Source organism: Chrysemys picta, unplaced genomic scaffold (assembly GCF_011386835.1).
Source record: "Chrysemys picta bellii isolate R12L10 unplaced genomic scaffold, ASM1138683v2 scaf9, whole genome shotgun sequence".
NCBI lineage: Eukaryota > Metazoa > Chordata > Testudines > Emydidae > Chrysemys > Chrysemys picta.
In genome coordinates this window covers 299833-359460 of record NW_027052716.1, presented here as the reverse complement: position 1 = coordinate 359460, position 59628 = coordinate 299833, and the positions used below count along the sequence as shown (strand labels likewise).

Genomic DNA, 59628 nt, shown 5'->3' with positions numbered 1-59628 from the left:
AGAGAGAGGTCACCATGTAGCCTGCAATTATCAGTGGCTTCTGGATTCCTCTGGGAAAGGGTTAACCAGGGGCTTAGTTTAGTCCACACTTGGCTTTCTCGGCAGTGCTGGACTCCGGTGGCAGGGAGGGGTCCAGGTCACACCCTTTTACCTGGCAGGGAAAGTGACCTAAAGGTTAGGATGTTCTCACAGGCTATCGTAGTTACTGGGACCTTGGCAGGGAGGATTGGTGGCTTGTGGGGCATCGGATACCTCCCCTCCTCCTAGAGCTGTGCAGTAACCAGAACATTACCCCTGCAAGGAGAGGATTTCGGGGACCCTGGGATCTTGGGAGCCAGGGCCTTCTCTCTGCAGCCTGGAAGCCCAGGCCCCCCATCAGCCTGTCAAGCAGGTGGGCAGGCGGGCGAGCTGGCAGGGAGCCAAGCAGCTTTCCGTGCAAAACCTGCCTGCTTTCTGTCGGAAGGTTTGTCCAAATCGACGTGTTCCCATGAAACGTTTGGATTTTGACAAGCTGGCAATTTCTGATGGAAAAACAGTTCCACTGGCAAATTCTGACCAGCGCCTCTCCTGACCGCATAGCTCCCTGCATCTTTGCTGAGCATGGAAACAGAATGGACTTGACACAGGTGGTTGTGCCCTGGGATGCCATCTCAGGCCAGCTCCCCCAGTGCTCCGGCACTCACATTCTCCTAGTGGTGACGTCTGACCCTGGGGAGATGAAAGGCCTCTGCAGGTTGTTTCCTGCAGTGTGAGCTTTGGCTGCAGGCTTCTGTCCCCAGCCATGGCATTAAGGAATCTGTCTATCCAGGCTGGGCGTCCTCCCTCATCTGTGGTCAGAGCTCACACGGGCCCTTCCAGTGACAAGGTGGCAGCATCTGGCCCTGGGAAAACAGACATCTGCTGTGTGCTCACCCCAGAGATTTCTTTCTTTCTGCAAACTGAAGAGGCCTCTGTCCTGTAGCCTCAGCAGAGCCCCGGGGCTCTCACACAGAGCTCTGCCCGCAGGCCCAGCCCTGAACATCACGGCGTCAGAGGAGCTTCTCCCACTATCACGGCAGCCCCTCCTGTTGGTGCCCAAAGCCCGGGACTCGCACTCAGCCCCTGAAAGCAGGGCCGGCTCCAGGCACCAGCCGACCAAGCACGTGCTTGGGGCGGCACCTGGTAAGGGGCGGCCAATCTTGGGGTGGTGGGGATTTTTTTTGGGGGGGAGGGAGTTTGGTCGCTGGGGGTGGGGTGGGTTGTTTTTGTTTCGTCGGCTGGGCGTGTAGGTGTCACTGGGGGGTGGGATTCGGCAGCAGTGCTCCGTGGGGGGGGTGGCGGCACGGCAGGGCGCTCCGCGGGGGCGGGGGCGCTGTTTGGCAGCACGGCTCGACGGTGGGGTGTTTGGTGGCGCGGCGCTCAGTGGGAGATATGTGTGGCGGTGGGAGGGTTCAGCAGCACGGCGCGGCGCTCCGCGGGGGGGTGTTCGGTGGCGCTCGGTGGGGGGGTTCGACGGCACGGCATTTGGCGGTGCTCCGTGAGGGGGGGTGTTCGGCTCCGCGGCGCTCCGCGGAGGTGGGGTGGCGTCGCGGTGCTGAGGGCGTGTGTTATGGTGGCGCTATGGAGGGCGGCACTCTTTTTTTTTTGCTTGGGGCGGCAAAAAAATTAGAGCCAGCCCTGCCTGAGAGTTGGGAACTTTGCAGCACAGCCCAGCCCCGGCTGCTGGGAGAGGAAGGCCACCCCACCTCCCTGGCTGGGAGAGCTGCCATGATCCCCCCATCTGCCAGCCCCAGTTGTTCCCTATGAATTTAAAGATGCGTTAGGCTCCTTGATTTCCTCGGCAGGAACAATGTTCTCATGAGTGTGTGCGCACGTTCCCCTCCCTGACAAGCATGCAAAGCTGATCCGTCCACGGCCGAGTTCTCAGAACAGTAATGTTCTTCTCTCTCTATTGAGCCCTGATGTATTAGAAGGTAAAACTCCTGTGAAAGGTGCGCTAGTAATGTTCAAAGCCGGCCGGCAATGCAGGTACTGCCACCAGGCTGCACGGTGATTCATCTCAGAGACATCTCATTAATTTAGCAAATACTGCCTGAAAGGAAGAGAGCGCCGGCCACCCAAACTGTTCACACAAATAAAATCCATATCAGACGCCGCTCACCTTTCCGAGGCGGCTTTGCCTTCCCCTCCCCTCTCCTCTGAAATGTGCGTGGATATAGGTGAGTAAGCAAAGGTGCACTCACACACAAACACACAGTGACACATCTATAATCATACAGTGCATCACTCTGTTCCTAGGATCTCAACAAAGTTCACCTCCGCTCATTAAAGGTGACATGCTAGACAATTGGGTTTGAGCTCTTATTTTTTTCTACTTTATGGTGGATAAAGAAAGCATGAAAAGGCTTTTTTTTTTTAAATTGTTTCTTTCTTGTTTTTCACTTTAGACATACCCAGTCTTAGCTTCCCTGTTTCTGCTGGTGGGCTCCAGAGGGAGTTTTCTAATGCCTCAAACCAAAGGAGCATGACCACTGAATATTTAGCAAAGAGAGCTTTTCTCCCTACTGTGTGTTCGGCATTTGAGTGAAATGGGTGCCAACCAGAACAACCGACCTCCTCCCCATGCACCTGTTTCAAGCAGCCTGATCAAAACCCCCTTCCTTCCTCCCTTGATCACTCAGGTTTCATATCCTTGGTACTTGTGAGAAAGCTGTGCAAATCTGTGATCACACTGAGTGTACTGTGCACGTCTTAGTATACTTCTCTGTCACCCTGTTTGGACTGTAAGTTCTCTGGGGCACAGACTGTGGGTGATAGTTTTGCTTCTCTGGCACAGTAGGACGCTATAGCAAGAGACAGGTTTCAGTGTGGTAGCCATGTTAGTCTGTATCAGCAAAAACAACGAGGCGTCCTTGTGGCACCTTAGAGATTAACAAATATATTTGGGCATAAGCTTTCGTGGGTGTGACGTTATTGATATAATCTGGGACCATATAGATCATTGTTGCAACCAAGGTCCTGTAGTGGCACGCAAATCTTGTATAAAGGGGGTCAAATGGGGTGTCTAAGACAAGGTTATGGTTTACTGGTTATGATTATGCTGTCTATATGTGTGTATCACTTTTGTAGTTGAAGTTATGAATATTGGCTCTATACTGTCTGTATTTCAAACTTATGCTATGCTGCTGGGTGACATCCCAGACAAACTGGTGTTAGCTCTGCCTAGCCTGCTTGATGGCCCATTAAGGACCATCAGCTATACAATGGACCCATTGAGAGAAGGCAGACACGCCTTGTAACTCAGCAAAGTATGCAGGGACTGGCCCATGTGACTCCAGACTCCATTTTGCTGTAATTTTCCACAGTAAGAACAAAGAGGTGTTCTTACACCTGGAAAAGACTATATAAGGCTGATGCCTCATCTCCATCTTGTCTTCAATCCTGCTTCATACCTCTTGAGGAACTTTGCTACAAGCTGAAGCTTTGAACAAAGGACTGAGGACCCATCCCAGCGGGGGATGTATTCCAGAGACTTGATTTGAACCTGCAGTTTATTCCATCGCTGCTGCAAGCCTGAACCAAGAACTTTGCCATTACTGTATGTAATTGATTCCATTTAACCAATTCTAACTCTCATCTCTATCTTTTTCCTTTTATGAATAAACCTTTAGATTTTAGATTCTAAAGGATTGGCAACAGCGTGATTTGTGGGTAAGATCTGATTTGTATATTGACCTGGGTCTGGGGCTTGGTCCTTTGGGATCAGGAGAACCTTTTTCTTTTACTGGGGTATTGGTTTTCATAACCATTTGTCCCCATAACGAGTGGTACTGGTGGTAATACTGGGAAACTGGAGTGTCTAAGGAGATTGCTTGTGAGACTTGCAGTTAGCCAGTGGGGTGAGACTGGAGTCCTCTTAGTCTGGCTGGTTTGGTTTGCCTTAGAGGTGGAGAAAACCCCAGCCTTGGGCTGTAACTGCCCTATTTGAGCAATTTGTCCTGAGTTGGCACTCTCAGTTGGGTTCCGCCAGAACCGCATTGTCACAGTGGGCTAGAACCCACTTCATCAGATGACTTCATTAGACTGACCTCCCACTTGGTAAGACAACTCCCATCTTTTCATGTGCTATGTATATACCTGTTAGTCTCTAAGGTGCCACTAAGGACCATCCCAAACCGCCCCACCATCCGCTCCAATGCAAGGCATTTCTTTACAGCGCCTTCTCTGATATACACACACAGCAACGTGTGTGTGTGTATTATTAAAAAGCCCTCTTGATCGGGCACACTTCTCACCCTTGGGAGAGGACAAGGGAACAAATACGTGATGGGTGTTAGTCATGTAGCGTAATGCACCACTGGAAGGTGCTGTGATACTGTGGTGGTGAACGTGGTATAATGACCTGCACACAACAGAATAGCACGGGAGTGACACTTGAGGTATGTCTGTACAGCCCCAGCAAAAGTAGGGCCCAGCTGATAATGGTCTTTCAGCACTACCACGAGAGAAATGTTAAATAATAATAAACCGACCTCGTCAACCCAGTAGTTCTGTCGTCACCCATAGAGCCAGCCACGAAAAAAGAAGGGTGGACAAGATCTGCATTTCTAATGTAAAAGCAAATCAAACCCCACAGGGCTTTAAAAACAACTACCCTTTATTCATCAGAAAGAAGCCAAAAGGAACGTGCCCTGTATTTGGTTCCGAGCACAGGTCCCCGTTTGAAGGATGTGCTGACCTCAGGATAGCCGTATAGGTTTGGTTGAGGGCACAGGCCTGGGCGTCAGGACACCTGGGTTCTATTCCTGACCTGCTCTTTAGCTTTGGTCACTTCATTTCTCCGTGCCTCTGTTTCCCCACCCACTTTTTGTCTGTGTAGACTGTAGGCTCTCTGGGGTGGGGCCAATCTCTCATCATGTGTTTGGACAGCGCCTAGCACCAGGGGGCCCTGGTCTCGTTTGTGGCCCCTAAGCCCTACCGAAATGCATTACCTAGGGAGGTGGTGGAGTCTCCTTCCTTGGAGGTTTTTAAGTCCCGGCTTGACAAAGCCCTGGCTGGGATGATTTAGTTGGGAATTGGTCCTGCTTTGAGCAGGGGGTTGGACTAGATGACCTCCTGAGGTCTCTTCCAACCCTGATATTCTATGATTCTATGATTCTACGACTGTCCTCTGCGCACAAACCCTAGCCTCTCCCCTGCCCCCCACATCTCCCTGAGCCTCCCTCCTGCCTCCCTTAGCCTCCTTCCTGTCCCCATCCCCCTGTACCCCCCTCAGCCTCCCTCGGCTCCCCACACCCCGGCCCCCTTAACCTTCCCGCACATTCTTCTGCCCCCTGCCCCCACATGCCCTGCACCTCCCTCAGCCGCTCTTATATCCCACATGATCACCTCCAACCCCCACAGCCTCCCCTCTGCCCCATCCCCATGCCCCCCTCAGCCTTCCCCCTGCCCCCCACACTCCCTGGCCCCCTCAGCCTTCTTCCTGCCCTCCACACCTACTACCCCTGTCAGCGTTCCCCCTGCACACTCTGTCTCCCTTATGCCCATATCCCTCTGTCCCCCTCAGCCTGCCCCCTATCCCTGCCCCCACACCCCCCTGCAACCCGCTCAGCCTTCCCCCCACATCCCCTCACAGTCCCCATGCGCTGTCCAGGCCCTGAACCATGGCCTCAGCCAGTCTGCCTGTGGGCTCGGCTTCAGCCTCCTGGAGCCCAGCGGGAGGTGGCAGCCAGCGTCAGGAGGGCAGCCTGCCTGCCACATGCAGACAGAGCGTGGGGACGGGGCGGCCCTCGCGCAGGCCTCAGCCCCGCTGGCAGCAGTGGGAGATGGCGCCATTTTGATGAAGGGACAATTGGCGCCTTTGGCCACGTTTCCATGGGACAGGTGAGAAGCCCCCGCAATCCCGAGTCACAATCAGAGCGCGAGGGCGGCCGCGCTGCTGCCCCTGTTGTGCATGGGGTCGGCCCAGCACGCCCAGCTGATGGGGGTGATCCTGTCACGGAGTGTGGGGGGACTCAGGGTCCTGCACCCCCGGCTTCCTGCGATTCACCATGACTCTCAGCCAGCCAGTAAAGCAGAAGGTTTATTTAGACGACAGGAACACAGTTCAAGACAGGTCCCGCAGGCACAGAAAACAGGACCCCCTCAGTTAGGTCCATCTTGGGGTCCTCGGGCACCCCAGCCCCTTGGGAGTACAGAGCCCTGTCTGCCTCCCAGCCATTCCACCAGCCAGCTCCTGAAACTCTCCCTTTAGCGACCCCTCCCACAGCCTTTGTTCAGTTTCCCGGGCAAAGGTGTCACCTGGCCTCTAACCCCTTCCTGGGTTCTCATGTTACATGCTCAGGTATTCTCCGGTCAGTCTCCCATCCCCCAATGCAGACTATCCTAGCCACACTCCCCTGCCAGCATTCAAAGACCACAGTAAGAACAGTCCCAGTTCGTCACAGATGCATAGCCAGAATCAGCCAGAATCCACTGGAAGCTGCTTTACCAGGGCAGCCAGACTTATGGGGCCGGCTGCAGCTGGCATTCGGGGTGTGCGGGCGGGAGGGAGGAGGCAGCATGAATTGCATGTGGGAGATTCATTCGTTGTTTGTGTGACAGCACAAACTCCCCCTCATCCCAAAACCTGGTCCCCAAATGAGCAGACTGGAGCACATCACACTAAGCAAACTGGTGCCACGTTCAACAAAATAAACAGGTCCCATCTCGTGTCCTTTGTTGCACATTTCGATGGCCTGGGTGCTCTTTTCCAGAACTATACGGACGTGGAGCTGTTCCCTCTAATGCACCAGTTCCTGCCCCCTGTATCCCAGCCGGAGAGCTGGGACACAGAGAGCAGCTGCCTTGACAGTCGCTGAATGAATCCAGTTTGATCCTCTTCCCTGTGGGACAGATGCAGCAGCAGCGCAGTCTCGCTCCAGCCCATCCCACTCAGGTATCTCCTCACCCGGCCGTGACCTGTCGGGACAATGTCCATAAAGGCATGGAGCCCCGGCTCTGGTTTCTGATGTGGAAGTGGGGGACGCTTCAGGTTGCTAACTCGCCCGCTCAGCTGCAGCGTCGGGATGGGTGAGTTTTATTGAAATGCCCAGTATTTCACACAGCCTGGAGATGTAGGGCCAGAGCCTGGTGGTGGGCACCAGAGCCCCAGGCGGTGTGGGCACGTGGGGGAGGTGCAGTGGCAGGGCATGCTATGTGGCCCCTGTGGGACACCATGTGCCCTGAGTGCCCGGGCACAGGAAGGAACGTGCCCAGACAGATGCAGTAACTACCGCATAGAGAGGGGCAGCCTGCACTCCTCTCAGTGCCGCCCCTCAGCCCGGGCAGGTGCACAAGGGGGAGGGGAGCCCTGGTGCATCCTCTGCTTTCCCGACCCTGCCTGGCCGAGGCACAAGGGATGGGGGCGCAGTGAGGTACATGCTGCTTTTCCTTTGAAACGGAGCAGCATTTCCCCCAGCAAGTGCATGCTGCAGCATGAGCCTGGCTAGCTAGGAGTCTGGCAGTGCCTCCTGGTGGGTAAAGAGTGCCCCCGGGGCCATGGGGTACCAGGAGCCTGGCGGGGATCCCCTGCCCAGCGCTCTGCTGGACCCTAGGCAGGAATCCTCCCGCCCTGCCCCAGGTTCCTTTAGGCATTGGGGCCAAAGCACTTTAGAACACAAAGGAACTAGCATAAACCATGTTTTAAAAATGGGGAAACTGAGGTATGGTGCAGTGTAATGAGTTTTCCAAGGTCACAGGTCGAACTCAGGCCCTCTGTGTCTTAGACCACATGTGTCAAACTCAAGGCCCGCGGGCCACATCCGGCCCGCCATACAACTATATCCGGCCCGCGAAATCGTTTTATATATCTGTTTTTAATGGCCCTGTGATATGACGCCCCAATAACACACACTACAAATCCCATGATGCAGTGCAATTGCCGCCAACGGCAAGCCGCGGTTCAAGTTCGCGGTCTGTTGATGTATACAACGCTAATATCAAATCAAAGCTAGACCCCAACAATGGCCAAGAGAAAACTTGATTCTGAAAACCGAGGCTTTCAAAGCCGGTGGGAGAATGAGTATATGTTTACTGAAATTGCAGGTAAACCAGTGTGTCTCCTTTGCGGGAGTAATATCGCTGTAATGAAGGAGTATAACCTAAGACGGCACTACGAGACGAAACATGAGAACAAATTCAAAAACCTGAGCGCAGGACAGAAGCTACAAAAAGTAGAGGAGTTGAAGAAGAATTTGACATCCCAGCAGACGTTTTTCACCAAAGCAAAATCACAAAGTGAAGCTGCTGTGAAAGCAAGTTTCATTGTGGCCGAAGAGATCGCCAAATCAGGACGGCCGTTTACCGAGGGGGAATTCGTAAAGAATTGTATGATGAAAGTGTGCGACGTCCTTTGTCCAGATAAAACGCGAGCGTTTGCAAATGTAAGCCTCAGCAGAAACACTGTTGCTAATCGGGTTTGTGAGATGGCGACTGATTTGAAAACACAGTTGACTGAAAGAGCAAAAGATTTTGTTGCATACTCCCTTGCCGTGGATGAAACTACTGACGCGACTGACACTGCACAGCTGGCGATATTTATCCGTGGTGTGGATTCCAATTTGTGCGTAACAGAGGAAATACTGGACATTAAATCGATGCACGGGACAACGAAAGGAGAAGACATCTTTGGAAATGTATTTCAAAGTGTAACCGACATGAAACTGCCGTGGGAAAAACTCGTTGGACTTACAACAGATGGCGCACCTGCTATGTGTGGTGAAAAAAATGGACTGGTGGGAAGGATGCGCTCAAAGATGCGGGAGGAGAACTGTGCCGGTGAGTTGACAGTGTATCACTGCATCATACACCAGGAATTGCTGAGTGCTAAAGTCCTAAAAATGGATCATGTGATGAACACTGTAACACAAACCGTCAACTTTATCAGAGCCCACGGTTTAAATCACCGCCAATTCCAGTCTTTTCTGCGGGAAATAGATAGCGAGTTTGGCGATATGCCATATCATACGGAGGTCCGGTGGCTAAGTCGGGGAAAAGTTCTCAAAAGACACTTTGAGCTGCGAGAGGAAATCTGCCAGTTCATGGACAGTAAGGGGAAAGACTGCACAGTTCTGCGGGATGAAAAGTGGAAATGTGAGTTGGCGTTCCTGGCTGACATAACGTCGCATCTTAGCGCTTTAAACCTTCAACTCCAGGGACGGGAGCACATAATAACCGATATGCATGATGCAGTGAAGGCATTTCAAGTGAAGCTGCGCTTATGGGAGACACAAATGCACCAATGCAACTTGTCTCACTTTCCCTGTTGCCAAGTAATACGGAACCAAGAAAGTGCCACAGTTTTCCCAAATGCCACCTTTGCTGAAAAACTCAGCGCGCTGCGCACTGAGTTCGCACGGCGCTTCAGTGACTTTGAGGCACAGAAAAGTAACTTCGAGCTGCTTCGCAACCCATTTGCAGTCGATGTGGAAACCGCACCTGTAGAAATGCAGATGGAGCTGATAGAACTGCAATGTAACGGGACACTGAAGGCAAAGTACGACACTGCGGGGCCAGCACAGTTCACTCGCTTCATTCCTGAAGCGATGCCGCAGCTCCGCCAACATGCGGCTCGAATCCTGTCCATGTTTGGCAGCACATATCTGTGCGAGCAGCTGTTCTCTGTGATGAAAATTAACAAAACGTCACACAGGAGTCGCCTCACTGATGAACACCTGCAATCGATCCTGAGAATCTTCACAACACAGAACCTAACCCCAAACATAAACGAACTTGTTGCAAAGAAAAGACTCCAAGTATCAGGCTCTGACTAAATAGGACAAGAAAATGGAATGTTATGATTTGTTATGATTATACTTTTGCTTTAAATTCAATTTTTTATTTATATTTTCAGATTTTTTAATATTCCAGCATGTACAGATTTTGAATGTATTGTATTGACAGGATATTTTTTTATGAAGAGCAAAATATTTTAAGTTGAAATGTATTTATTTTGGAATGATATCCTGTATTTTGGTTCATATTAATGGTTAAAAAACATAAATATTTAGTCTGTTAAATAAATGATTATACTGTTCGGCCCGCGAGTTTTGAGTTTTGGCCCCCTGTGCAATTGAGTTTGACACCCCTGTCTTAGACTATTAGAGTGTGTGAACGGCTGCTAGCTGGCAGCGTCCCCGCTCCTCTGGGGCGTCAGGAGAAGGGGAGGCGTGTTTTCAAGGATGAGTGACTCCAGATTGGTATTTCACTTCAGTTCCAAACATTGTAGTTCTGGCTTGTCAGACTCACTGAAATCCTTCTCCTTTAAAGCTTTAACCCTTTGCCTGCCATGGGGTTACGCCTCTCTCCTCTCTCTCACAAGGATACCTGAGATTGCTGGCAGCGTGTCACAGTTACTTGGGCTGTGACATTGTCTGAAGAATTTGGGGTCCAGGCAGCTCCAAAAAGAAGGTGTTTCCAATGAAATCTGTCTGGGGATGATGTCTGGGCAAAGTGTTTCCATTGCAACAGTGTGTTTCGGTGTGTCGTTTACACGGTGTTCTCTCTCGCTCTCTCTAATTCATTTGCACGTTTGTATCACGGTCACTTTTGGGGTTAGTTGTGGACTTTCTAACTTTGCAACACCATATGAATACAATGATGGCTGACAGAAAGCACGGTGCCGGACTCCAGTGCGGCTTTAGCCTGTTCTGGTTTGACACACACACACACACACCCTGCCTGCCCCACCCCGCCTCACCCCACAAAAAGCTGCCATTTTGCACCTGTCACGGGCCGGCAGCAGCTATAATCAAACTTGGGACCTCTGGAGCTTCACACGTGAGCCTCTGCTGTAGGGTTCTCAACCTATTTACCATTGGGGGCTGCATATGCCGTGCTCTGCGTTATGTGGGCTGTAGCTACACAAGATGTAATACCAGGGCCAGGATAGATATACCTGGGGGCGGGGCCGGGGGTGAATGAGCCGGTTTCTGTCCAAGAGTCTGGATTGCTCTGGGCTGCTGATCCCGGCAAGGTCATTGTGAATCCCTGCGCTGAGTGCTGAAGGTGGCCTGGGAAAAGCATGTGTGGGGCGGGGGAGGGGTGTCTATGTTAATCCCGGCTGAAATAAATGGCCATGCCCTTGCTAGGGCAGCGCTTACAGTGCACCCCTCAGGGACCCGGCTCCATTTTGAACTCTTTTTTGGCCAGGACTGTGGCCCCTGGCGACTCTGCCCACTTTAAGCCTGGCCTGAGCTGGGCCCACAGAACAGCTGCAGTGTCAGCAGCGTGTCCCCCTCTGGGCTGCTGGGCTGCAGTGCAGGGGGCAGCATGCCTGGCGTGGGGCACACAGCAGCTCTGTGCCCTGGGCCCCTCTCACCTGGCACTCATCTGAGGGGGGCAGAGCCCTGCCGGAGGCTGCCCAGCTGCTGTCTCTGTGTGGGTGAGCGGGCACTGCCCTCCGGCTGGTGGTAGTGACTGTGGACGGGGGGAGCTGGGACAGAGGGAGTTGCTCCGAGCAGCACTCCCCTTGCAGCGGTGCAGCGCGGGGAGAGAGGCGGCAGCTCCTTCCTCACCACAGGGAGCGCTCCAGCCGGCCCTGACCCGCCCGGGACCCGGGAGCCAGGCCATCGGAGCCGCAATCTTTGAATGGTTTTTACCATGCAGCTGGGTCCCAGCTGTGTGCTAATCGGGCCGGCTGCAGAGATGGAGACAGTGGCCGGGCCGGGGGAGAGGTGAATGGTGGGCTTCACCCCGTCTCCAGAGACTTGGGCCCACCCCGCCCATGCTGAGCCCCTTTGAACATGCAGCCATGTCCTGCGGTGCCTACCTGGGAGCTGAGCTCTTCTGAAAATCTGGCCCAGTAGTTGAGCCCTCTGAAAACTCTGGCCTTAGCGTCTAAGGGTAACATTTTCAAGAGTGGCTAAGTCACTTAAGTGCCTAAATCCCAGTGACGTCTAGTGGGATTTAGGCACTTGTGAAACTCTCTCCTGGTCTCATGTCCAGCGGTTTCTGTCCCCTGCAGGGTTCCAGTCCAGCTCTCTCCTGCTTCTGTCTGCGCTGTCCATGATGGTGCTCCTTTGCGTAGCCCCCGTGCAGGGCAACGGGACCCTGGCCCACAAGAAGGTCGAGAGGGGTGAGTAGAGAACCCGTCGGAGAGCTTCTATCATCTGCCATATCCGAGATCGTGGGCCTGATTCTGCTCCTCTCCCCCATGCCGGGGTCACCCCTAGATCCACTTATCCACTGAATGCACCTTCCAGCCCCCCCGCCAGCGCTGGGCCCAAAGAAACGCTGAGTTCTCCGAAGGGATCGCAAGGCCGGTCTGCGCTAGTGAGCCCACTACTCCCATTCGCAGGCCTCCAGCGCCTGGGAATGGGCCCGCCGGGGTGGGGGAGGTGCTGCTCGATTGCCTGTTTGCTTTACACAGCTTCGTTATCCCTTTCTCCGGTAACGGCTGCCAAGCCCCCGGCAGTGACTGAAGAGCGCTGGTGCCAACCGCAGGGCAGCGTGTGAGAACCAGGCACCCCCCCCAAATTGGCTGGGAGTTCTACCCTTCCATCTCACCAACTCCTATACTAGGGCTAGCCCCGGCTAACAGCTGGGGATCTCTCGCTCATGCCTAGAAGCCTTGCCCCCAGAGTCCAGGCAGCAGGGAGAGCCAGTTGCTCCTTGTCAGGGGTTTTCATTCCCTTCTCCCCACACCTCCAGCGGCTCTGGGAGCTGCTCAGGGGCTTGCCCAGGCAGGCCAGGGGCCGAGCCAGCTCCAGAGGTGGCCCTGAGCCCCTGCCCCCGCAGTGCTCAGCAGCTCCTCCCCCTCGGCTCAGCTATGGGGGAGGGGCACACAGGGGGATTGTCTGGGGGGTAGGGGAGCTGGGGGGCTCAGGCTCGAGGGAGGACCCTGGGGAGGGGAGGGGCAGTATAACCACAGTGCTCTCATTCTACCAGGATAGTTCGGGACAATTTCCGCTCCAAAGACAAGCCCCTCGATAGGATGTCTGCAATTTTCAAAGGCACCACAGGGAGTTGGGTGCCTAAATCCCACTGAATTCCAATCACAGTCGGGTGTCAAACTCCCTTAGGCTCTTTGAAAACTCCCATTTAAATTGTCACCGATGGGTTTCATAATTAACATTCGCTGAGATGGATCTGGCAGCGTCTCCCCCACCCTCGCCAAACGATTTCTTCAGCAGTACGGACTCAGGAAGGATACAGAGCCTTGGTTTACAGTTGATTCATCTCTTCAAGGTTTCTTCAAAACCAGCAGAGCAAGAAACTATTCTTATTTTATTTTATTGGTAAAATGAAAGTGTAAGATCTGGAGCGGGATTCTGTGGCCAGGAATGGCCGGGGCGGATTCTGTGGCTGTAGTATTGTGAAATACACAGGACCTGCCTCTAAAAACCCAGCCTCCAGTTACCCCAGGCTGATTTGATCGAGCTAGCTAGCGCTCTCTCCCCCCCTCCCCACCTGCCCCCTTAACCTGATGTTCGTGGCATTTCAGGGTTCCCCAAAGACTGCAGCAACATTCCCAGGGACAGCCCCAGCGGGGTCCAGGTCATCCAGCCAGCAGGCTCTCCCCCTCGAGTGGTGTGGTGTGACATGGACACCGAAGGCAAGGGCTGGACCGTTGTCCAGAGAAATTCTTACAACACAGAGATCACCTGGAAGGAGTCCTGGAGCACCTACAAGTACGGCTTTGGGAACGTGCAGCAGGATTACTGGCTGGGCAATGAGTACCTGTCCCTGCTCACGCGGCAGAACATCTACAAGGTCCGCTTTGTCGTGGAGGACAAATCCAACAACACCCGCTACGCAGAGTACGACATCTTCAGTGTCGAGGATGAGCCCAGCGGGTACCCTCTGAGGCTGGGCAGGTACTCTGGGGACGGCGAGGACTATCTCACCACCTACCACTCCGGCCTGGGGGGCATACACGACAACATGAAGTTCAGCACAAGTGACAAGGATCAGGACCAGACCAGTGGGAACTGCGCAAGTAGCTATGGAGGCTGGTGGTACGACAAGTGTCAGAACGTCCTGCTCAATAGGAAAGGCTACATCTACTGGGCAGGGTTCTGTAAGAGTGGGGAGTGCAAGTCTTCCCTCATCCTGGTTAAGCCAACAGACGTGTGCTGGGTCCGGCAGGAGGAGCCCATCCTCCTTGGGAGCAGCGCCGCTGAGAAGGGGAGACAATATTAGATCAGACACGGCGCGCCATCCCCCACCTAATCAGTGCAGTCCCTGCAATGCCTCCACTCTGCTCACCCCCTTCCCTGTTGGCTTCTGCACGGTAAATCCCCTGGAATAAATGCTGAGAGCTGACCCCGCCGGTGCGTTCGAATGACACAAAGAGTGTGATTGGTGTGTATAACTGGACCCCCACTTCCACTCTGCCTCGCTGGAAGCCATGTCACTCACTACGACTTTAGACCCACATTAACCTCTGCTTCTCCCAGCCCTGCCACTGCCCCTTGGCATTAGTGATCAATGAATCATGACACTGGATTTCTAGCAACTGTCATTGAGCATTTAAATGGGGGATGACTCAAAGCCAGGACTTTACATCTGAATCCTGCATGTATTAGCTGTGGTGAGTTTGGGTTCAAAAACCTGGCCTCTGTGTTTTTAATAAATATGGTTATTACATGAGAAAACATTGCAACAGTAATTAGTTGCTGATAAACCACTGAGATTAGATAGACGTGCAACGAAACCACACAATAAAGATATTGGTGTCCCTCTTCAACCCAAGGGGCTAGTCAAAGTTTGGGGCCCTGGGGATGTTCCAGTGGGGAGCAGAAATTGGCAGTGGAGTCTGGTAATTTTTTGATGTCTTGTTTATTTACAAGGAACATACAGAGTCCTGCTTCTCCAAACACAGCAGGAGCCAACAGCAGGGATTAGCCTCCCTGCTCTCAGCTCCAAGCCTCTTTAGCCAGCACCTGGCCCAAAAGCTCTCTATGCTCCTCCCAAGATGTAGTCCTGGCTGGTCCACTGGCAGGGGTGAAGATGGGGGGGAATGTGAAGGGGCGTTGCCCCCCCCCAAACTGCATCTTTCCATTCCCCTCCTGACCATGGCCCTTCAGTGCATCCCCAGGACACAAGGCCCTGTCCAATTGGCCTTCCTGACAGAGCCTGCATGGAGAGCGTGCGTAGGGGGGAATTTGGGGGGCAGGTTTGGAAAGAGGGATTTTTTCAGGGGGAGGGAAGCTGGGAACCCTACTGGTGCTGAATTTCCATAGTGCAGAGGTTCAGCTGGGACAGGCGTCCAAACTGTTGGTACTTGTCTCAAGATAAGTAGGATGTGGGTGGTCTGGAAATCTTATCATAGAATATCAGGATTGGAAGGGACCTCAGGAGGTCATCTAGTCCCACCCCCTGCTCAAAGCAGGGCCAATCCCCAGACAGATTTTTGCCCCAGATCCCTAAATGGCTCCCTCAAGGATTCAACTCACAACCCTGGGTTTAGCAGGCCAATGTTCAAACCACTGAGCTATCCCTCTCCCCTTGTAAAGTCAGCCCTTCTCACCAATTACGGACGTATCTGGGGTTTGGCCTTAATGGAAATCCTGGGAGAAAGCCTCATGCTACTGCTGCTTCTGGGTCCGACGCAAACCAGGAAGTACAGGACCATGGTTAATAAGAGCAGCTCAAAAGATCATTTTCGCTGAGCCCAGCCCTGCACAGATTTCCAGCTTAGGTTTGCATTTTCAGCAAAAGTTCTTCTTGATTATTTTCTCCCAACCCCTTTGTGCCTCTGTAGGGGGCCAGGGTGGCTGCCCTCCGAACCTGAGGGTAAAGGGCCTTTCCCTCAGCCTGAGTGGGCGGGGCCAGCCCAAGCTCGCTCCACCCCCCGGAAGGGGAGGGGTGGAACAGGAAGTATAAAGGGCGGGGCCCTTAGCTCAGTTGGAGCAGCACCAGGGAGGGAGGCAGACGCAGACTGTGGGCTGCTCCCTTCAGACCCTGCTGCCACGCCAGGGGAGGCCCTGGACCAGTGGAGACCTCACCTGGAGGACGGACTGGGGCTGCCAGGACTGCCCGCTGCCGAGTACCCAGAGGAACTGGAGGAGCCGGAGGGGGAGCTGGAGCTGCCAGCAGCCGAGTACCCAGAGGAGCTGGAGGAGCCTGAGCCTGAGCGGGAGCTGGAGCTGCCAGCAGCGGACTGCACCGGCGGGACCAGAGGGATTCGGACGAGCAATTGGGTAGGAAGTAGCCCAGGGACAGAGCTGCGCAGTGGTGAGTCTGTATTGCGGAAGGACGCCGCTGATCCTGTGGCGGGACCCTCGTCCTGCCACTGCCAGGGTCCTGGGCTGGAACGCAGTGGTGTAGGGTGGGCCTGCGTTCCCCTACCCGGCCGAGCCACACCGGGACCTTTGCCGGCGCTCCCCTGCCTGAGGGGCGCGCTACTGACGTTTGCCGGCGCTCCCCTGCCTGAGGGGCGCGCTACTGACCTTTGCCGGCGCTCCCCTGCCTGAGGGGCGCGCTACAGACTCTGGCTGGCGGCCGCCCCGCCGCTAATTCCCCGCTGACGGAGGCGTGACCCAGGCCGGCCAGTGACCTCATAGCTCCCCACCGCCCCCTAACGGGTAGGTGGGTCAACGCAGATCACAGACTCCATAATAGCCAGCCACCCCGTCAGTTGCATCCTGGGGCGCTCCAGGGACAGGGGTGAGGGATAGAGGAGCAGATACACGACACACCTGTCTTCAGTTCCTTTGGGTGGAAGTTCCTGATTGCATGGATGAATCCCGTTCAGATGGGCGGGTTTTGTTTGTCTGTGGTGAGAAGTGGGGCTGTCAGGTCCAGCAGGCAGGTGAGGACAGTGCTGGCGCAACCCATTAGGCAACCTAGTCGGTCGCCTAGGGCGCTAACATTTGGGGGGCGGCGACTGCGGCAGCTGGATCTTCGGCCGTGTGATGTTTTTTATATAATCTGGGACCATATAGAACATGGTTGCAACCAAGGTCCGGTAGTGACACCAAATCTTCTATAAAGGGGGTCAAATGAGGTGTCTAAGACAAGGTTATGGTTTACTAGTTATGATTATGTTGTCTATATGTGTGTATCAATTTTGTAGTTGAAGTTATGAATATTGGCTCTGTACTGTCTGTATTTCAAACTTATGCTATGCTTCTGGGAAACATCCCAGACAAGTTGGTGTTAGCTCTGCCTGGCCTGCTTGATGGCCCATTAAGGACCATCAGCTATACAACTGACCCATGGAGAGAAGGCAGATACGACTTGTAACTCAGTAAAGTATGCAGGAACGTGCCCATGTGACTCCAGACTCCATTTTGCTGTAATTTTCCACAGTAAGAACAAAGAGGTGTTCTTACACCTGGAAAAGACTATAAAAGGGCCGATGCCTCATCTCCATTTTGTCTTCAATCCTGCTTCTTACCTCTGGAGGGACTTTGCTACAAACTGAAGCTCTGAACAAAGGACTGATGACCCATCCCAGCTGGGGATGTTCCAGAGACTTGATTTGAACCTGCAGTTTATTCTATCGCTGCTGCAAGCCTGAACCAAGAACTTTGCCATTACTGTATGTAATTGATTCCATTTAACCAATTCTAACTCTCATCTATATCTTTTCCTTTTATGAATAAACCTTTAGATTCTAAAGGATTGGCAACAGCTTGATTTGTGGGTAAGGTCTAATTTGTATATTGACCTGGGTCTGGGGCTTGGTCCTTCGGGATCGAGAGAACCTTTTTTTCCCTTTTACTGGGGTATTGGTTTTCATAACCATTTGTCCCCATATCGAGTGGCACTGGTGGTGATACTGGGAAACTGGAGTGTCTAAGGGAATTGCTTGTGTGACTTGTGGTTAGCCAGTGGGGTGAGACCCAAGACTTCACTGTTTGGCTGGTTTGGTTTGCCTTAGAGGTGGAAAACCCCCAGCCTTGGGCTGTAACTGCCCTGTTTGAGCAATTTGTCCTGAATTGGCACTCTCAGTTGGGTCCCACCAGAACCAGCATCGTTACAGGCCGCCCCGGTCGTCGGCAGTATTTCGGGGGCGAGACTTTCCGCCGCCTCTGTCGGGGGTGGCATTTAGGGGGCGGGACCTTCCGCCGCCTAGGGCGGCAAAAAAGCTGGCGGCTCTCCTGGGTGAGGAGCAGGAGATGAGCGCATGGGGCAGCTGAAAAGGGATGAGCCGGAGTGAAGCTTGAAACACAAATGCAGGGGCCAAGAATCCCAATTCATCCATCCCGGACAGAGGGAGTCAAATACTCGCTGATGGACAATTGGTTCAGATTCTGGGACTGGTTCCTTGTGCAGCAAGTGAAGTTAACTGCACCTCAGAGCCGTGACAGAGCACTGTATAACCAGGGTCTAGTGACTCTCTCACCCTGGGCTCTCCCCAGTATAGACTCTTGTTCACACTAGTCAAATGATGTTCAAATGCTGAGAAGGAGCAGGGAAGAGGCACAGAAACGACTTGTGGCCTGGCCAGCACACCTTCGAGCAGGCAACCCGAGGGGCTGCAGCTAGTCAGCTTGACTAAGCAGTTCCGAGCTCTGTCATTAAGGTCTATAGTCACCCAGCAGGAGGAGGTAGCTGCATTTCAGGTTTTTGCTCTAGCAGACAAAGGTGTAAGGAGAGCTGGCAAAGCTGATGTTAGAAACATTGACATTGGAAATCCATATAAGTGTAGAAGAGTGACGGAACCAATCGTGCGGGGACGTGGGAATTCACTCTCACCTGGCCTCTGGGGATGGAGGCAGCACGTGGCTGGCACTTCTCGCTCCTGCCGTACGAGGGGCAGGTGCTGCTACCGACTGCTCCCCCTAACCCCCGCCCTGCTGCGCTCTGGGGATGCTGCCCTGCTGTGGAGCTCTCAGGTGTCTTGAACTGGAATTTGTTTGGAGAGAAACTGCTAAGGAGCCTTATCAGCCCCGAGCAGAGAGTACCTGGGAGCCTGCCTGGGTCGGGCGGGTCTGGTACAGCCTCCCCCCAGATAAGGCTCTTCCCTGGACCTGCCACCCATTGGAATCTGGAATGATTCCCTCCGAGGTAACACCCGGGGCAGCCAGGGCAGGGCAGGGCACGGCCTGCTCCCCGGGAGCGTTAGGGCTTTCAGGAGTCAGAGGTGCCAGCAGAGCAGGTTGTACGTTAAAGCAGCGAAGGCAGTTGGGGGGCAGAGGAATTGGGTGCTTTGCCATTGCACTTGATCAGCTCAATTTGAAAATTCTTTCAAAGGAAATCCAGATGTATACATCTGACTGGGGTACATGTACACACGCACACTCACGTGCACACACTCGTGCACATACACGTACACACACATGTACACGTACACATATATATAGACGTACACATACACGCACACACGCTGTCCCTGGAGCGCCCCAGGATTCGACTGACGGGGTGGCTGGCTATTATGGAGGCACAAAGGGGTTGGGAGAAAATAATCAAGAAGAACTTTTGCTGAAAATGCAAACCTAAGCTGGAAATCTGTGCAGGGCTGGGCTCAGCGAAAATGATCTTTTGAGCTGCTCTTATTAACCGTGGTCCTGTACTTCCTGGTTTGCGTCGGACCCAGGCAGGAGACTGGGCTGCTCTCAGCTGTAGAAGCCATTGGAATGACCCAGGTCGGAATGAGCCAGGCCCTCAGAGCCTTCTGCCACCAATCGCCCCAGCAGTCACTGATCCACACCAAACCACGTCCTTCCAGTCAGGCAGTTTCATATGCACACGTCAAACCCTTGGTTTGCCACTCAGACACCACGGTGATGGGCACAGTAAGGACCGAGAGATGCTAAACAGGCAGGCAGACAGACAAGGAAATAGTGGCCCTGCCTACAGGTGTGTGTGTGGTGCAAACGGATGAACACCAGTTGCTGGCTGAAGGCACAACCTTAATTCCCGCATTTCCTGTCTGTCAGCTATCGTTCGCTTGGCAGCCTGAGCTCCGATTTCTAACGCAGCGTTTTGCTCTGGCCTATTGTGGTTCTCATGTCCGGGGGCGCCTTGGCCCCTGGTATCAGGAGCGGTGCTAAGGAGGCTGCTTTTCAAAGGTCCTTAAGTAGGGTTGTCAACTTTCTACTTGCACAAAACCAAACGCCCTTGACCCAACCCCTTTCATGCCCTTCCCCAAGGCCCCACCCCCACTCACTCCAGCCCAGCCCACCTCCCTCAGTCGCTTGCTCTCACACCCTCACTCACTTTCACTGGGCTGGGGCTGGGGGTTGGAGTGCAGGGAGGGGTGAGGGCTCCGGTGGGGATGCGGGCTCTGGGATTGGGCTGGAGATTAGGGGTTTGGGGTGCCAGAGGGGGATCCGGGCTGGGGCAGAGGGTTGGGGTGCGGACTCTGGGGGGAGCTTGGGTGCGGGAGGGGGCTCAGGGCTGGGGTAGGGGATTGGGGTGCGGGTGGGGGTGTGGGGTCTGGGAGGGATTAAGGTACAGGAGGGGGTTCTGACCTGGGGTAGGGGGTTGGGGTGCCAGGTGTGAGGTTTGGGAGGGAATTTGGGTGTGGGAGGGGGTTCCGACCTGGGGCAGGGTTTCTGGGTGCGAGCTCCGGCCAGGCGGCGCTTACCTCAGCCAGCTCCTGGTCAATGGCACACCGGTGCTAATGCAGGCTCCTGACCCCTGCTCTCCCTCCGCTGGCAGGCTCTGAGCAAGGCCTGCCCAGAGAACATGGATGACGAGCTCTCGATCCTGCTGACAGCACCCCCCAGCACAGACAAACTCCAGCACATCTTGGAGGTGAGCAGAATGGGGAGGGGCCGCAGGGGTTTTACCTTAGCCCTGGGGACTCCTAGAAAGAAGAGACTGGAAAATCCATGTTTCTATTGGATCCTTCCGAGTATGCATTCGTGATATAAACTCACTGGGTGACCTTGGGGTAACTCATTTCCCCCTTACGGCATCAGTCTTCTCCACTATCAAATCTACACTGGGGAAGAAGGACAGAAGCCCCGACAATCACCTTCACCTCTGGGTGTCTGGTCCTGGGAGCTGAAACCAACTGGACTATCTGCCCCATCTCCTAAAATGCCCTGTCTTTCCCTCCTAGGGCCTGGTCCTTAGTGCTCAGCCTGGCCCCTTCCCAGCTTGTCCCTGACCTTTAAAGGACTCTCCAAGCCCCTCCCATGCCTGCTTCCTTTGGGGTCTCTCTCCTGGCGGAGCACAGGCTGCCCTTCTATCTCTCAGCAGGCCGGGGTCCTAGTCACAGGCTGCGTCTTGTCACGTGACCCCCACACTTATTCCCTTCACCCTAGGGAGCTGCATCACCTGGGCCAGGTGCAGTTGAGCTCCAACCCCTTTCCTGGCCATCTCACCCAGGGACAGGTTGAAACTGGTAACCTGTGGGTAACAGTAACTGGTTGCTCGCAAAGGTGCTGAAGACACAATGGAAGAGGAAATCCTTTGGCCTGGATTGAAATTATTCCGACTGAAAGTGAATGAGAGAAAATAGGTCCAGAGTTCTCTTCCTAGCAGCAGAAAATGTAGCGATTGATAGAGGTTCAGGTCAGAAAGGACCATTATGTGCATCTAGTCACCCCTCCTGTATAACTCAGGGCCTAGAATGTGACCAAGTGGTTCCTTCAGCCAACCATAGCATGGGACTGAGCCAGAGCATGTCTTTTGGAACGACATCCACATGCAGGAGAGCCAGCTGGCTACCAGAAAATCTCTCTTCTGCAGTGACGTGGGGTTAAGGGACACGGGGGAAAAGACATGGAGGCTGTGACTAAATTTAGAGCAGCAAGGCCAGGAAAACCAGGGTTAGGTCCCAGGCCTGGCTATCAGATCTGCTGTTTTCTATTCCTGGCTTTGGGACCATGAGCGAGTCTCTGCACCGCTGGGTGCCTCGGTTTCCCCAGCTATCAAATGGAGCTAATCAAGGTTTTGTTTCTTCTCCCCATTTTACAGGGTGGGAAAGCGAGACACAGTTGGGACCTGTCTACACTACAGGTCTGTCGTGCGTTTGTAATCTGATGACCCCCACATGTTGTTCAGAGCCTATGGACAGCACAGCTCCTAAAGGTACGTTTGTTCTGTGTTTATCCCCTATGTACCAGCAGGGCTGGACAGCATTTCTCACTGTGATGTGGGGAGCAGGTCCTGGGTACTAAGGGTCTGAAGAAGCTCTCAAGGACTAATTTTTTAAAATAATTGTTATCAATGACTTGGGAGAAAACCATAAAATCACTGCGGATAAGATTGGGGGGTGACAAAATACAGGCAGAGTGGTAATTCCTGATGGGGAGAGGGCAGTGATACAGAGCGATCTGGCTCATTCGGCCAGCTGGACCCATTCAAAGAAAACAAGTTTGAGCAGAGCCCAATGCAAGGTCCTATACGTAGCCACAAGGCACGCCGGCCACACCTCCAGAATGGGGACGTGGATCCAGGAAAGCCGTGAGTCTGAAAAGGATTTAGGGGCCAGAGTGGAGAAGCCACTCAACATGAGCTCCCAGTGTGATGCTGTGGTGAACAGGGCTAAAGCCATCATTAGACGTAGGAGCAGAGCCGTGAGTAGGATAGGGAGGTGACACAGCAGCAGTGAGACTGCTATTGGAATACTGCCTCCAGTCTTGGTGTCCTCCTTTGAAAAAGATGGTCCTAGAAATTGGAGCTGGGGCAGCAAAGAGCCACCAAATGTTCTGAGGGCTGGAGAAAAATGCCTTCTAGTGAGCTATTGAAAGAGCTCAACCTGTTTAGCTTATCAAAAGAAGATTGAAAGGGGACTTCACTGAAGTGTTGAAATGCCTTAATGGAGAGAAAATATTGGGTATTAAAGGGCTCTTTAATCGAGCAGAGAAAGGCAGAACAAGACCCAATGGCTGGAAGGTGAAAAGAGACAAATTCCTATGACAAATAAGTCACAAATATTCAACACCAAGGATGATTGAACACAGGAAGAAGCTACCAAGGAAAGTGGTGGATTCTCCATCTCTTGATGTCATTAATAAAGACTAGATGCCTTTCCGGAATGTGTTTGCCCCAAAAGTAGCTATTGTGGTAGACAGGAGGCCTGTGATATGCAGGGGGTTAGATTAGATGCTCTAACTGTCTCTTCTGGCCATAAAGTCTACTCATTTCTGAGAAACCGAGTGTAGCATTGGGAGCAACTCGTGATGTTTTACTGTCTAGCCGGCTTAGTTCCTAGAATGAACACTGAGTGTGGTACAGACTAACACGGCTGTTACTCTGAAAAAAGATCCACAGGGAGTAGCTCAAACCTCCAAAGTGTCTGCCCTGTGGCAGGACATTAGCACTGCAGGGGAGGGGTGGGTGTGGCAGTGACATCACAAAGGCCTTTTGCAGGACCTCCGCCTATTGGCCAAAGGTGCAGGGGAGGTGGTGACCTCACAGAGGGATGCTGACATCAGCCAGGCAGGACAGGGGCGCAGGGCCAGGGAAACCTCAGAGACCCCTGTAGCTTTGCTTCAGCAAGTCTCCTTCTCGAGATCTCTCTTTGAGGTCTGAGAGAGTATTTGGGTTCATGTATGTGAGCACCAGGAGGAACCTCTTTTGAGTTTTCTCCTTTCTTTTTCCTGATTTCACTAGAAAACTGACGTCCCTGTTGAGAAGGTAAGAGCCTCCGAGAGGTTTGGAACCTGTTCAGTCTGCTGCATCTGGCGCCAGCTGAATTTTAGGCATGGAAAACACTAGCTTAAGGTGGCCAAATTTTATTCCCCACCTGGGATTTTGTCCCTTAGACTCTCTGGGGACATTAAGGTTTGTCCTTTTTCTTTTACCTTTTCCTCCATCCCTCCCTCCTTTCTCTTCATCTCTTACTTCTTTTGTCCTTTCCCTCTTCCCCTCCCACCACCAGGAGGGGGGTGTGTGTGTCGTGGGGGGTGCTCTACAACTCCCATTGTGGGAGGTCCACCGAAAAATGTGGGGCTGAAATAGTGCTCAGACAGTGATCCCCAGCGGTGACCTGGGCCATCCTTTGACTCTCTGGTGAGAACCCTCATCCTCCCGCCCCTCGGTCTCTACCCTGATTGGCTGAGCAGGGGGTTATTGACAGGGAGGAGACTCAGGTCCCTGTTGTTTTCTTTTAAGACCAAGTAAATAGTCATAACCAGTCATATGTTCGACAAATTTTGCTGCTTCTCTGCAGTTCATTATTTTCTCTACCATTCCAGTTCTCCTAAAATACTTGCTGAATAATTACTATGAACTCTTGCTGGTCTGGAACTCACTTGAGAGCGCTTTATTCAGGTCATTCAATGTCTGAAATTCAAGATCCGATGGTTAGTTTGAAAATCAGGGCTCTTGGGTCCTATTCCTAACTCTGCCACGGACTGGCTGTGTGACCTAAGACAAGTCAATTCTCCTTTCTCAGCCTTAGCTTCTCCCTCTTTCAAGTAGGGATAACAATCCGCCTCTACCTACCTCCTGGCGGGTGGAGGATGGGGATCTATTGGAGAGTGTCACTAGGAGCAGTGCATAAGGTCCTATCATGTTTACTCAGATCAGATTATGACATAATAGAATGGCTGAAATAGTCTATTTTATTTGTATTTTATTATGTTGCAATTGTTAAGAGCAGCAACTACTTAGCTCAGACTGAAACATCTCATCTAATTTTTGAGATCTAAGTGTCTCTTCTTTGTGTAGCTCAAACCTCCAAAGTGTCTGCCCTGTGGCAGGACATTAGCACTGCAGGGGAGGAGTGGGTGTGGCAGTGACATCACAAAGGCCTTTTGCAGGACCTCCGCCTATTGGTCAAAGGTGCTGGGGAGGTGGTGACCTCACAGAGAGATGCTGACATCAGCCAGGCAGGACAGGGGCGCAGGGCCAGGGAAACCTCAGAGACCCCTGTAGCTTTGCTTCAGCAAGTCTCCTTCTCGAGGTCTCTCTTTGAGGACTGAGAGAGTATTTAGGTTCACGTACATGAGCGCCAGGAGGAACCTCTTTTGAGTTTTCTCTTTTCTTTTTCCTGATTTTACTAGAAAACAGACGTCCCTGTTTAGAAGGTAAGAGCCTCCGAGAGGTTTGGAACCTGTTCAGTCTGATGCATCTGGCGCCAGCTGAATTCTAGGCCTGGAAAACACTAGCTTAAGGTGGTCGAATTTTATTCCCCACCTGGGATTTTGTCCCTTAGAATCACTGGGGACATTAGGGTTTGTCCTTTTTGTTTTACCTTTTCCTCCATCCCTCCCTCCTTTCTCTTCATCTCTTACGTCTTCTGTCCTTTCCTCTGTTCCCCTCCCACCACCAGGAGGACTCTGTGTGTGTGTCGTGGGGGGTGCTCTGCAGTGGGAACAGGGACAATTCTCCAACTTTGGGCAGTCGAGAGCCTGGGTGAGATAAGGGGCGTTAAAACCCTTTGTGAAGGAGAAAGGGGAGTTTCACGGTGTTGAGCACCAAGGAATTCTAAACTTTGCTAAAACATCTAGTCTGCAGAAACCAGAAATGGTCGGGGCGAAGAGACGGGAGAAATTCGGAGAGTGGTCACTATTGGGCAGGAATCGGAGGAGCGGGAGGCAGGTGGGGGGGATCCTGCTGGCTGTGTGGGGCCCTGGCTGTGTAATCTCCTCACTGGGAAGTGTCAGTGAGGCCCGAATCTCACACGCTCCTTTGTCTCCTTTGGGTCTCACAGGAGCTCATTGAGGAGCTGCCTGATAACTCTCCACCCGGCGCCGTCCTCGCTAACTCCCTGATTGCTGTGGGCAACCTCAGGTACCGAGACCCTCCGACCCGGTTCCCCTAACCCCAGTGCTGCTCAGGCCCAGGGCTGGGAGTCACTGCCCCTCCCACTCCCAGGTCACCGCCCAAGGGTGGCTCCTCTGGCAGAGGTGCGGGGAAAGGTCACTCTCTCCTGGCTGGGCTGTTCTTTTCACTCCAGTAACATTGCAACGGCTTTGGGGAGAGGCTCACTCCCAGGATCAGATACAGGAGGGGCAGCAGGGTCCAGGGAACAGGTGCTATTCCTGCCCTGCCACTGTCTTTCTGAGAAACCTTGGCCTTGTCATTCCCTGGCTCGGTGCCTCTGTTTCCATTCTTGCCAGCCTGTGCCTATTTTGCTGCAGTTTCACCTGCGTGTTGGTGCCAGTCCCATCCCCGCACTGCACAGTCTAATATCGGCTCCTCTCTCTTGCCAGCACCATGACGCCTGCCCTGGAGCCAGAGCTGGAGACCCACCTCCTCCGAGCTGCCCTGCACGCCGTCTTCACCCTGGGCATGGAGAAGGACACCACCCAAGTGCAGGTAGATCATGCTAAAGTCATGGATTGAAGAGCCAGCTGTCATCCTGCCATGAATCCTTGCTAATTGCCTGCAGTGGGATGTGAATGAGAGAGGCCAGGATATGTGTTTGGGGTCTCACCAGTGCTTCCCAGAGACCCCACTTCCCATCCTGTGGCAGATGTAGCCCCAGTTTCCCTAACTCTGACCCATGGCTCTCCCTTGCTTTCAGGATCTGCCTAGGGTCTTGCCAGACCTCCTGGACGCCATGCTGGGGAACCTGCTGGCAGAGTCCCCAGACACCGACAGGCTCCAGTACATCTTGGAGGTGAGCCCGATGAGAGGGGTGGGGGCAATTTTACCTTCACTCTTAGATCCATTTTCCAGTCAGTCCTCCTAGCCGGGCCCCCAGTGGGCGTCCTTGGTCAGGGCAGTCAGTGCAATGCCTCCTTTCCCCACAGCACATTAACTACTGGATCGTGTCCAGGGTGCCGCGAGAGAGAGCCAGGGCCGTTAAGAGCAGCACGGCCCTGCTCAGATCCACCATCACCCTCCCTGAGTTTGACGTAAGTGACCTCTGACCCCAGCTTCCTGACTCCAGGGGTAGGTGGGCTGGCTCCGACGGGCTGTAGGATCTGCTGCTGCAGGGGCTGTGGGTTAGGAGTGTTCCTCTTGGGGAGGCAGAGTCAGAGCAGAGAGTGAGCCTGGCTTGAGTCAAGTTCTTCTTGTCCTAGTTAAGTGGTGACTCTGGGCTTTTAAGGGGACTGTGCTCCAGGTTCATGGCTCCCTGTCATCCTGGAGCAGCTGGGGAAGCAAGTTCTCATGGAGGGCCCTGCCCACAGCCCTGTGCTCCAGGCTTCCTTGGGGGCAGAGGAAATTAAGGGTCTGGCTCTAGCATCTCCTGCAGAGGGGCTGAGGGGAAGGAGAGTCCTGGCCCGGGGGGGGACTGGGAGCTGACATGAAAATGCTGATGGAGTCCCCTCTCCCTCTCCCGTCCATTAGAACTCAGCGGAATTCCCCAGGATGGGTCACCACATGGCACAGCTGGCTCTTTCCGTCAGTGACCCAGCCAAGGACATCAGCTGGCAGGCCAGGGAGGGGGTTTACCGGCTCTACCAGCTGCTGCTGCACCAGAGGGGTAAGGAACCCAGCTGGGAAATGGCACCCGCTAGAAGACTGAGACTGGGACCCCAGCCAATTTCTCTCAGACTGACGCCGGCTGGAGGATGAGTCTCTCTATCTCTTTCTGTGTTCCACACCATGCCCTGCAATTCTGTTGGGCCGGGCACGCAGCGAGGACTCTGCCCACTGTGCAGCCACCAATGGGATTGGAAGGACACAAGCCCTGCAACCAGAAGGACAAATGTGTGTGTGTGTGTGTGTCTCTCTCCCTGTCACCTACTCCCTCCTGGGGGAAACCCAGCAGCTGATGGGGGACAAGGTGAGCAGCTGCATTAGACTCAGGAGATTGGGGCGGGGCTCAGGCCTCATTCCCATCCTGTGGCCATTCGCTGGCCTGGCACAAGGAGCCTGGTGTCGAATGAAAGGGAGAGCAGGTGCTCCTGGGAAGGGAGATGAATTCACCTCCATGAGCAGGAGCGAGCCAGCTTGTCCGCGGAGCAGCTCCACCCAGCTCTTTAGCCAGGCTAATTAATGACAAGCTTTGCCTCATCCCAGACTTACGTTCTTAGGACAGGGTGCTATCGCTCTTGGGAAGGGCAGGAGAGTCCCCCAAGTGCCCCCTGCGAGACTCTCCTGTCCCACAGGGCCGCACCCAATTCCTAGTGGTCTGGTGTCTGTGTCACCCGAGCCACCACCCAGAGTTGCTCCCATCACTGGCAGCCTGGGAGGCCAAGGACTGATGGGTGATGGCGTCTGACCAGGCAGGGCTGAGGCACATGGGCAGGGGACGCTTGTCCTGCTGCTGGCAAGGCTGGACCTGTTCTGGAGAGAACAGGAGGATTCAGTCAGCAGTAGGGTTGCCATGTCTAATAAATAAAAAAAGAGGACCCTCCACGGGCCCTGGCCCCGCCCATTTCCTCACCCCTAGCCCCGCCCCAACTCCGCTCCTTCCCCGCCCTAACTCCGCTCCCTCCCACTCCCAGCCATGGGGAAAGGGCTGCCCCAGCGCTACCGGCTTCACGGTTTGCCGGGCAGCCCCCAGACCCTGCGCCCCCGGCCGGCGCTTCCCCAGCGCAGCTAGAGCCTTAAAGTCTGAGAGGGGAGGAGCGGAGCAGCTCAGCTGGAGCCCGGGAAGGGAAGTGCCTGGCCCGTTGCTCGGGGTCCGGAGGCGGGGGGGCTGCCGGAAGCCGGTAGCGCTGGCTCGGGCAGCTCGGCTCTTAAAGTCTGAGAGGGAAGGAGCGGAGCAGAGCAGCTGCGGGAGGGGAAGTGCCTGGCCGGCATTTTGCCGGACATGTTTGGCTTTTCGGCAATTCCCCCCAGACGGGGGTTTGATTGCCGAAAAGCAGGACATGTCTGGGAAAAACGTGACGTATGGTAACCCTAGTCAGCAGGGGCTGCCGATCCGTCCCATTCACCAGGGCTGCCATCCTGCGGCTTCAGCATTAGTGGCTGGGGTGACTTGGGGAAAGGTCTCAACCTCCCCACATCCCACTTCACTGCTGCCAGAATCCCTCTTGCCCCCCCGCTCCAGTCCCCTCCCTACCCAACCTGGGTGGGGCTGGAGGAGAGGGGTCTGAGAACTTGAGCTGTGGATTGGAGGTGGAACAGCTGTCAGGGGCACTGAGGGGGAAGTGGCAGGAGCTCCCTGTACAAGGAGGGGGGTTGCCACTGGAGGTCCCTAGGAAGGACAACAAGACTCCATCCTGGGGGTCAGGAGGGGGAATCCATCCCTCAGAGGTGGGCAGGGGCTGGGTGGAAATGCTGCTGGTTCCAGGGGCCGTTAATCCCCCCTGATTCCTCGGAGGCGTCTGAGTCTCAGACAGGTTCTCGTTCCCTTGCAGCAGGAGGACGTCACGGCCAATGTGATGCGCCAGCTCCGTATCATGCGGCACTTGCGCCAGGTGACCGAGGCGCTGCAGGGCCTGTGCCTCTGAGGCCACCGGCAACTCCCGCTCTCTGCTGCAGGTACTGCTCTGGCTCTCTGTAAATGGGGAGCTAGTGGAAGGGGAAATGGAGCCCCCTGGCACTCACAGAAACTCTCTCCCCTCTCTGTGGAGCAGGGTCCTTTCCTCTGCCCCCAAATTCCTTCATCTGGGACAGGAGCTCTTTCCCTCTCACCCATTCCCCTCCCCGCTTTCCTTGATCTACCCCCATCCCATTCCCCCTGCGCCCAGGCAGAGCTCTGCCTGCCCCATATGGTGCAGAAAGGCCTGTGATATGCAGGGGGTTAGATTAGATGCTCTAACTGTCTCTTCTGCCCATAAAGTCTACTCATTTCTGAGAAACTGAGTGTAGCATTGGGAGCAGCGTCACAGCCCTCTTGCTGGGCTAGCGTCCCCCATCCATGGTCGCTCCAGCACCACGGCAGTTTCTCCCTGGTAACTCCGGCCAGGTCACCACCTTTAGTCCACCCTTCTGGGGCCCAGCTTGCCTCACACTAAAAGTCCAAAGGGATCTTTCCACAGACAGAAGTCCTTCTGCCATCGCTGGGGCACTTGCTCAGCCTGTAGCCCCCTTGCTGGGCTTGGGAACCCTCTCCAGGTGCGTGTACGCCGCCTCCTCTGGGGCCGGTAGGGGAACCCAGTCCCACCCTGACATTGATAGCAGCTCAGGGCCCTGGACCCAACAGCTAGGTCTGCACCTTTCTCTTTGCTGCACTTTTCCAACCTCTCTTCTCAAGTTCCCCTCCAGGCTTTCCTTGCTGCTCTGAACTTCCTACCTCGTTCTCAATCCTGTTGCTACCCCAGCTGGGGTGTATCACCACTGAAGTCTGGCTATTTAGGGGGGCGGATATGGTGCCTCTCACTTCGGGCTCATTCTGTAATCAGCTTTCTGTGAGTGCCAGGGGGCTCCATTTCTCCTTCCACTAGCTCCCCATTTACAGAGAGCCAGAGCAGTACCCGCAGCAGGGAGCGGGAGTTGCTGGTGGCCTCAGAGGCACAGGCCCTGCAGCACCTCGGGCACCTGGCGCAAGTGCCGCATGATACGGAGCTGGCGCATCACATTGGCCGTGACGTCCTCCTGCTGCAAGGGAACGAGAACCTGTCTGAGACTCAGACACCTCCGAGGAATCAGGGGGGATTAACGGCCCCTGGAACCAGCAGCATTTCCACCCAGCCCCTGCCCACCTCTGAGGCATGGATTACCCCTCCTGACCCCCAGGATGGAGTCTTGTTGTCCTTCCTAGTGACCTCCAGTGGCAACCCCCCTCCTTGTACGGGGAGCTCCTGCCACCTCCCCCTCAGTGCCCCTGACAGCTGTTCCACCTCCAATCCACAGCTCAAGTTCTCAGACCCCTCTCCTCCAGCCCCACCCAGGTTGGGTAGGGAGGGGACTGTAGCGGGGGGGCAGGAGGGATTCTGGCAGCAGTGAAGTGGGATGTGGGGAGGTTGAGACCTTTCCCCAAGTCACCCCAGCCACTAATGCTGAAGCCGCAGGATGGCAGCCCTGGTGAATGGGACGGATCGGCAGCCCCTGCTGACTGAATCCTCCTGTTCTCTCCAGCAGGGCCGGCTTTAGGAAGGGCGGGGCCCAATTCGAACATTTTTGGCGGGGCCCCAGCAGGGATGACTAACAAAAAAAATAATGTAAAAAAAAGCCTTTCATTTCTTCCATGTATTATTTACTTTTCATAACTATATAAATAATAAAATTATATATTATGTACATTGCATCATATATGCTGTTGATCGGTTATTAATGAGCTCCATTTCACGTGTGTGGGTCCCCGCCATTCCCTGGGGGTGTGCTAGGGTGACCAGATGTCCTGATTTTATAGGGACAGTCCCGATTTTGGGGTCTTTTTCTTATAGGATCCTATTATCCCCCACCCGCTGTCCCGATTTTTGACACTTGCTGTCTGGTCACCCTAGTGGTGTGCACATGTGTGGGTCTCAGCTGCTCCCTGCCCCCCTCATTGAAGCAGGTGTGCAGGGTTACTGCCCTGGGAACTGCAGGGCACCAGTGGACATGGGGCTGGCTGGAGGCAGGGCAGGGGCTCACTGGAGGTAGGGTCTGGCTGCAGGCAGGGCAAGGGGTGCGGGGCTGGCTGGAGACAGGGGTGTGTGGGACTGGCTGGCTTTGCGCAGGGCCGCAGGGGGGTGCGGCAGGGGTTGCCTGGAGACAGGGCAGGGGGTGCGGCAGAGGCTGGCTGTGGGCAGGAGGTGCAGGGCTGGCTGCAAGCAGGGCAGGGGGGCGGGGCTGGAGGTAGGGCAGGGGTGCAGCAGGGGCTGGCTGCGGACAGGGGGTGCAGGGCTGGCTGGAGACGGGGCTGGCTGCGGGCAGAGCAGGGGGTGCGGGGCTGGTGCGGGGACGGGGTGCAGCAGAGGCAGCTGGAGCCCCGGCCCTTTAAATAGCCCCCAAGTCCCCCGCTATCCCAGGGCTCTGGGGGCTATTTAAAGGGCCCAGGGCTCCCCTGCTTCTACCGCCCCTGCCCTTTAAATAGCCGCGGGAGCCCTGGGGAAGCAGCGGGGCTCCAGTGGCTATTTAAAGGGCCAGGGCGGTAGAGGCAACGGGAGCCCCGGACTTTTTAAATAGCCCCCAGAGCCCCGCAGCCCTATCCCAGAGCTCCAGCAGTGGGGGTCTGGTGGCAATTTAAAGGGCCTGGGGCTCCGGCCCCTGCTGGGAGCCCTAGGTCCTTTAAATTGCCCCCTGGGGAAGCCGGGCCACCCTGGTACAGCGCACCGGCTCTTGCCGGTACACCGTACCCTGCTGTGACATACCGGGGGGGCGGGAACCCCTCGGGGATGGGGGGGCTGTCACACAGCTGGGCAATTTAACCCGGCTGGGCCGGGGTGACTGTCTCCCTGGAGCTGGGGTCTCAGCCCAGGTGACTCTCTGCCCTTCCCCCCAGTCGTCCCCGGGCGAGGTGGGAGCGCCCCACGTTGCGTTCCAGCCCCACATTCGCACCCACAAGTGCTGGTGGGTTCCAATCCCAGCTGAACATGCCCACTCAGCCCTAGTGCGGAGCAGAAGGGCCCAGCGCTGCCCCACAGACCCTCTGGCTCTCCGAGCCCGCTCTTACCCATCACCGCAGCACGTCTGGCCCAGGCTGAACACTGCTGCTCTGTGCAGAGAGGCTGGCACTTCTCGCTCCTGCCGTACGAGGGGCAGGTGCTGCTACCGACTGCTCCCCCTAACCCGCGTCCTGCTGCGCTCTGGGGATGCTGCCCTGCTGTGGAGCTCTCAGGTGTCTTGAACTGGAATTTGTTTGGAGAGAAACTGCTAAGGAGCCTTATCAGCCCCGAGCAGAGAGTACCTGGGAGCCTGCCTGGGTCGGGGGGGGTCTGGTACAGCCTCCCCCCAGATAAGGCTCTTCCCTGGACCTGCCACTCATTGGAATCTAGAACGATTCCCTCCGAGGTAACACCCGGGGCAGCCAGGGCAGGGCAGGGCATGGCCTGCTCCCCAGGAGCATTAGGGCTTTCAGGAGTCAGAGGTGTCAGCGGAGCAGGTTGTGATTGTACGTTAAAGCAGCAAAGAAAGTTGCGGGGGCAGAGGAATTGGGTGCTGTGGCCCACCCATGCCTGGGGCCTATTTGAAAGGCAGCTGTCACACTGTCCCCTTTATCGGGAGTGCCCACTACACCCATCTCATGTAGTCCTCGGCACGAGAAGGGGGAGCATGTTCCCAGCTGAACGGCGTTCGTCCAGGACTCACCAACCTCTATTCCAGGATGGGGGAGTAACCTGAGAGAGAGGTCACCATGTAGCCTGCAATTATCAGTGGCTTCTGGATTCCTCTGGGAAAGGGTTAACCAGGGGCTTAGTTTAGTCCACACTTGGCTTTCTCGGCAGTGCTGGACTCCGGTGGCAGGGAGGGGTCCAGGTCACACCCTTTTACCTGGCAGGGAAAGTGACCTAAAGGTTAGGATGTTCTCACAGGCTATCGTAGTTACTGGGACCTTGGCAGGGAGGATTGGTGGCTTGTGGGGCATCGGATACCTCCCCTCCTCCTAGAGCTGTGCAGTAACCAGAACATTACCCCTGCAAGGAGAGGATTTCGGGGACCCTGGGATCTTGGGAGCCAGGGCCTTCTCTCTGCAGCCTGGAAGCCCAGGCCCCCCATCAGCCTGTCAAGCAGGTGGGCAGGCGGGCGAGCTGGCAGGGAGCCAAGCAGCTTTCCGTGCAAAACCTGCCTGCTTTCTGTCGGAAGGTTTGTCCAAATCGACGTGTTCCCATGAAACGTTTGGATTTTGACAAGCTGGCAATTTCTGATGGAAAAACAGTTCCACTGGCAAATTCTGACCAGCGCCTCTCCTGACCGCATAGCTCCCTGCATCTTTGCTGAGCATGGAAACAGAATGGACTTGACACAGGTGGTTGTGCCCTGGGATGCCATCTCAGGCCAGCTCCCCCAGTGCTCCGGCACTCACATTCTCCTAGTGGTGACGTCTGACCCTGGGGAGATGAAAGGCCTCTGCAGGTTGTTTCCTGCAGTGTGAGCTTTGGCTGCAGGCTTCTGTCCCCAGCCATGGCATTAAGGAATCTGTCTATCCAGGCTGGGCGTCCTCCCTCATCTGTGGTCAGAGCTCACACGGGCCCTTCCAGTCACAAGGTGGCAGCATCTGGCCCTGGGAAAACAGACATCTGCTGTGTGCTCACCCCAGAGATTTCTTTCTTTCTGCAAACTGAAGAGGCCTCTGTCCTGTAGCCTCAGCAGAGCCCCGGGGCTCTCACACAGAGCTCTGCCCGCAGGCCCAGCCCTGAACATCACGGCGTCAGAGGAGCTTCTCCCACTATCACGGCAGCCCCTCCTGTTGGTGCCCAAAGCCCGGGACTCGCACTCAGCCCCTGAAAGCAGGGCCGGCTCCAGGCACCAGCCGACCAAGCACGTGCTTGGGGCGGCACCTGGTAAGGGGCGGCCAATCTTGGGGTGGTGGGGATTTTTTTTGGGGGGGAGGGAGTTTGGTCGCTGGGGGTGGGGTGGGTTGTTTTTGTTTCGTCGGCTGGGCGTGTAGGTGTCACTGGGGGGTGGGATTCGGCAGCAGTGCTCCGTGGGGGGGGTGGCGGCACGGCAGGGCGCTCCGCGGGGGCGGGGGCGCTGTTTGGCAGCACGGCTCGACAGTGGGGTGTTTGGTGGCGCGGCGCTCAGTGGGAGATATGTGTGGCGGTGGGAGGGTTCAGCAGCACGGCGCGGCGCTCCGCGGGGGGGTGTTCGGTGGCGCTCGGTGGGGGGGTTCGACGGCACGGCATTTGGCGGTGCTCCGTGAGGGGGGGTGTTCGGCTCCGCGGCGCTCCGCGGAGGTGGGGTGGCGTCGCGGTGCTGAGGGCGTGTGTTATGGTGGCGCTATGGAGGGCGGCACTCTTTTTTTTTGCTTGGGGCGGCAAAAAAATTAGAGCCAGCCCTGCCTGAGAGTTGGGAACTTTGCAGCACAGCCCAGCCCCGGCTGCTGGGAGAGGAAGGCCACCCCACCTCCCTGGCTGGGAGAGCTGCCATGATCCCCCCATCTGCCAGCCCCAGTTGTTCCCTATGAATTTAAAGATGCGTTAGGCTCCTTGATTTCCTCGGCAGGAACAATGTTCTCATGAGTGTGTGCGCACGTTCCCCTCCCTGACAAGCATGCAAAGCTGATCCGTCCACGGCCGAGTTCTCAGAACAGTAATGTTCTTCTCTCTCTATTGAGCCCTGATGTATTAGAAGGTAAAACTCCTGTGAAAGGTGCGCTAGTAATGTTCAAAGCCGGCCGGCAATGCAGGTACTGCCACCAGGCTGCACGGTGATTCATCTCAGAGACATCTCATTAATTTAGCAAATACTGCCTGAAAGGAAGAGAGCGCCGGCCACCCAAACTGTTCACACAAATAAAATCCATATCAGACGCCGCTCACCTTTCCGAGGCGGCTTTGCCTTCCCCTCCCCTCTCCTCTGAAATGTGCGTGGATATAGGTGAGTAAGCAAAGGTGCACTCACACACAAACACACAGTGATACATCTATAATCATACAGTGCATCACTCTGTTCCTAGGATCTCAACAAAGTTCACCTCCGCTCATTAAAGGTGACATGCTAGACAATTGGGTTTGAGCTCTTATTTTTTTCTACTTTATGGTGGATAAAGAAAGCATGAAAAGGCTTTTTTTTTTTAAATTGTTTCTTTCTTGTTTTTCACTTTAGACATACCCAGTCTTAGCTTCCCTGTTTCTGCTGGTGGGCTCCAGAGGGAGTTTTCTAATGCCTCAAACCAAAGGAGCATGACCACTGAATATTTAGCAAAGAGAGCTTTTCTCCCTACTGTGTGTTCGGCATTTGAGTGAAATGGGTGCCAACCAGAACAACCGACCTCCTCCCCATGCACCTGTTTCAAGCAGCCTGATCAAAACCCCCTTCCTTCCTCCCTTGATCACTCAGGTTTCATATCCTTGGTACTTGTGAGAAAGCTGTGCAAATCTGTGATCACACTGAGTGTACTGTGCACGTCTTAGTATACTTCTCTGTCACCCTGTTTGGACTGTAAGTTCTCTGGGGCACAGACTGTGGGTGATAGTTTTGCTTCTCTGGCACAGTAGGACGCTATAGCAAGAGACAGGTTTCAGTGTGGTAGCCATGTTAGTCTGTATCAGCAAAAACAACGAGGCGTCCTTGTGGCACCTTAGAGATTAACAAATATATTTGGGCATAAGCTTTCGTGGGTGTGACGTTATTGATATAATCTGGGACCATATAGATCATTGTTGCAACCAAGGTCCTGTAGTGGCACGCAAATCTTGTATAAAGGGGGTCAAATGGGGTGTCTAAGACAAGGTTATGGTTTACTGGTTATGATTATGCTGTCTATATGTGTGTATCACTTTTGTAGTTGAAGTTATGAATATTGGCTCTATACTGTCTGTATTTCAAACTTATGCTATGCTGCTGGGTGACATCCCAGACAAACTGGTGTTAGCTCTGCCTAGCCTGCTTGATGGCCCATTAAGGACCATCAGCTATACAATGGACCCATTGAGAGAAGGCAGACACGCCTTGTAACTCAGCAAAGTATGCAGGGACTGGCCCATGTGACTCCAGACTCCATTTTGCTGTAATTTTCCACAGTAAGAACAAAGAGGTGTTCTTACACCTGGAAAAGACTATATAAGGCTGATGCCTCATCTCCATCTTGTCTTCAATCCTGCTTCATACCTCTTGAGGAACTTTGCTACAAGCTGAAGCTTTGAACAAAGGACTGAGGACCCATCCCAGCGGGGGATGTATTCCAGAGACTTGATTTGAACCTGCAGTTTATTCCATCGCTGCTGCAAGCCTGAACCAAGAACTTTGCCATTACTGTATGTAATTGATTCCATTTAACCAATTCTAACTCTCATCTCTATCTTTTTCCTTTTATGAATAAACCTTTAGATTTTAGATTCTAAAGGATTGGCAACAGCGTGATTTGTGGGTAAGATCTGATTTGTATATTGACCTGGGTCTGGGGCTTGGTCCTTTGGGATCAGGAGAACCTTTTTCTTTTACTGGGGTATTGTTTTTCATAACCATTTGTCCCCATAACGAGTGGTACTGGTGGTAATACTGGGAAACTGGAGTGTCTAAGGAGATTGCTTGTGAGACTTGCAGTTAGCCAGTGGGGTGAGACTGGAGTCCTCTTAGTCTGGCTGGTTTGGTTTGCCTTAGAGGTGGAGAAAACCCCAGCCTTGGGCTGTAACTGCCCTATTTGAGCAATTTCTCCTGAGTTGGCACTCTCAGTTGGGTTCCGCCAGAACCGCATTGTCACAGTGGGCTAGAACCCACTTCATCAGATGACTTCATTAGACTGACCTCCCACTTGGTAAGACAACTCCCATCTTTTCATGTGCTATGTATATACCTGTTAGTCTCTAAGGTGCCACTAAGGACCATCCCAAACCGCCCCACCATCCGCTCCAATGCAAGGCATTTCTTTACAGCGCCTTCTCTGATATACACACACAGCAACGTGTGTGTGTGTATTATTAAAAAGCCCTCTTGATCGGGCACACTTCTCACCCTTGGGAGAGGACAAGGGAACAAATACGTGATGGGTGTTAGTCATGTAGCGTAATGCACCACTGGAAGGTGCTGTGATACTGTGGTGGTGAACGTGGTATAATGACCTGCACACAACAGAATAGCACGGGAGTGACACTTGAGGTATGTCTGTACAGCCCCAGCAAAAGTAGGGCCCAGCTGATAATGGTCTTTCAGCACTACCACGAGAGAAATGTTAAATAATAATAAACCGACCTCGTCAACCCAGTAGTTCTGTCGTCACCCATAGAGCCAGCCACGAAAAAAGAAGGGTGGACAAGATCTGCATTTCTAATGTAAAAGCAAATCAAACCCCACAGGGCTTTAAAAACAACTACCCTTTATTCATCAGAAAGAAGCCAAAAGGAACGTGCCCTGTATTTGGTTCCGAGCACAGGTCCCCGTTTGAAGGATGTGCTGACCTCAGGATAGCCGTATAGGTTTGGTTGAGGGCACAGGCCTGGGCGTCAGGACACCTGGGTTCTATTCCTGACCTGCTCTTTAGCTTTGGTCACTTCATTTCTCCGTGCCTCTGTTTCCCCACCCACTTTTTGTCTGTGTAGACTGTAGGCTCTCTGGGGTGGGGCCAATCTCTCATCATGTGTTTGGACAGCGCCTAGCACCAGGGGGCCCTGGTCTCGTTTGTGGCCCCTAAGCCCTACCGAAATGCATTACCTAGGGAGGTGGTGGAGTCTCCTTCCTTGGAGGTTTTTAAGTCCCGGCTTGACAAAGCCCTGGCTGGGATGATTTAGTTGGGAATTGGTCCTGCTTTGAGCAGGGGGTTGGACTAGATGACCTCCTGAGGTCTCTTCCAACCCTGATATTCTATGATTCTATGATTCTACGACTGTCCTCTGCGCACAAACCCTAGCCTCTCCCCTGCCCCCCACATCTCCCTGAGCCTCCCTCCTGCCTCCCTTAGCCTCCTTCCTGTCCCCATCCCCCTGTACCCCCCTCAGCCTCCCTCGGCTCCCCACACCCCGGCCCCCTTAACCTTCCCGCACATTCTTCTGCCCCCTGCCCCCACATGCCCTGCACCTCCCTCAGCCGCTCTTATATCCCACATGATCACCTCCAACCCCCACAGCCTCCCCTCTGCCCCATCCCCATGCCCCCCTCAGCCTTCCCCCTGCCCCCCACACTCCCTGGCCCCCTCAGCCTTCTTCCTGCCCTCCACACCTACTACCCCTGTCAGCGTTCCCCCTGCACACTCTGTCTCCCTTATGCCCATATCCCTCTGTCCCCCTCAGCCTGCCCCCTATCCCTGCCCCCACACCCCCCTGCAACCCGCTCAGCCTTCCCCCCACATCCCCTCACAGTCCCCATGCGCTGTCCAGGCCCTGAACCATGGCCTCAGCCAGTCTGCCTGTGGGCTCGGCTTCAGCCTCCTGGAGCCCAGCGGGAGGTGGCAGCCAGCGTCAGGAGGGCAGCCTGCCTGCCACATGCAGACAGAGCGTGGGGACGGGGCGGCCCTCGCGCAGGCCTCAGCCCCGCTGGCAGCAGTGGGAGATGGCGCCATTTTGATGAAGGGACAATTGGCGCCTTTGGCCACGTTTCCATGGGACAGGTGAGAAGCCCCCGCAATCCCGAGTCACAATCAGAGCGCGAGGGCGGCCGCGCTGCTGCCCCTGTTGTGCATGGGGTCGGCCCAGCACGCCCAGCTGATGGGGGTGATCCTGTCACGGAGTGTGGGGGGACTCAGGGTCCTGCACCCCCGGCTTCCTGCGATTCACCATGACTCTCAGCCAGCCAGTAAAGCAGAAGGTTTATTTAGACGACAGGAACACAGTTCAAGACAGGTCCCGCAGGCACAGAAAACAGGACCCCCTCAGTTAGGTCCATCTTGGGGTCCTCGGGCACCCCAGCCCCTTGGGAGTACAGAGCCCTGTCTGCCTCCCAGCCATTCCACCAGCCAGCTCCTGAAACTCTCCCTTTAGCGACCCCTCCCACAGCCTTTGTTCAGTTTCCCGGGCAAAGGTGTCACCTGGCCTCTAACCCCTTCCTGGGTTCTCATGTTACATGCTCAGGTATTCTCCGGTCAGTCTCCCATCCCCCAATGCAGACTATCCTAGCCACACTCCCCTGCCAGCATTCAAAGACCACAGTAAGAACAGTCCCAGTTCGTCACAGATGCATAGCCAGAATCAGCCAGAATCCACTGGAAGCTGCTTTACCAGGGCAGCCAGACTTATGGGGCCGGCTGCAGCTGGCATTCGGGGTGTGCGGGCGGGAGGGAGGAGGCAGCATGAATTGCATGTGGGAGATTCATTCGTTGTTTGTGTGACAGCACAAACTCCCCCTCATCCCAAAACCTGGTCCCCAAATGAGCAGACTGGAGCACATCACACTAAGCAAACTGGTGCCACATTCAACAAAATAAACAGGTCCCATCTCGTGTCCTTTGTTGCACATTTCGATGGCCTGGGTGCTCTTTTCCAGAACTATACGGACGTGGAGCTGTTCCCTCTAATGCACCAGTTCCTGCCCCCTGTATCCCAGCCGGAGAGCTGGGACACAGAGAGCAGCTGCCTTGACAGTCGCTGAATGAATCCAGTTTGATCCTCTTCCCTGTGGGACAGATGCAGCAGCAGCGCAGTCTCGCTCCAGCCCATCCCACTCAGGTATCTCCTCACCCGGCCGTGACCTGTCGGGACAATGTCCATAAAGGCATGGAGCCCCGGCTCTGGTTTCTGATGTGGAAGTGGGGGACGCTTCAGGTTGCTAACTCGCCCGCTCAGCTGCAGCGTCGGGATGGGTGAGTTTTATTGAAATGCCCAGTATTTCACACAGCCTGGAGATGTAGGGCCAGAGCCTGGTGGTGGGCACCAGAGCCCCAGGCGGTGTGGGCACGTGGGGGAGGTGCAGTGGCAGGGCATGCTATGTGGCCCCTGTGGGACACCATGTGCCCTGAGTGCCCGGGCACAGGAAGGAACGTGCCCAGACAGATGCAGTAACTACCGCATAGAGAGGGGCAGCCTGCACTCCTCTCAGTGCCGCCCCTCAGCCCGGGCAGGTGCACAAGGGGGAGGGGAGCCCTGGTGCATCCTCTGCTTTCCCGACCCTGCCTGGCCGAGGCACAAGGGATGGGGGCGCAGTGAGGTACATGCTGCTTTTCCTTTGAAACGGAGCAGCATTTCCCCCAGCAAGTGCATGCTGCAGCATGAGCCTGGCTAGCTAGGAGTCTGGCAGTGCCTCCTGGTGGGTAAAGAGTGCCCCCGGGGCCATGGGGTACCAGGAGCCTGGCGGGGATCCCCTGCCCAGCGCTCTGCTGGACCCTAGGCAGGAATCCTCCCGCCCTGCCCCAGGTTCCTTTAGGCATTGGGGCCAAAGCACTTTAGAACACAAAGGAACTAGCATAAACCATGTTTTAAAAATGGGGAAACTGAGGTATGGTGCAGTGTAATGAGTTTTCCAAGGTCACAGGTCGAACTCAGGCCCTCTGTGTCTTAGACTATTAGAGTGTGTGAACGGCTGCTAGCTGGCAGCGTCCCCGCTCCTCTGGGGCGTCAGGAGAAGGGGAGGCGTGTTTTCAAGGATGAGTGACTCCAGATTGGTATTTCACTTCAGTTCCAAACATTGTAGTTCTGGCTTGTCAGACTCACTGAAATCCTTCTCCTTTAAAGCTTTAACCCTTTGCCTGCCATGGGGTTACGCCTCTCTCCTCTCTCTCACAAGGATACCTGAGATTGCTGGCAGCGTGTCACAGTTACTTGGGCTGTGACATTGTCTGAAGAATTTGGGGTCCAGGCAGCTCCAAAAAGAAGGTGTTTCCAATGAAATCTGTCTGGGGATGATGTCTGGGCAAAGTGTTTCCATTGCAACAGTGTGTTTCGGTGTGTCGTTTACACGGTGTTCTCTCTCGCTCTCTCTAATTCATTTGCACGTTTGTATCACGGTCACTTTTGGGGTTAGTTGTGGACTTTCTAACTTTGCAACACCATATGAATACAATGATGGCTGACAGAAAGCACGGTGCCGGACTCCAGTGCGGCTTTAGCCTGTTCTGGTTTGACACACACACACACACACCCTGCCTGCCCCACCCCGCCCCACCCCGCCTCACCCCACAAAAAGCTGCCATTTTGCACCTGTCACGGGCCGGCAGCAGCTATAATCAAACTTGGGACCTCTGGAGCTTCACACGTGAGCCTCTGCTGTAGGGTTCTCAACCTATTTACCATTGGGGGCTGCATATGCCGTGCTCTGCGTTATGTGGGCTGTAGCTACACAAGATGTAATACCAGGGCCGGGATAGATATACCTGGGGGCGGGGCCGGGGGTGAATGAGCCGGTTTCTGTCCAAGAGTCTGGATTGCTCTGGGCTGCTGATCCCGGCAAGGTCATTGTGAATCCCTGCGCTGAGTGCTGAAGGTGGCCTGGGAAAAGCATGTGTGGGGCGGGGGAGGGGTGTCTATGTTAATCCCGGCTGAAATAAATGGCCATGCCCTTGCTAGGGCAGCGCTTACAGTGCACCCCTCAGGGACCCGGCTCCATTTTGAACTCTTTTTTGGCCAGGACTGTGGCCCCTGGCGACTCTGCCCACTTTAAGCCTGGCCTGAGCTGGGCCCACAGAACAGCTGCAGTGTCAGCAGCGTGTCCCCCTCTGGGCTGCTGGGCTGCAGTGCAGGGGGCAGCATGCCTGGCGTGGGGCACACAGCAGCTCTGTGCCCTGGGCCCCTCTCACCTGGCACTCATCTGAGGGGGGCAGAGCCCTGCCGGAGGCTGCCCAGCTGCTGTCTCTGTGTGGGTGAGCGGGCACTGCCCTCCGGCTGGTGGTAGTGACTGTGGACGGGGGGAGCTGGGACAGAGGGAGTTGCTCCGAGCAGCACTCCCCTTGCAGCGGTGCAGCGCGGGGAGAGAGGCGGCAGCTCCTTCCTCACCACAGGGAGCGCTCCAGCCGGCCCTGACCCGCCCGGGACCCGGGAGCCAGGCCATCGGAGCCGCAATCTTTGAATGGTTTTTACCATGCAGCTGGGTCCCAGCTGTGTGCTAATCGGGCCGGCTGCAGAGATGGAGACAGTGGCCGGGCCGGGGGAGAGGTGAATGGTGGGCTTCACCCCGTCTCCAGAGACTTGGGCCCACCCCGCCCATGCTGAGCCCCTTTGAACATGCAGCCATGTCCTGCGGTGCCTACCTGGGAGCTGAGCTCTTCTGAAAATCTGGCCCAGTAGTTGAGCCCTCTGAAAACTCTGGCCTTAGCGTCTAAGGGTAACATTTTCAAGAGTGGCTAAGTCACTTAAGTGCCTAAATCCCAGTGACGTCTAGTGGGATTTAGGCACTTGTGAAACTCTCTCCTGGTCTCATGTCCAGCGGTTTCTGTCCCCTGCAGGGTTCCAGTCCAGCTCTCTCCTGCTTCTGTCTGCGCTGTCCATGATGGTGCTCCTTTGCGTAGCCCCCGTGCAGGGCAACGGGACCCTGGCCCACAAGAAGGTCGAGAGGGGTGAGTAGAGAACCCGTCGGAGAGCTTCTATCATCTGCCATATCCGAGATCGTGGGCCTGATTCTGCTCCTCTCCCCCATGCCGGGGTCACCCCTAGATCCACTTATCCACTGAATGCACCTTCCAGCCCCCCCGCCAGCGCTGGGCCCAAAGAAACGCTGAGTTCTCCGAAGGGATCGCAAGGCCGGTCTGCGCTAGTGAGCCCACTACTCCCATTCGCAGGCCTCCAGCGCCTGGGAATGGGCCCGCCGGGGTGGGGGAGGTGCTGCTCGATTGCCTGTTTGCTTTACACAGCTTCGTTATCCCTTTCTCCGGTAACGGCTGCCAAGCCCCCGGCAGTGACTGAAGAGCGCTGGTGCCAACCGCAGGGCAGCGTGTGAGAACCAGGCACCCCCCCCAAATTGGCTGGGAGTTCTACCCTTCCATCTCACCAACTCCTATACTAGGGCTAGCCCCGGCTAACAGCTGGGGATCTCTCGCTCATGCCTAGAAGCCTTGCCCCCAGAGTCCAGGCAGCAGGGAGAGCCAGTTGCTCCTTGTCAGGGGTTTTCATTCCCTTCTCCCCACACCTCCAGCGGCTCTGGGAGCTGCTCAGGGGCTTGCCCAGGCAGGCCAGGGGCCGAGCCAGCTCCAGAGGTGGCCCTGAGCCCCTGCCCCCGCAGTGCTCAGCAGCTCCTCCCCCTCGGCTCAGCTATGGGGGAGGGGCACACAGGGGGATTGTCTGGGGGGTAGGGGAGCTGGGGGGCTCAGGCTCGAGGGAGGACCCTGGGGAGGGGAGGGGCAGTATAACCACAGTGCTCTCATTCTACCAGGATAGTTCGGGACAATTTCCGCTCCAAAGACAAGCCCCTCGATAGGATGTCTGCAATTTTCAAAGGCACCACAGGGAGTTGGGTGCCTAAATCCCACTGAATTCCAATCACAGTCGGGTGTCAAACTCCCTTAGGCTCTTTGAAAACTCCCATTTAAATTGTCACCGATGGGTTTCATAATTAACATTCGCTGAGATGGATCTGGCAGCGTCTCCCCCACCCTCGCCAAACGATTTCTTCAGCAGTACGGACTCAGGAAGGATACAGAGCCTTGGTTTACAGTTGATTCATCTCTTCAAGGTTTCTTCAAAACCAGCAGAGCAAGAAACTATTCTTATTTTATTTTATTGGTAAAATGAAAGTGTAAGATCTGGAGCGGGATTCTGTGGCCAGGAATGGCCGGGGCGGATTCTGTGGCTGTAGTATTGTGAAATACACAGGACCTGCCTCTAAAAACCCAGCCTCCAGTTACCCCAGGCTGATTTGATCGAGCTAGCTAGCGCTCTCTCCCCCCCTCCCCACCTGCCCCCTTAACCTGATGTTCGTGGCATTTCAGGGTTCCCCAAAGACTGCAGCAACATTCCCAGGGACAGCCCCAGCGGGGTCCAGGTCATCCAGCCAGCAGGCTCTCCCCCTCGAGTGGTGTGGTGTGACATGGACACCGAAGGCAAGGGCTGGACCGTTGTCCAGAGAAATTCTTACAACACAGAGATCACCTGGAAGGAGTCCTGGAGCACCTACAAGTACGGCTTTGGGAACGTGCAGCAGGATTACTGGCTGGGCAATGAGTACCTGTCCCTGCTCACGCGGCAGAACATCTACAAGGTCCGCTTTGTCGTGGAGGACAAATCCAACAACACCCGCTACGCAGAGTACGACATCTTCAGTGTCGAGGATGAGCCCAGCGGGTACCCTCTGAGGCTGGGCAGGTACTCTGGGGACGGCGAGGACTATCTCACCACCTACCACTCCGGCCTGGGGGGCATACACGACAACATGAAGTTCAGCACAAGTGACAAGGATCAGGACCAGACCAGTGGGAACTGCGCAAGTAGCTATGGAGGCTGGTGGTACGACAAGTGTCAGAACGTCCTGCTCAATAGGAAAGGCTACATCTACTGGGCAGGGTTCTGTAAGAGTGGGGAGTGCAAGTCTTCCCTCATCCTGGTTAAGCCAACAGACGTGTGCTGGGTCCGGCAGGAGGAGCCCATCCTCCTTGGGAGCAGCGCCGCTGAGAAGGGGAGACAATATTAGATCAGACACGGCGCGCCATCCCCCACCTAATCAGTGCAGTCCCTGCAATGCCTCCACTCTGCTCACCCCCTTCCCTGTTGGCTTCTGCACGGTAAATCCCCTGGAATAAATGCTGAGAGCTGACCCCGCCGGTGCGTTCGAATGACACAAAGAGTGTGATTGGTGTGTATAACTGGACCCCCACTTCCACTCTGCCTCGCTGGAAGCCATGTCACTCACTACGACTTTAGACCCACATTAACCTCTGCTTCTCCCAGCCCTGCCACTGCCCCTTGGCATTAGTGATCAATGAATCATGACACTGGATTTCTAGCAACTGTCATTGAGCATTTAAATGGGGGATGACTCAAAGCCAGGACTTTACATCTGAATCCTGCATGTATTAGCTGTGGTGAGTTTGGGTTCAAAAACCTGGCCTCTGTGTTTTTAATAAATATGGTTATTACATGAGAAAACATTGCAACAGTAATTAGTTGCTGATAAACCACTGAGATTAGATAGACGTGCAACGAAACCACACAATAAAGATATTGGTGTCCCTCTTCAACCCAAGGGGCTAGTCAAAGTTTGGGGCCCTGGGGATGTTCCAGTGGGGAGCAGAAATTGGCAGTGGAGTCTGGTAATTTTTTGATGTCTTGTTTATTTACAAGGAACATACAGAGTCCTGCTTCTCCAAACACAGCAGGAGCCAACAGCAGGGATTAGCCTCCCTGCTCTCAGCTCCAAGCCTCTTTAGCCAGCACCTGGCCCAAAAGCTCTCTATGCTCCTCCCAAGATGTAGTCCTGGCTGGTCCACTGGCAGGGGTGAAGATGGGGGGGAATGTGAAGGGGCGTTGCCCCCCCCCAAACTGCATCTTTCCATTCCCCTCCTGACCATGGCCCTTCAGTGCATCCCCAGGACACAAGGCCCTGTCCAATTGGCCTTCCTGACAGAGCCTGCATGGAGAGCGTGCGTAGGGGGGAATTTGGGGGGCAGGTTTGGAAAGAGGGATTTTTTCAGGGGGAGGGAAGCTGGGAACCCTACTGGTGCTGAATTTCCATAGTGCAGAGGTTCAGCTGGGACAGGCGTCCAAACTGTTGGTACTTGTCTCAAGATAAGTAGGATGTGGGTGGTCTGGAAATCTTATCATAGAATATGAGGATTGGAAGGGACCTCAGGAGGTCATCTAGTCCCACCCCCTGCTCAAAGCAGGGCCAATCCCCAGACAGATTTTTGCCCCAGATCCCTAAATGGCTCCCTCAAGGATTCAACTCACAACCCTGGGTTTAGCAGGCCAATGTTCAAACCACTGAGCTATCCCTCTCCCCTTGTAAAGTCAGCCCTTCTCACCAATTACGGACGTATCTGGGGTTTGGCCTTAATGGAAATCCTGGGAGAAAGCCTCATGCTACTGCTGCTTCTGGGTCCGACGCAAACCAGGAAGTACAGGACCACGGTTAATAAGAGCAGCTCAAAAGATCATTTTCGCTGAGCCCAGCCCTGCACAGATTTCCAGCTTAGGTTTGCATTTTCAGCAAAAGTTCTTCTTGATTATTTTCTCCCAACCCCTTTGTGCCTCTGTAGGGGGCCAGGGTGGCTGCCCTCCGAACCTGAGGGTAAAGGGCCTTTCCCTCAGCCTGAGTGGGCGGGGCCAGCCCAAGCTCGCTCCACCCCCCGGAAGGGGAGGGGTGGAACAGGAAGTATAAAGGGCGGGGCCCTTAGCTCAGTTGGAGCAGCACCAGGGAGGGAGGCAGACGCAGACTGTGGGCTGCTCCCTTCAGACCCTGCTGCCACGCCAGGGGAGGCCCTGGACCAGTGGAGACCTCACCTGGAGGACGGACTGGGGCTGCCAGGACTGCCCGCTGCCGAGTACCCAGAGGAACTGGAGGAGCCGGAGGGGGAGCTGGAGCTGCCAGCAGCCGAGTACCCAGAGGAGCTGGAGGAGCCTGAGCCTGAGCCTGAGCGGGAGCTGGAGCTGCCAGCAGCGGACTGCACCGGCGGGACCAGAGGGATTCGGACGAGCAATTGGGTAGGAAGTAGCCCAGGGACAGAGCTGCGCAGTGGTGAGTCTGTATTGCGGAAGGACGCCGCTGATCCTGTGGCGGGACCCTCGTCCTGCCACTGCCAGGGTCCTGGGCTGGAACGCAGTGGTGTAGGGTGGGCCTGCGTTCCCCTACCCGGCCGAGCCACACCGGGACCTTTGCCGGCGCTCCCCTGCCTGAGGGGCGCGCTACTGACCTTTGCCGGCGCTCCCCTGCCTGAGGGGCGCGCTACTGACCTTTGCCGGCGCTCCCCTGCCTGAGGGGCGCGCTACTGACCTTTGCCGGCGCTCCCCTGCCTGAGGGGCGCGCTACAGACTCTGGCTGGCGGCCGCCCCGCCGCTAATTCCCCGCTGACGGAGGCGTGACCCAGGCCGGCCAGTGACCTCATAGCTCCCCACCGCCCCCTAACGGGTAGGTGGGTCAACGCAGATCACAGACTCCATAATAGCCAGCCACCCCGTCAGTTGCATCCTGGGGCGCTCCAGGGACAGGGGTGAGGGATAGAGGAGCAGATACACGACACACCTGTCTTCAGTTCCTTTGGGTGGAAGTTCCTGATTGCATGGATGAATCCCGTTCAGATGGGCGGGTTTTGTTTGTCTGTGGTGAGAAGTGGGGCTGTCAGGTCCAGCAGGCAGGTGAGGACAGTGCTGGCGCAACCCATTAGGCAACCTAGTCGGTCGCCTAGGGCGCTAACATTTGGGGGGCGGCGACTGCGGCAGCTGGATCTTCGGCCGTGTGATGTTTTTTATATAATCTGGGACCATATAGAACATGGTTGCAACCAAGGTCCGGTAGTGACACCAAATCTTCTATAAAGGGGGTCAAATGAGGTGTCTAAGACAAGGTTATGGTTTACTAGTTATGATTATGTTGTCTATATGTGTGTATCAATTTTGTAGTTGAAGTTATGAATATTGGCTCTGTACTGTCTGTATTTCAAACTTATGCTATGCTTCTGGGAAACATCCCAGACAAGTTGGTGTTAGCTCTGCCTGGCCTGCTTGATGGCCCATTAAGGACCATCAGCTATACAACTGACCCATGGAGAGAAGGCAGATACGACTTGTAACTCAGTAAAGTATGCAGGAACGTGCCCATGTGACTCCAGACTCCATTTTGCTGTAATTTTCCACAGTAAGAACAAAGAGGTGTTCTTACACCTGGAAAAGACTATAAAAGGGCCGATGCCTCATCTCCATTTTGTCTTCAATCCTGCTTCTTACCTCTGGAGGGACTTTGCTACAAACTGAAGCTCTGAACAAAGGACTGATGACCCATCCCAGCTGGGGATGTTCCAGAGACTTGATTTGAACCTGCAGTTTATTCTATCGCTGCTGCAAGCCTGAACCAAGAACTTTGCCATTACTGTATGTAATTGATTCCATTTAACCAATTCTAACTCTCATCTATATCTTTTCCTTTTATGAATAAACCTTTAGATTCTAAAGGATTGGCAACAGCTTGATTTGTGGGTAAGGTCTAATTTGTATATTGACCTGGGTCTGGGGCTTGGTCCTTCGGGATCGAGAGAACCTTTTTTTCCCTTTTACTGGGGTATTGGTTTTCATAACCATTTGTCCCCATATCGAGTGGCACTGGTGGTGATACTGGGAAACTGGAGTGTCTAAGGGAATTGCTTGTGTGACTTGTGGTTAGCCAGTGGGGTGAGACCCAAGACTTCACTGTTTGGCTGGTTTGGTTTGCCTTAGAGGTGGAAAACCCCCAGCCTTGGGCTGTAACTGCCCTGTTTGAGCAATTTGTCCTGAATTGGCACTCTCAGTTGGGTCCCACCAGAACCAGCATCGTTACAGGCCGCCCCGGTCGTCGGCAGTATTTCGGGGGCGAGACTTTCCGCCGCCTCTGTCGGGGGTGGCATTTAGGGGGCGGGACCTTCCGCCGCCTAGGGCGGCAAAAAAGCTGGCGGCTCTCCTGGGTGAGGAGCAGGAGATGAGCGCATGGGGCAGCTGAAAAGGGATGAGCCGGAGTGAAGCTTGAAACACAAATGCAGGGGCCAAGAATCCCAATTCATCCATCCCGGACAGAGGGAGTCAAATACTCGCTGATGGACAATTGGTTCAGATTCTGGGACTGGTTCCTTGTGCAGCAAGTGAAGTTAACTGCACCTCAGAGCCGTGACAGAGCACTGTATAACCAGGGTCTAGTGACTCTCTCACCCTGGGCTCTCCCCAGTATAGACTCTTGTTCACACTAGTCAAATGATGTTCAAATGCTGAGAAGGAGCAGGGAAGAGGCACAGAAACGACTTGTGGCCTGGCCAGCACACCTTCGAGCAGGCAACCCGAGGGGCTGCAGCTAGTCAGCTTGACTAAGCAGTTCCGAGCTCTGTCATTAAGGTCTATAGTCACCCAGCAGGAGGAGGTAGCTGCATTTCAGGTTTTTGCTCTAGCAGACAAAGGTGTAAGGAGAGCTGGCAAAGCTGATGTTAGAAACATTGACATTGGAAATCCATATAAGTGTAGAAGAGTGACGGAACCAATCGTGCGGGGACGTGGGAATTCACTCTCACCTGGCCTCTGGGGATGGAGGCAGCACGTGGCTGGCACTTCTCGCTCCTGCCGTACGAGGGGCAGGTGCTGCTACCGACTGCTCCCCCTAACCCCCGCCCTGCTGCGCTCTGGGGATGCTGCCCTGCTGTGGAGCTCTCAGGTGTCTTGAACTGGAATTTGTTTGGAGAGAAACTGCTAAGGAGCCTTATCAGCCCCGAGCAGAGAGTACCTGGGAGCCTGCCTGGGTCGGGCGGGTCTGGTACAGCCTCCCCCCAGATAAGGCTCTTCCCTGGACCTGCCACCCATTGGAATCTGGAATGATTCCCTCCGAGGTAACACCCGGGGCAGCCAGGGCAGGGCAGGGCACGGCCTGCTCCCCGGGAGCGTTAGGGCTTTCAGGAGTCAGAGGTGCCAGCAGAGCAGGTTGTACGTTAAAGCAGCGAAGGCAGTTGGGGGGCAGAGGAATTGGGTGCTTTGCCATTGCACTTGATCAGCTCAATTTGAAAATTCTTTCAAAGGAAATCCAGATGTATACATCTGACTGGGGTACATGTACACACGCACACTCACGTGCACACACTCGTGCACATACACGTACACACACATGTACACGTACACATATATATAGACGTACACATACACGCACACACGCTGTCCCTGGAGCGCCCCAGGATTCGACTGACGGGGTGGCTGGCTATTATGGAGGCACAAAGGGGTTGGGAGAAAATAATCAAGAAGAACTTTTGCTGAAAATGCAAACCTAAGCTGGAAATCTGTGCAGGGCTGGGCTCAGCGAAAATGATCTTTTGAGCTGCTCTTATTAACCGTGGTCCTGTACTTCCTGGTTTGCGTCGGACCCAGGCAGGAGACTGGGCTGCTCTCAGCTGTAGAAGCCATTGGAATGACCCAGGTCGGAATGAGCCAGGCCCTCAGAGCCTTCTGCCACCAATCGCCCCAGCAGTCACTGATCCACACCAAACCACATCCTTCCAGTCAGGCAGTTTCATATGCACACGTCAAACCCTTGGTTTGCCACTCAGACACCACGGTGATGGGCACAGTAAGGACCGAGAGATGCTAAACAGGCAGGCAGACAGACAAGGAAATAGTGGCCCTGCCTACAGGTGTGTGTGTGGTGCAAACGGATGAACACCAGTTGCTGGCTGAAGGCACAACCTTAATTCCCGCATCTCCTGTCTGTCAGCTATCGTTCGCTTGGCAGCCTGAGCTCCGATTTCTAACGCAGCGTTTTGCTCTGGCCTATTGTGGTTCTCATGTCCGGGGGCGCCTTGGCCCCTGGTATCAGGAGCGGTGCTAAGGAGGCTGCTTTTCAAAGGTCCTTAAGTAGGGTTGTCAACTTTCTACTTGCACAAAACCAAACGCCCTTGACCCAACCCCTTTCATGCCCTTCCCCAAGGCCCCACCCCCACTCACTCCAGCCCAGCCCACCTCCCTCAGTCGCTTGCTCTCACACCCTCACTCACTTTCACTGGGCTGGGGCTGGGGGTTGGAGTGCAGGGAGGGGTGAGGGCTCCGGTGGGGATGCGGGCTCTGGGATTGGGCTGGAGATTAGGGGTTTGGGGTGCCAGAGGGGGATCCGGGCTGGGGCAGAGGGTTGGGGTGCGGACTCTGGGGGGAGCTTGGGTGCGGGAGGGGGCTCAGGGCTGGGGTAGGGGATTGTGGTGCGGGTGGGGGTGTGGGGTCTGGGAGGGATTAAGGTACAGGAGGGGGTTCTGACCTGGGGCAGGGGGTTGGGGTGCCAGGTGTGAGGTTTGGGAGGGAATTTGGGTGTGGGAGGGGGTTCCGACCTGGGGCAGGGTTTCTGGGTGCGAGCTCCGGCCAGGCGGCGCTTACCTCAGCCAGCTCCTGGTCAATGGCACACCGGTGCTAATGCAGGCTCCTGACCCCTGCTCTCCCTCCGCTGGCAGGCTCTGAGCAAGGCCTGCCCAGAGAACATGGATGACGAGCTCTCGATCCTGCTGACAGCACCCCCCAGCACAGACAAACTCCAGCACATCTTGGAGGTGAGCAGAATGGGGAGGGGCCGCAGGGGTTTTACCTTAGCCCTGGGGACTCCTAGAAAGAAGAGACTGGAAAATCCATGTTTCTATTGGATCCTTCCGAGTATGCATTCGTGATATAAACTCACTGGGTGACCTTGGGGTAACTCACTTCCCCCTTACGGCATCAGTCTTCTCCACTATCAAATCTACACTGGGGAAGAAGGACAGAAGCCCCGACAATCACCTTCACCTCTGGGTGTCTGGTCCTGGGAGCTGAAACCAACTGGACTATCTGCCCCATCTCCTAAAATGCCCTGTCTTTCCCTCCTAGGGCCTGGTCCTTAGTGCTCAGCCTGGCCCCTTCCCAGCTTGTCCCTGACCTTTAAAGGACTCTCCAAGCCCCTCCCATGCCTGCTTCCTTTGGGGTCTCTCTCCTGGCGGAGCACAGGCTGCCCTTCTATCTCTCAGCAGGCCGGGGTCCTAGTCACAGGCTGCGTCTTGTCACGTGACCCCCACACTTATTCCCTTCACCCTAGGGAGCTGCATCACCTGGGCCAGGTGCAGTTGAGCTCCAACCCCTTTCCTGGCCATCTCACCCAGGGACAGGTTGAAACTGGTAACCTGTGGGTAACAGTAACTGGTTGCTCGCAAAGGTGCTGAAGACACAATGGAAGAGGAAATCCTTTGGCCTGGATTGAAATTATTCCGACTGAAAGTGAATGAGAGAAAATAGGTCCAGAGTTCTCTTCCTAGCAGCAGAAAATGTAGCGATTGATAGAGGTTCAGGTCAGAAAGGACCATTATGTGCATCTAGTCACCCCTCCTGTATAACTCAGGGCCTAGAATGTGACCAAGTGGTTCCTTCAGCCAACCATAGCATGGGACTGAGCCAGAGCATGTCTTTTGGAACGACATCCACATGCAGGAGAGCCAGCTGGCTACCAGAAAATCTCTCTTCTGCAGTGACGTGGGGTTAAGGGACACGGGGGAAAAGACATGGAGGCTGTGACTAAATTTAGAGCAGCAAGGCCAGGAAAACCAGGGTTAGGTCCCAGGCCTGGCTATCAGATCTGCTGTTTTCTATTCCTGGCTTTGGGACCATGAGCGAGTCTCTGCACCGCTGGGTGCCTCGGTTTCCCCAGCTATCAAATGGAGCTAATCAAGGTTTTGTTTCTTCTCCCCATTTTACAGGGTGGGAAAGCGAGACACAGTTGGGACCTGTCTACACTACAGGTCTGTCGTGCGTTTGTAATCTGATGACCCCCACATGTTGTTCAGAGCCTATGGACAGCACAGCTCCTAAAGGTACGTTTGTTCTGTGTTTATCCCCTATGTACCAGCAGGGCTGGACAGCATTTCTCACTGTGATGTGGGGAGCAGGTCCTGGGTACTAAGGGTCTGAAGAAGCTCTCAAGGACTAATTTTTTAAAATAATTGTTATCAATGACTTGGGAGAAAACCATAAAATCACTGCGGATAAGATTGGGGGGTGACAAAATACAGGCAGAGTGGTAATTCCTGATGGGGAGAGGGCAGTGATACAGAGCGATCTGGCTCATTCGGCCAGCTGGACCCATTCAAAGAAAACAAGTTTGAGCAGAGCCCAATGCAAGGTCCTATACGTAGCCACAAGGCACCCCGGCCACACCTCCAGAATGGGGACGTGGATCCAGGAAAGCCGTGAGTCTGAAAAGGATTTAGGGGCCAGAGTGGAGAAGCCACTCAACATGAGCTCCCAGTGTGATGCTGTGGTGAACAGGGCTAAAGCCATCATTAGACGTAGGAGCAGAGCCGTGAGTAGGATAGGGAGGTGACACAGCAGCAGTGAGACTGCTATTGGAATACTGCCTCCAGTCTTGGTGTCCTCCTTTGAAAAAGATGGTCCTAGAAATTGGAGTTGGGGCAGCAAAGAGCCACCAAATGTTCTGAGGGCTGGAGAAAAATGCCTTCTAGTGAGCTATTGAAAGAGCTCAACCTGTTTAGCTTATCAAAAGAAGATTGAAAGGGGACTTCACTGAAGTGTTGAAATGCCTTAATGGAGAGAAAATATTGGGTATTAAAGGGCTCTTTAATCGAGCAGAGAAAGGCAGAACAAGACCCAATGGCTGGAAGGTGAAAAGAGACAAATTCCTATGACAAATAAGTCACAAATATTCAACACCAAGGATGATTGAACACAGGAAGAAGCTACCAAGGAAAGTGGTGGATTCTCCATCTCTTGATGTCATTAATAAAGACTAGATGCCTTTCCGGAATGTGTTTGCCCCAAAAGTAGCTATTGTGGTAGACAGGAGGCCTGTGATATGCAGGGGGTTAGATTAGATGCTCTAACTGTCTCTTCTGGCCATAAAGTCTACTCATTTCTGAGAAACCGAGTGTAGCATTGGGAGCAACTCGTGATGTTTTACTGTCTAGCCGGCTTAGTTCCTAGAATGAACACTGAGTGTGGTACAGACTAACACGGCTGTTACTCTGAAAAAAGATCCACAGGGAGTAGCTCAAACCTCCAAAGTGTCTGCCCTGTGGCAGGACATTAGCACTGCAGGGGAGGGGTGGGTGTGGCAGTGACATCACAAAGGCCTTTTGCAGGACCTCCGCCTATTGGCCAAAGGTGCAGGGGAGGTGGTGACCTCACAGAGGGATGCTGACATCAGCCAGGCAGGACAGGGGCGCAGGGCCAGGGAAACCTCAGAGACCCCTGTAGCTTTGCTTCAGCAAGTCTCCTTCTCGAGATCTCTCTTTGAGGTCTGAGAGAGTATTTGGGTTCATGTATGTGAGCACCAGGAGGAACCTCTTTTGAGTTTTCTCCTTTCTTTTTCCTGATTTCACTAGAAAACTGACGTCCCTGTTGAGAAGGTAAGAGCCTCCGAGAGGTTTGGAACCTGTTCAGTCTGCTGCATCTGGCGCCAGCTGAATTTTAGGCATGGAAAACACTAGCTTAAGGTGGCCAAATTTTATTCCCCACCTGGGATTTTGTCCCTTAGACTCTCTGGGGACATTAAGGTTTGTCCTTTTTCTTTTACCTTTTCCTCCATCCCTCCCTCCTTTCTCTTCATCTCTTACTTCTTTTGTCCTTTCCCTCTTCCCCTCCCACCACCAGGAGGGGTGTGTGTGTGTCGTGGGGGGTGCTCTACAACTCCCATTGTGGGAGGTCCACCGAAAAATGTGGGGCTGAAATAGTGCTCAGACAGTGATCCCCAGCGGTGACCTGGGCCATCCTTTGACTCTCTGGTGAGAACCCTCATCCTCCCGCCCCTCGGTCTCTACCCTGATTGGCTGAGCAGGGGGTTATTGACAGGGAGGAGACTCAGGTCCCTGTTGTTTTCTTTTAAGACCAAGTAAATAGTCATAACCAGTCATATGTTCGACAAATTTTGCTGCTTCTCTGCAGTTCATTATTTTCGCTACCATTCCAGTTCTCCTAAAATACTTGCTGAATAATTACTATGAACTCTTGCTGGTCTGGAACTCACTTGAGAGCGCTTTATTCAGGTCATTCAATGTCTGAAATTCAAGATCCGATGGTTAGTTTGAAAATCAGGGCTCTTGGGTCCTATTCCTAACTCTGCCACGGACTGGCTGTGTGACCTAAGACAAGTCAATTCTCCTTTCTCAGCCTTAGCTTCTCCCTCTTTCAAGTAGGGATAACAATCCGCCTCTACCTACCTCCTGGCGGGTGGAGGATGGGGATCTATTGGAGAGTGTCACTAGGAGCAGTGCATAAGATGAGGTGTCCTATCATGTTTACTCAGATCAGATTATGACATAATAGAATGGCTGAAATAGTCTATTTTATTTGTATTTTATTATGTTGCAATTGTTAAGAGCAGCAACTACTTAGCTCAGACTGAAACATCTCATCTAATTTTTGAGATCTAAGTGTCTCTTCTTTGTGTAGCTCAAACCTCCAAAGTGTCTGCCCTGTGGCAGGACATTAGCACTGCAGGGGAGGAGTGGGTGTGGCAGTGACATCACAAAGGCCTTTTGCAGGACCTCCGCCTATTGGTCAAAGGTGCTGGGGAGGTGGTGACCTCACAGAGAGATGCTGACATCAGCCAGGCAGGACAGGGGCGCAGGGCCAGGGAAACCTCAGAGACCCCTGTAGCTTTGCTTCAGCAAGTCTCCTTCTCGAGGTCTCTCTTTGAGGACTGAGAGAGTATTTAGGTTCACGTACATGAGCGCCAGGAGGAACCTCTTTTGAGTTTTCTCTTTTCTTTTTCCTGATTTTACTAGAAAACAGACGTCCCTGTTTAGAAGGTAAGAGCCTCCGAGAGGTTTGGAACCTGTTCAGTCTGATGCATCTGGCGCCAGCTGAATTCTAGGCCTGGAAAACACTAGCTTAAGGTGGTCAAATTTTATTCCCCACCTGGGATTTTGTCCCTTAGAATCACTGGGGACATTAGGGTTTGTCCTTTTTGTTTTACCTTTTCCTCCATCCCTCCCTCCTTTCTCTTCATCTCTTACGTCTTCTGTCCTTTCCTCTGTTCCCCTCCCACCACCAGGAGGACTCTGTGTGTGTGTCGTGGGGGGTGCTCTGCAGTGGGAACAGGGACAATTCTCCAACTTTGGGCAGTCGAGAGCCTGGGTGAGATAAGGGGCGTTAAAACCCTTTGTGAAGGAGAAAGGGGAGTTTCACGGTGTTGAGCACCAAGGAATTCTAAACTTTGCTAAAACATCTAGTCTGCAGAAACCAGAAATGGTCGGGGCGAAGAGACGGGAGAAATTCGGAGAGTGGTCACTATTGGGCAGGAATCGGAGGAGCGGGAGGCAGGTGGGGGGGATCCTGCTGGCTGTGTGGGGCCCTGGCTGTGTAATCTCCTCACTGGGAAGTGTCAGTGAGGCCCGAATCTCACACGCTCCTTTGTCTCCTTTGGGTCTCACAGGAGCTCATTGAGGAGCTGCCTGATAACTCTCCACCCGGCGCCGTCCTCGCTAACTCCCTGATTGCTGTGGGCAACCTCAGGTACCGAGACCCTCCGACCCGGTTCCCCTAACCCCAGTGCTGCTCAGGCCCAGGGCTGGGAGTCACTGCCCCTCCCACTCCCAGGTCACCGCCCAAGGGTGGCTCCTCTGGCAGAGGTGCGGGGAAGGGTCACTCTCTCCTGGCTGGGCTGTTCTTTTCACTCCAGTAACATTGCAACGGCTTTGGGGAGAGGCTCACTCCCAGGATCAGATACAGGAGGGGCAGCAGGGTCCAGGGAACAGGTGCTATTCCTGCCCTGCCACTGTCTTTCTGAGAAACCTTGGCCTTGTCATTCCCTGGCTCGGTGCCTCTGTTTCCATTCTTGCCAGCCTGTGCCTATTTTGCTGCAGTTTCACCTGCGTGTTGGTGCCAGTCCCATCCCCGCACTGCACAGTCTAATATCGGCTCCTCTCTCTTGCCAGCACCATGACGCCTGCCCTGGAGCCAGAGCTGGAGACCCACCTCCTCCGAGCTGCCCTGCACGCCGTCTTCACCCTGGGCATGGAGAAGGACACCACCCAAGTGCAGGTAGATCATGCTAAAGTCATGGATTGAAGAGCCAGCTGTCATCCTGCCATGAATCCTTGCTAATTGCCTGCAGTGGGATGTGAATGAGAGAGGCCAGGATATGTGTTTGGGGTCTCACCAGTGCTTCCCAGAGACCCCACTTCCCATCCTGTGGCAGATGTAGCCCCAGTTTCCCTAACTCTGACCCATGGCTCTCCCTTGCTTTCAGGATCTGCCTAGGGTCTTGCCAGACCTCCTGGACGCCATGCTGGGGAACCTGCTGGCAGAGTCCCCAGACACCGACAGGCTCCAGTACATCTTGGAGGTGAGCCCGATGAGAGGGGTGGGGGCAATTTTACCTTCACTCTTAGATCCATTTTCCAGTCAGTCCTCCTAGCCGGGCCCCCAGTGGGCGTCCTTGGTCAGGGCAGTCAGTGCAATGCCTCCTTTCCCCACAGCACATTAACTACTGGATCGTGTCCAGGGTGCCGCGAGAGAGAGCCAGGGCCGTTAAGAGCAGCACGGCCCTGCTCAGATCCACCATCACCCTCCCTGAGTTTGACGTAAGTGACCTCTGACCCCAGCTTCCTGACTCCAGGGGTAGGTGGGCTGGCTCCGACGGGCTGTAGGATCTGCTGCTGCAGGGGCTGTGGGTTAGGAGTGTTCCTCTTGGGGAGGCAGAGTCAGAGCAGAGAGTGAGCCTGGCTTGAGTCAAGTTCTTCTTGTCCTAGTTAAGTGGTGACTCTGGGCTTTTAAGGGGACTGTGCTCCAGGTTCATGGCTCCCTGTCATCCTGGAGCAGCTGGGGAAGCAAGTTCTCATGGAGGGCCCTGCCCACAGCCCTGTGCTCCAGGCTTCCTTGGGGGCAGAGGAAATTAAGGGTCTGGCTCTAGCATCTCCTGCAGAGGGGCTGAGGGGAAGGAGAGTCCTGGCCCGGGGGGGGACTGGGAGCTGACATGAAAATGCTGATGGAGTCCCCTCTCCCTCTCCCGTCCATTAGAACTCAGCGGAATTCCCCAGGATGGGTCACCACATGGCACAGCTGGCTCTTTCCGTCAGTGACCCAGCCAAGGACATCAGCTGGCAGGCCAGGGAGGGGGTTTACCGGCTCTACCAGCTGCTGCTGCACCAGAGGGGTAAGGAACCCAGCTGGGAAATGGCACCCGCTAGAAGACTGAGACTGGGACCCCAGCCAATTTCTCTCAGACTGACGCCGGCTGGAGGATGAGTCTCTCTATCTCTTTCTGTGTTCCACACCATGCCCTGCAATTCTGTTGGGCCGGGCACGCAGCGAGGACTCTGCCCACTGTGCAGCCACCAATGGGATTGGAAGGACACAAGCCCTGCAACCAGAAGGACAAATGTGTGTGTGTGTGTCTCTCTCCCTGTCACCTACTCCCTCCTGGGGGAAACCCAGCAGCTGATGGGGGACAAGGTGAGCAGCTGCATTAGACTCAGGAGATTGGGGCGGGGCCCAGGCCTCATTCCCATCCTGTGGCCATTCGCTGGCCTGGCACAAGGAGCCTGGTGTCGAATGAAAGGGAGAGCAGGTGCTCCTGGGAAGGGAGATGAATTCACCTCCATGAGCAGGAGCGAGCCAGCTTGTCCGCGGAGCAGCTCCACCCAGCTCTTTAGCCAGGCTAATTAATGACAAGCTTTGCCTCATCCCAGACTTACGTTCTTAGGACAGGGTGCTATCGCTCTTGGGAAGGGCAGGAGAGTCCCCCAAGTGCCCCCTGCGAGACTCTCCTGTCCCACAGGGCCGCACCCAATTCCTAGTGGTCTGGTGTCTGTGTCACCCGAGCCACCACCCAGAGTTGCTCCCATCACTGGCAGCCTGGGAGGCCAAGGACTGATGGGTGATGGCGTCTGACCAGGCAGGGCTGAGGCACATGGGCAGGGGACGCTTGTCCTGCTGCTGGCAAGGCTGGACCCGTTCTGGAGAGAACAGGAGGATTCAGTCAGCAGTAGGGTTGCCATGTCTAATAAATAAAAAAAGAGGACCCTCCACGGGCCCTGGCCCCGCCCATTTCCTCACCCCTAGCCCCGCCCCAACTCCGCTCCTTCCCCGCCCTAACTCCGCTCCCTCCCACTCCCAGCCATGGGGAAAGGGCTGCCCCAGCGCTACCGGCTTCACGGTTTGCCGGGCAGCCCCCAGACCCTGCGCCCCCGGCCGGCGCTTCCCCAGCGCAGCTAGAGCCTTAAAGTCTGAGAGGGGAGGAGCGGAGCAGCTCAGCTGGAGCCCGGGAAGGGAAGTGCCTGGCCCGTTGCTCGGGGTCCGGAGGCGGGGGGGCTGCCCGAAGCCGGTAGCGCTGGCTCGGGCAGCTCGGCTCTTAAAGTCTGAGAGGGAAGGAGCGGAGCAGAGCAGCTGCGGGAGGGGAAGTGCCTGGCCGGCATTTTGCCGGACATGTTTGGCTTTTCGGCAATTCCCCCCAGACGGGGGTTTGATTGCCGAAAAGCAGGACATGTCCGGGAAAAACGTGATGTATGGTAACCCTAGTCAGCAGGGGCTGCCGATCCGTCCCATTCACCAGGGCTGCCATCCTGCGGCTTCAGCATTAGTGGCTGGGGTGACTTGGGGAAAGGTCTCAACCTCCCCACATCCCACTTCACTGCTGCCAGAATCCCTCTTGCCCCCCCGCTCCAGTCCCCTCCCTACCCAACCTGGGTGGGGCTGGAGGAGAGGGGTCTGAGAACTTGAGCTGTGGATTGGAGGTGGAACAGCTGTCAGGGGCACTGAGGGGGAAGTGGCAGGAGCTCCCTGTACAAGGAGGGGGGTTGCCACTGGAGGTCCCTAGGAAGGACAACAAGACTCCATCCTGGGGGTCAGGAGGGGGAATCCATCCCTCAGAGGTGGGCAGGGGCTGGGTGGAAATGCTGCTGGTTCCAGGGGCCGTTAATCC

General features: G+C 54.8%; 4 protein-coding genes across 19 annotated transcripts; all 4 read left to right on the top strand.

Annotated features, from left to right (window-relative positions):
• Nucleotides 1-77: 77 nt before the first annotated feature.
• Nucleotides 78-17586, top strand: LOC135977662 (fibrinogen-like protein 1-like protein). 8 transcript variants are annotated; one of them, XR_010595100.1, is made up of 4 exons: nucleotides 10568-10810; nucleotides 11984-12094; nucleotides 13463-16197; nucleotides 17275-17586. XR_010595100.1 is itself a non-coding variant. In XM_065578865.1 (3 exons), the coding sequence occupies exons 2-3, from the start codon at nucleotides 12025-12027 to the stop codon at nucleotides 14158-14160; spliced, it is 768 nt and encodes a 255-aa protein (XP_065434937.1). In that variant the 5' UTR covers nucleotides 78-1161; nucleotides 11984-12024; the 3' UTR covers nucleotides 14161-17586. The 8 variants fall into 8 exon arrangements, 7 of the variants coding, with proteins under 7 accessions (XP_065434937.1, XP_065434936.1, XP_065434935.1 ...); XM_065578865.1 differs by lacking the exon at nucleotides 10568-10810 and adding an exon at nucleotides 78-1161 and having other exon boundaries at nucleotides 13463-17586; XM_065578864.1 differs by lacking the exon at nucleotides 10568-10810 and adding an exon at nucleotides 6239-7050 and having other exon boundaries at nucleotides 13463-17586.
• Nucleotides 17587-25462: 7876 nt separating this feature from the next.
• Nucleotides 25463-28660, top strand: LOC135977663 (maestro heat-like repeat-containing protein family member 1). Its single transcript, XM_065578869.1, has 5 exons — nucleotides 25463-25605; nucleotides 26028-26133; nucleotides 26342-26437; nucleotides 26571-26675; nucleotides 27112-28660. Exons 2-5 carry the CDS (start codon nucleotides 26032-26034, stop codon nucleotides 27337-27339), a joined length of 531 nt encoding a protein of 176 aa, XP_065434941.1. The 5' UTR covers nucleotides 25463-25605; nucleotides 26028-26031; the 3' UTR covers nucleotides 27340-28660.
• Nucleotides 28661-39606: 10946 nt separating this feature from the next.
• Nucleotides 39607-48193, top strand: LOC135977666 (fibrinogen-like protein 1-like protein). 7 transcript variants are annotated; one of them, XR_010595102.1, is made up of 4 exons: nucleotides 41154-41358; nucleotides 42545-42655; nucleotides 44024-46764; nucleotides 47882-48193. XR_010595102.1 is itself a non-coding variant. In XM_065578882.1 (3 exons), exons 1-3 carry the CDS (start codon nucleotides 39967-39969, stop codon nucleotides 44719-44721), a joined length of 813 nt encoding a protein of 270 aa, XP_065434954.1. In that variant the 5' UTR covers nucleotides 39607-39966; the 3' UTR covers nucleotides 44722-48193. The 7 variants fall into 7 exon arrangements, 6 of the variants coding, with proteins under 6 accessions (XP_065434954.1, XP_065434953.1, XP_065434951.1 ...); XM_065578882.1 differs by lacking the exon at nucleotides 41154-41358 and adding an exon at nucleotides 39607-39970 and having other exon boundaries at nucleotides 44024-48193; XM_065578881.1 differs by lacking the exon at nucleotides 41154-41358 and adding an exon at nucleotides 40543-41048 and having other exon boundaries at nucleotides 44024-48193.
• A 2824-nt stretch (nucleotides 48194-51017) lies between these two features.
• LOC135977667 (maestro heat-like repeat-containing protein family member 1) lies at nucleotides 51018-59223 on the top strand. Of its 3 annotated transcripts, XM_065578886.1 has the most exons (7): nucleotides 51019-51277; nucleotides 52448-52561; nucleotides 54089-56219; nucleotides 56642-56747; nucleotides 56956-57051; nucleotides 57185-57289; nucleotides 57726-59223. In XM_065578886.1, the coding sequence occupies exons 4-7, from the start codon at nucleotides 56646-56648 to the stop codon at nucleotides 57951-57953; spliced, it is 531 nt and encodes a 176-aa protein (XP_065434958.1). In that variant the 5' UTR covers nucleotides 51019-51277; nucleotides 52448-52561; nucleotides 54089-56219; nucleotides 56642-56645; the 3' UTR covers nucleotides 57954-59223. The 3 variants fall into 3 exon arrangements, with proteins under 3 accessions (XP_065434959.1, XP_065434958.1, XP_065434960.1); XM_065578887.1 differs by having other exon boundaries at nucleotides 51018-51277; nucleotides 54089-56747; XM_065578888.1 differs by lacking the exons at nucleotides 51019-51277; nucleotides 52448-52561; nucleotides 57185-57289 and having other exon boundaries at nucleotides 55390-56219.
• The last annotated feature ends 405 nt before the right edge of the window (nucleotides 59224-59628 follow it).

Bases quoted from the DNA above. Each gene is read 5' to 3' on its own strand.
- LOC135977663 (XM_065578869.1), top strand. From the start codon at position 26,032: ATGACGCCTGCCCTGGAGCCAGAGCTGGAGACCCACCTCCTCCGAGCT. The intron at 26,134-26,341 runs GTAGATCATGCT...CCTTGCTTTCAG, and splicing joins AGGACACCACCCAAGTGCAG to GATCTGCCTAGGGTCTTGCC. The intron at 26,438-26,570 runs GTGAGCCCGATG...CTTTCCCCACAG, and splicing joins GGCTCCAGTACATCTTGGAG to CACATTAACTACTGGATCGT.
- LOC135977666 (XM_065578879.1), top strand. From the start codon at position 41,157: ATGAATACAATGATGGCTGACAGAAAGCACGGTGCCGGACTCCAGTGC. The intron at 41,359-42,544 runs GTGAGCCTCTGC...TGTCCCCTGCAG, and splicing joins GGACCTCTGGAGCTTCACAC to GGTTCCAGTCCAGCTCTCTC. The intron at 42,656-44,023 runs GTGAGTAGAGAA...GTGGCATTTCAG, and splicing joins CCACAAGAAGGTCGAGAGGG to GGTTCCCCAAAGACTGCAGC.
- LOC135977667 (XM_065578887.1), top strand. From the start codon at position 56,646: ATGACGCCTGCCCTGGAGCCAGAGCTGGAGACCCACCTCCTCCGAGCT. The intron at 56,748-56,955 runs GTAGATCATGCT...CCTTGCTTTCAG, and splicing joins AGGACACCACCCAAGTGCAG to GATCTGCCTAGGGTCTTGCC. The intron at 57,052-57,184 runs GTGAGCCCGATG...CTTTCCCCACAG, and splicing joins GGCTCCAGTACATCTTGGAG to CACATTAACTACTGGATCGT.
- LOC135977662 (XM_065578861.1), top strand. From the start codon at position 10,606: ATGAATACAATGATGGCTGACAGAAAGCACGGTGCCGGACTCCAGTGC. The intron at 10,811-11,983 runs GTAGGGTTCTCA...TGTCCCCTGCAG, and splicing joins TTCACACGTGAGCCTCTGCT to GGTTCCAGTCCAGCTCTCTC. The intron at 12,095-13,462 runs GTGAGTAGAGAA...GTGGCATTTCAG, and splicing joins CCACAAGAAGGTCGAGAGGG to GGTTCCCCAAAGACTGCAGC.